We start from the raw sequence: 60,948 nt of genomic DNA on the forward strand, positions 1-60,948 counted from the left end.
CTGAATGCAACAGGTGCTAGCAAGCAGCATCTTCAGAAGAATGGCAAGGAGGAGGCAGCATGATGAAAACAGAAGGTCAGAGACATGACACAATTCCCACCTTTAAGTACATGTACCATGACATGACATGAATGAAAGAGGCAGTATTTGTGGCACGATAACGCCATTTTGATGAACGCAGCAAGATTCTGAGGAGTATATTTTTAACATCTTTAAATGTCATTGGGTTTTTTTCCCCATGTCTTAAGAACAACCAGTTCTTTTTGGGAAGAGGACTGTTTTACATTATACAGTCATGGATTTCATAATTATAATGCATGCATCACAGTGGTTCTGTCTGCAATTGGCTACCCCATGCACGTATTGAAATGTGTAACATGGGATTTCCAGTCACTATTCCATTCCAGGCAGCTATTATCAAAGAGTCAAGTTCATATACAGCTCATCCTGAATAAGGCCTGGCAACTATATCACCATTTGAAGCAAATTGTTCTCTGAGATGGAAAATATTCCTTCCCCTCCCCCCACCCCATTCAGACACTGGCTCAGCCTAACCCTGCTTACCTCAGAAGAGTTCTATGTACAACAGCATGGCTGTAGGGAAGCCAAGAAACAGATGTCAGGCTAGATGTCATCACTCATTGAAAGACTTTATTCTTCCCATGTATTATTGATCCAATATTTGCTCCTTGGGTCAATTGGTGTTATAGTGAACTCCAGCCATGCTTTCATGCCCAAGGCCTTTTCTATGAATAACAGCAGGAAACTGAAAAGCAGGTGCAACAAATGAAATTACTCTTCCTCATATGTTAGGCTTGGGGCTTAAGAACCACAGGCATTTTCAGGGTATTTTCATTAAAATGACAATAGGAAGTTATTGGGAGCAATGCCCTATATGAATCTAGAGAAGCTTCTAGAATCTCCCTTTTTGCTATACTAGTCATAGTTATATATTGTAAGGATGAATGGATGAATAGATAGGGATATTTCATTGCATATCTAAACACACATAGATATCTCATAGAGTTTATAGTTTTGCATCTTCATATTTCCATTATAAAATTAGAGGTAAAGAATATATTGCAAAATATAATACAATATTGTAGAAATATGACAAAACTGCAAAGATTCTTGTCCGGTCAGGAATTAACATTAACTTGAAGGCACAGTTTATGAATTCTAACTTTAGTATAGTAGACTGTGTGTAATTGACAGACTGGATTTTATCATAGATTTTATCCGTTATTTTATTCTAGAATTTTTAATTGTATATTTACTGAGTGTTTTTATTTGTTCTGGTCTCTGGGCTATGACTGTAATAAATTGAATTGAATTTGAAGGCATAAAAAAAAACATAATTCCCAATAACAAGCTGAAGAAGCTTCTTGGATGAGAAGTGAAACATCTTCAAAGAAAAGCCAGAAAGTCCAGTTGCCTCTTGAAAAAAGCACTTTTGGGACAACCATGGCCTGGATGACTGAGAATCTCCATAGTCATCAAGTTATTTTACAGCTGCACAGAAAACTCTCAAACATAGAATCAGCATATAGAATTAAAGTTCAGTAAATGGAGGCAGGACAACCTGTACATGGTATTTTAAAGGTGATTACTAAGCCCTTGTTTATTTTATGAGTTACTTTATGACACTGATTACTTCAGGGTTATAAACGATGGCTTATCTTACTCTCTTCCAATAACTGGGAGACAAGAGCTACTAGGAGGCATATTATGAAGGAGACTACAGAAAGCTCAGAGTCAAAAGATTCACAACTTGTGTGGCATCAGCAGAGAAATGCTTCATGTTCATTAGCTATGCTTTAGTACCTGCTACTTTCATCCAAATTATTTGTGCATAAAAATGCAAATTAAACATAACCCTTGGGGTTCATTGTGCATTTTGCAAATTCCTCATAATATTGATGAAGCTGCTTACCTGTGATATAAGGATTCAAGAGGTAGAAAAGAGGACACTGCATTGATCAACTAATTGAAAGACCGAATAAGAAATATTTTTGGTGTAGACTTTGTAGAAGATTTTTGTCTTCCTACAATTGTCTTCTACAAAGGCAATGCCTATAAGTAGCCTTCAACTTGAACTATTTGTTTAATAACTGTTCAAAGTTATGAAAGCACTGAACAAAGTTATTTATGGCTATCTTTGCACTTAGAGCCGTGGTTAAAATGCAGTATTTCAGGCTATTTCTGCCAAATGCTAGCAATTCGATTCTCAGCAACTCAAGGCTAATTCAAGCCTTCCATCCTTCTGAGGCCAGGAAAATGAAGACGCAGATTATTGTGGGCAATGTGCTGACTCTGTAAACTGCTTAGAGAGGGCTGTAAAGCACAGTGAAGTGCTATTGCTATTAAAACTTTCATAGGTTCCTCTCAGTCACATGATCAAAATTTGATACCATATATATTACTGATGATTGCAGTGTCCCGGAGTCACATGATCATCATTTGCAACTTTTCCAGAGAACTTCTGATAAGCAAAGTCAATGGAGAAAGTCAGATTCATTTAACAATTGTGTGATTTGTTTAATGACCATGACAAATAATGTCATAAACTTATATGTGTTTCATTTAATTTTCTGCACTGCTTAGCAACAGAAATTCTGATCCCAGCTGTGGCTGTAAGACAAGGATTACCTGTATTTTTGCTATAGGAGTTCATCATACAGTGTAATTCAAGGGTATGGTAAACCTGGGAAATTCATCAACCCTCCCAGTCCCTAGTCATGGCATCTATCAAATCACACCGAGAGTAGCAATGGCTTTTGTAGGACATGGCAGCATATAAACATAAGTAAAGATAAAAACATCCACATGTACTTTGTAACCATTGAAGAACTATGGAATTATGCAAGATCCACACCCCCAATTTCTCTGAAAAAAATCAGCATATAATTTGGAAAGAGATGTGAGTGTAGGTGGTAAAAGAATGAATAAATATGGCTTCAGCACTTGATATTTAAACCAAAGGTTGTTATTTGCTGGCTGGCTTGCTTCTGTTAAACAAGGCTGTGCTTCACAGACTTTAGTGATTATGTTCAGACACATTTGCTTCCTACTAAGTTGCTATTTTACTTGAGAGACTCCTCCATTTCAAGAACTCTCAGAGAACTAAGCTTTTTCTGAAGGACTGCTCCATTTAAAGGTGCTTCTAGCTGCACAGTTCTAGGTGCAAAAAAAACCCCGTAGTTGTTCAGCTGTAAACCCAGAGTCTATAGCTGACACATTATCAGGATATATTCCGCTACTTTGATGAGAATAAAAGTAGGATTTTCTGTCCAAGTAGGTCAAGTATCATTCCGTTCTTATTCTTCTTAAGTCATTACTGACATTAAAATAATGATTCTTGAAAAAACTCCATGTACAACATTTATATCTGTCAAGACTATGACATTCTTTCATTGTTAAAAAAAAATCTTTTGGGGGAATGAAGGATGGCCAAAGCAATAAAAAAACATGGGAAATTACAAATGAATGGCAGTGTTTGCTGAACCACTTCAAATCTAAATGAGAAAGCCGTGGCAATTCCAGAAGAAATGTTTCATCTCAAAGCATCTGGGTTTGGATTAAAGGTGTGTGGTTTTTTTTTACAGAAGAGAGGAACAAGAAGTCGCTAGACCTAAACTTCCTAAGATGTATCTCCATTTAAACTGTAATCTGCCTAATTTTTTATGCAAATGTTATGCAAGTCTCTGTCATATTTCAATGCATAAGTGTTCCTGTGACTAATCAAGTACTTCACCCCAAAGAAATATGACTAGCCCCATATCATCCAGAGAGGATCATAAGGATTTGAAGCTAAGCTCCACTCATCTACCTAGATCAGGGATGTCAAACTCATATGGTCACAGCATCATCACATGACATAATGAAACTTTCTTCCCCCTTTGCTAAACCTGGCATGGGTGTTTCCAGTGCATGATGCATTCAGCCTGCATAAGTTTGACAGCCCTGACCTAGATATTTACATCGTGTTAGTTTTGGGGTCAATTTAAAGCTGTAGAGTTTCCATTTACTTGAGTTGTGCAGCAGAAACCTCACTGTTTAAAAAATTAAGTTGTTTTTCAGGATTACCTTTCTCAATAACCTTAATTAAATGATCAGTAGGAAGCCTTGAAAGGACTACTTAAATATTAGAAAAAGAAGCTCTCATATAAGACAAGAAGCAGTATAATAAAGATATTTGTAGTAGTTATATGCTGTGGACCTTTAGTTCAATTTCAAACCAAATTCTGTAACAGCTTTGTTCCCTATTCCATCCGTCCGGTAAACTCGCAAGATTCATTTTTCTCGCCATGCACATGTATGCATCCGAACTAGACTGTGTTGCTTCTGTGTCATATAATATATGTGGGTATATGCATAATATTTTATTTATTTATTTATTTAATAAATAAAAGGAAAACAAAAGGAAAAAACAATCCAACCTATCAAAAACAGCACTACAAAAAACAGATTAGAAACACAAGTTAAAATAGGGAAGAAAATGGTAAGTGAACACCTGTCTACCCTAGACGAGTTCAAATCACCAGGACCGGATGGATTACACCCCAAGGTTCTGAAGGAACTGGCAGACATGATTTCAGAACCACTGAATTATATCTTTCAAAGATCCTGGAGCACAGGGGAGCTGCCAGAGGACTGGAAAAGAGCTGATGTAGTTCCCATCTTCAAAAAAGGAAAAAAAAACAGATCCAGGAAACTACAGACCTATCAGCCTGACCTCAATACCGGGGAAGATTCTGGAAAAGATAATCAAGCAACGAATCACCAAACACCTAGAAGCAAACAAAGTAATAACCAAAAGCCAACATGGGTTTGTCAAAAACAGATCATGCCAGACTAATCTTATCGCATTCTTTGACAAAATGACAAAATTAGTAGACCAGAGGAATGCTGTCGATATAATTTACTTGGACTTCAGTAAAGCATTTGATAAAGTAGACCATAATCTACTATTAGATAAGGTAGAAAAATGCGGGTTAGACAGCACCACCACCAGATGGATTCGTAACTGGCTGACCAACCGCACTCAACGTGTAGTCCTCAACGGAACTACATCCACATGGAGGGAAGTATGCAGTGGAGTACCCCAAGGCTCTGTTTTAGGCCCAGTACTCTTCAACATCTTCATCAATGACTTGGACAAGGGGATAGATGGGGAACTCATCAGATTTGCAGATGACACCAAGCTGGCAGGAATAGCCAACACTCCAGAAGATAGGCTCAAGTTACAGAAAGATCTTGACAAACTTGAACATTGGGCGCTATCTAATAAAATGAAATTCAACAGTGAAAAAAGTAAGGTTCTACATTTAGGCAAAAAAAACAAAATGCACTGGTACCGTATATGTGGTACCTTGCTCAATAGTAGTACCTGTGAGAGGGATCTTGGAGTCCTAGTGGATAACCATTTAGATATGAGCCAGCAGTGTGCAGCAGCTGCCAAAAAAGCCAACACAGTTCTGGACTGCATAAACAGAGGGATAGAATCAAGATCACGTGAAGTGTTAGTACCACTTTATAATGCCTTGGTAAGGCCACACTTGGAATATTGCATCCAGTTTTGGTCGCCACGATGTAAAAAAGATGTTGAGACTCTAGAAAGAGTGGAGAGAAGAGCAACAAAGATGATTAGGGGACTGGAGGCTAAAACATATGAAGAACGGTTGCAGGAACTGGGTATGTCTAGTTTAATAAAAAGAAGGACTAGGGGAGACATGATAGCTGTGTTCCAATATCTCAGGGGTTGCCACAAAGAAGAGGGAGTCGGGCTGTTCTCCAAAGCACCTGAGGGTAGAACAAGAAGCAATGGGTGGAAACTGATCAAAGAAAGAAGCAACTTAGAACTAAGGAGAAATTTCCTGACAGTTAGAACAATTAATAAGTGGAATGATTTGCCTGCAGAAGTTGTGAATGCTCCAACACTGGAAATTTTTAAGAAAATGTTGGATAACCATCTGACTGAGATGGTGTAGGGTTTCCTGCCTGGGCAGGGGGTTGGACTAGAAGGCCTCCAAGGTCCCTTCCAACTCTGTTGTTATGTTATGTTATGTTATGTTATGTTATGTTATGTTATGTTATGTTATGTTATGTTATGTTATGTTATGTTATGTTATGTTATGTTATTTATTTATTTATTTATTTATTTATTTATTTTGTCATGTTTATGTAGAGTATGTTGGAGGTGGAGACCCTTTGAGAGTTGTTTGGAGAGAAATTTCATTTTAATGTATACCGATTAGTGTACATTCAAAGTGACAATAAAGTTATTCAAAAACTAAGTCTAATTTCTGGCATATCTAGAGAAAGCACCAGCTGAGTGAGCACTGATCCGAATCCCACACTGATTTGCTTCAATGTATATTCTTTTGATTTAAGAAATAACTAGATGGCCAAAGCATCCACCTCAGGTATCATATTTACTTCTGGGATATCACTGGAATTTAATTTGATTATTAGACAGGAGAGATTATAGAAAGAAGAATCACTATGTACACTTTAGAGAAAGAGATAAATTTACAATTGTACTTATAACTACTATAAAGAACAGCAAACACCATTTTTCTTTCTTTTTGATTTTTCTTTTACCTTTTTTCTTTTTCATTTTCTTTTTTTTTCATAGCTTACCCTTTTATTTCTTTATTTTAGTTTGTCTTCATCTGTACACTTGTTTTTAAAACATTTAATAAAATTATTAAATTTTTATTTTATTTTGTTTTTGTTTTTAAAAAAGAAATTTAGTTAGGTTGTGGGACATTCTTGTAAACAAGAACAATGGATATTTGAGAGCTTAGTTGTGCTTTGTGAAAAAGCAAAAATAAACTGGCAAAGGGAGAGTTTACCAATATGCCGTAGAACAAATAGGTCTTTTTTAACTGGCCACCATGCCACCCACTACGGCAGCTATTTTGTGACTCGTTGCATCAGAGTCTTTTCATTGATCAAATATGACCATTGCCCCTGTAAGTTAGGAGGTTCTTCAGGAAAGAGTTTTACTCTCAGGGTAACATAACTTCATTTGTATGTTCAAACGTGAAGTCATCTAACAATCTGGGTTTACAGTTCATCGGGAGGCCTTGATTATGTTAAGTCATGCCTTAGCCACCTCCTGTTTGGATTATAGTAATATGCTCTCTGTGGGATTGTCTCTGAGCAGCTTTCAGAAGCCACAGCTGGTCCAGAATGCAGCAGCACAGACAGGTTTTGGTGTTTCTCATTACATTCGTGTAACATGGCTACAATGAGAGCTCCCAAGAGGCTTCTGTGTGCAATCAAGGTGCTGCTTATCACCTATAAACCCCTTCATAATGCAGGACCAGACTATACGTGGTACCGCCTCTCTCCCATTGTTCCCACTCACCCACCAGGTCTAGCAGAGGGGGCATTCATAAGAGCCCCTCCATCAAAAAATGTCAGCATGTTGGACTCAGGACTTGTATCTTCTGTCTGCCCTGTAGAACAGCATCCTCCTGGAGATTTGGATGACCCCAAACCTCTTAGGTTTTTGCAGGGCTCTGAAGACCTGGCTGTTTCCCTAGGCAATTGGGCCAGGAGGTTAGACAAGCTCTGATGATGATATGTGTGTGCATGTTTAATTATTGGGATGTATTGTTTACCTCAGACATCATGGGTTATTGCTTGTAACTATTATTTTAATCCTTGTAGACTGTCGAGAGAAAAGAAAATAAGCAAGTAAATTTAGGCCTAGTTATCTTACTTATAAAGGGAAAACCAGAGCTATTTAATTAAGAACTTGATGATGAGGAAGGGGAAAATTCTGATGCCCCCCCCCCAAATGGGGAAGATCTTTCTATTCAAGATAAGGCTGTGACTGCTTAAATGATGGACCCAGATGGAACTCTTTCATTGGGAGGAACAATTACATCAGACTCAAATGGGAGGATGAGAAAGCAGAGTTGACAGAAATCTGTTTGTTTGTCTGTCATCAATCTTTCATCCACCTAGCATTCTATCAAGAGGCACAGAGCTTTCAAGAACTACTGGAAAGAATACTTTAAGTACTTACCACGTATAGTCCCAAAGGAGTGGCTTTCATTATTCCGGTCTTTTTTTTTTTTTTGCATTTATATCCCGCCCTTCTCCGAAGACTCAGGGCGGCTTACACTATGTTAGCAATAGTCTTTATTCTATTTGTATATTTATATACAAAGTCAACTTATTGCCCCCAACAATCTGGGTCCTCATTTTACCTACCTTATAAAGGATGGAAGGCTGAGTCAACCTTGGGCCTGGTGAGACTAGAACCTGCAGTAATTGCAAGCAGCTGTGTTAATAACAGACTATCTTAGCAGTCTGAGCCACAGAGGCCCCGGTCTTAGTGTTTAATCGTGCAACTAGTTTTAGTTAGGTAGCAGACACAATTTAGTAGGTGGAGGTTGATGCATCCTACAGTAATTGTATCAACCCCGCCCTCCTTACATTGTGTCATTTGCAAAATCAGAAAAGAGTGGAATAGTTTTTTTATATACATATGCACATGGTGCAAAGGAGCCACCTTCAACCATAAGCTGCCATGCTTGTCCTAAAGCTGTTTTTAATGCATTGGTAAATGATTGGAAAGGAGAGAAAAATAGAGGGAGAGGTTTTATTTGAGAAAAAGACGCAGCTGTTGGAGGATTTTTCCTTTCCATGGAAACATTTATATCCATTAGTTATTTAGTGGGACACCTGAAGAAAAGAGAAATCCAAAAATAAATAGTTGAACTCTTGAGTCTTAAATCCAGGTCCCTGGGGGTGGGGCAGCATTTTGTGAGCAGATTGCTGGTTAGATCAGGGGCCTCCAACCTTGGCAACTTTAAGACTTGTTGACTTCAACTCCCAGCTTTGCTGGCTGAGGAACTCTGGGAGTTGAAGTCCACAAGTCTTAAAGTTGCCAAGGTAGGAGACCCCTGGGTTAAACTCAGTGGTGGGATTCAGACAGTTCGCACCACTTCGGGAGAACCGGTTGTTAACTTTCTGAGCAAAGTGGCAAACTGGTTGTTGGAAGAAATCATTAGGGCAGAGAACCGGTTGTTAAATTACTTGAATCCCACCACTGGTTAGACTGAATGCTTCCTCCTGTGACTGAAGAAGGAACTGTGTCAAACTGCAGAAGCAAAGCTTGATTTGATTCCTGTCATTCAGCTGTGCTAGAGGATTACCTTGGGCTATTTCTTTAAAACACTTTGATTTGCTTTCATGCCAAGAAGACATATTAAAAAATAATTCAAAACCAGATTAATGAAGGGAGGGAAAGTCATTAGAAATAAAAAAGAAAAGAGATAATTCTGCTATAGATGTGACTTATGTCAGTAAATAAATCATATTTGGCTGACACCACTTAATTAGTTAGAAATACAGTCCTTTTCTAAAGTTGCTTCAGTTAAGCTCTTAAGCTTTTGACCCATAAATTCTGAGCTAAGTATCCCAGATGTCAAGAATATCACTGTAGCTCTTTGCCTATATCACTTTTATATAAAAATTGTAAAATTCTAAAAGATTTGAATTAATGATTTCTAGAAGGCTAGATTTCACATTTTAAGTTTGATTGTTTTTGAAAGGTGATTATTTTGAATCCTTAGATATCTAAGGATTGTCATTCATGTCCAAAAATGAATTTATTAGCTGATGGCATGTTGTAATGGGTGTATTTGTTATATTTTTCTTTTCCTAAGTATTATCCTTTATAAACATATATTAGCTTTTCATCATATTTTAAGATCACCAAAATTATAAATTCATGACAACTGAAGTAGCAATAGCAATAGCACTTAGACTTATATTCCACTTTACAGTGTTTTACAGCCCACTCAAGCGGTTTATAGGGTCAGCATATGGCCCCCAACAATCTGGGTCCTCATTTTACTGACCCAGAAGGATGGAAGGCTGAGTCAGCCTTGAGCCTGGTGAGATTTGAACTGTCAAATTGCAGTCAGCTGGCAGTCAGTAGAAGCAGCCTGCATTACTACACTCTAACCACTGTGCCACTGCGCCAAGTAAATTAGGTTAGGGAAAGATGAAATAAGTTATTTGAAAGTACCTCAACATTTGTTGTTGTTGTTGTTGTTGTTGTTGTTGTTGTTGTTGTATAGCCTTTATTTTCATTGTATATCATATATACAATGAAATTGATTTAGCCTCTCTAGTGCAATCCATAACAGAAAATACAAAACAACATAAATAATATAGAGAATAATCCCTATACAAATAATTGGGGGGAAAAGACTAGTCATAAGTTTCCATATGTGTGTCGAGTGATTGTGATTGGGTTTAAGAGTCTGACAGCGCATATTAGTCTGGTAATGAAACATCTGCAAGGAAACAACCTAGCTCAAACATCACCAAAGACCCCACAGTTCAACCCTGAGCAACAAATATTCCCTTCTAATTGGTGCCAAATTGTTTAGCTGAAGCTAGCCCAAAATTTTGAAACACATGATTGGTTTATCTTTTCCTAAATCATGACTTCTGGCCTCTGAGTGCAAGGGTGTGTGTGTGTTTGTTTGTGCGCACATTCTTTTATATACATTTATAGAGTGGGATGACATCTCAAACAAACATTAAGGTACAGCCAGCATAGCATGCTTAAACTGATGTTCTTTGAAGCTGTCAGTTGTGCATTTTCAGGAAAAAGCAATTCCCTTTGGAAAGGGAAATAGATTATTAGCCTGTTTGTGACTTGTTGTGTACAGATATACTTTCTGTTCTTTCAGAAATGTACAGGACTACTTTAGTCTTTTAGAAAACCAGGCCAAAAGTACACTTTGGACAGCTCCTACAGACAATTTTGCATTTGGCAGAAATCCTTTTCCCTCTTTGCATTTATAAAAATTGCTAACATTTCATAAATTCAAAAAGAGAGAGACTGATTTTCAGAAAGCTAGATGTGCCTATATCCAATACAGCAAAACTTTTATTTACCTTCGGGCATATGTGGAAGGCTATTACTTTTGGGGTGGAAGGATATCTGAGTATCAAGGTTGTGCAACAGCTTAATACAAATAGCAATAGCACTCAGACTTATATACCGCTTCAGTCCTCTCTAAGCGGTTTACAGAGTCAGCTAATCGCCCCCAACAATCTGGGTCCTTATTTTACTGACTTCAGAAGGGTGGAAGGCTGAGACAACCTGAATCAAATGCAGATCTCATCATTCCTATTGCCTGGTGTTGATAGTACCCCTGAGAAGGGTAAGGGAACCACACTCATAAATGAAGCTTCAACCATGCTGAGAAGAATCAGTTACAGCAGGGGTGTCAAACATTGTCATGGCATTGTCACATGACTTATCACAATTTTTTCCCCATTCCCTAAGCTGCACATGGACATGGCCAGCGTGTGACGCATCCAGCCCGTGGGCCACGAGTTTGACAGCCCTGAGTTAAAGGAACCTCAATTTTCACTAAATAATATGAAATAGTTGTGATGGAAAGAATCAGGTCTTGTCAGCCCAACATGAAGGTCCAATTCAGAAAATAGGTACACAAGCAATACTAGTGTTATTATAAGGGATATTTTTTTAAAAAATCTTGAAAATCTGACCATGTTTCCTTTTCTCTTCCTCTTACAGCAAAGGTGGGGCAATCATTTTTTTTTTCCTTCCAAGATGGCGCCAACGAAGGCTGCCTCGGTGAAATGCTCTCTAATTGTTTCTTTATTTGTAATTGTTCTCTGTGACTCACTATGGATTTCCTACTCACGAGACCATCTGCTAAAAATTAAGGAACATTTCTTTAAGGAGCAGCTTTCTTTAATCTCACTCCCGCCTGTCTTTACAAACACGGAGGAGATTCTAACACAGGAGGAGGCAATTCCCACGGAGCCATGGATTACTAAAAAAACCAAACGACGGAAACGAAGGAAAAGAGGTAAGCGATCTGGGATCCTAATCAGGCTAAGAACTCGCATTAAAACTCCTCTGCCTTCAATTTTCCTAACAAATATATGCTCACTTGCAAATAAGATGGATGAAATACTCCTCTTAAACAAATACTATTCTGATTTTCGCAATTCAGCAGTCCTATGCTTCTCTGAAACCTGGTTAAATGAATCAATTGAAAATAGCAGCCTGAACATTCCAGGATTTCAGATTGAACGATCAGACAGGATTCCAGAAACATCTGGTAAAAAGAAAGGAGGAGGCTTATGCCTATATATTAATAGAAACTGGTGTCAAGATTTTAATATAATTTACAAATTCTGTGACAACAATTTAGAGACTCTAATTATCAACTGCAAACCTTACTATTCGCCTCGTGAATTTTCCTCATTTCTTCTAATTGCTGTTTATGTCCCACCACAAGCCTGTGTAAACAAGGCATTACGAACTCTAGCTGACCAAATCATGGAGGCTGAAGCCAAACACCCTGATTCACTGGCCATTGTTTTGGGAGATCTAAACAAGGCAAACTTAAATAAAGAGCTACCAAAATACTTTCAGCATGTCAATTGTCCCACCAGAGGCAAGAATACTCTAGACCTTTGCTACACAACACTAAAAGATGCCTATCGGTCTTTACCATGTGCAGCTGTAGGACACTCTGATCATTGCATGATTCACCTTGTACCTGCTTACAGGCAAAGACTTAAAGCCACAAAACCAATAATTAAATCAGTGAAAACCTGGACGGAGGAATCAGAATTAAAGCTACAGGCATGTTTTGACTGCACTGATTGGAATATTTTTAAAGATACCTCTGCAGACCTGGATGAACTCACAGATACTGTAACATCATATGTCAGCTTCTGTGAAGACCTATGTGTACCTACAAGGAACTTGTGAATACACAGTAACAACAAACCTTAGTTCACACCTAAACTTAAGCAGCTACGACATTCCAAAGAGGAAGCCTAGAGAAAAGGTGATAAAATGCTGTACAATCAGGCCAGAAATGCACTAACAAGGGAGATAAGAGCAGCAAAAAGAAGCTACTCTGAAAAGCTAAAGAATCAGTTTTCAGCAAATGAACCAGCAAACATGTGGAAAACTCTTAAAAATATCACCGGCTATGGCAAACCTCCTTCCCAGGCTGAAGGTAATCAACAACTGGCAGATGACCTGAATGAGTTTTACTGCAGGTTTGAAAGGAAACTACAGCCACCTATCTCCACAACCCCCATCTCAGACACACCAACAACAGCCAAGCCTCCTACAACTGACCCCATTTCATTGGGTTCACAACCCCTAGTGATCACAGAAAAGGAAGTGCAGGACCTATTTCACAGACAAAAGCCAGGAAAAGCTCCAGGCCCAGACAAGATAACTCCTTCTTGCTTAAAAGTCTGTGCTGACCAATTGGCCCCCATCTTCACCCATATTTTCAATAAATCACTAGAGATGTGTTATGTTCCTTCTTGCTTCAAACGCTCTACCATCATCCCAGTGCCGAAGAAGCCCACCATCAAGGAACTGAATGACCAGTTGCTTTAACATCTGTAGTCATGAAAACCTTTGAAAGGCTAGTGCTTTCCTACCTGAAAACCATCAGGGATCCGCTGTTAGACCCCTTGCAATTTGCATACTGAGCAAATAGATCAACAGATGATGCTGTTAATATGGCTCTGCACTACATCCTACAACATCTTGAGTCTCCAAAGACCTATGCAAGGGTCCTTTTTGTAGACTTTAGTTCAGCATTCAATACCATCATTCCAGACATTCTTCTAACTAAGCTAAACCAGCTACAGGTACCGGAACAGACTTGTAAGTGGATCACAAGCTTCCTAACAAACAGGAAGCAGCAGGTGAAGCTAAGCAAGATCACATCAAATACCTGTACAATTAGCACAGGCCCCCCCCAAGGCTATGTGCTCTCCCCACTTCTCTTCTCTCTGTATACCAATGACTGCATCTCCAATGATCCATCTGTTAAGCTACTGAAGTTCGCAGATGACACAACAGTGATTGGTCTCATTCGAGACAATGACGAATCCACATATAGACAAGAGGTCGAACGACTAGCCTTGTGGTGCAACCAAAACAATCTGGAACTGAACACACTCAAAACCGTAGAAATGGTGGTAGACTTTAGGAGAAACCCTTCCATACTTCCACCTCTCACAATACTTGACAACACAGTATCAACAGTAGAAACCTTCAAATTTCTGGGTTCTATCATATCGCAAGATCTCAAATGGACAGCTAACATCAAAAACATCATTAAAAAAGGACAACAAAGAATGTTCTTTCTGCGCCAACTCAGTAAGCTCAAACTGCCCAAGGAGCTGCTGATCCAATTCTACAGAGGAATTATTGAGTCTGTCATTTGCACCTCTATAACTGTCTGGTTCGGTTCTGCAACCCAACAAGAAAAACACAGACTTCAGAGGATAATTAGAACTGCAGAAAAAATAATTGCTACCAACTTGCCTTCCATTGAGGACCTGTATACTGCATGAATCAAGAAGAGGGCCGTGAAAATATTTGCAGATCCCTCGCATCCTGGACATAAACTGTTTCAACTCCTACCCTCAAAACGACGCTATAGAGCACTGCACACCAGAACAACTAGACACAAGAACAGTTTTTTCCCGAAGGCCATCACTCTGCTAAACAAATAATTCCCTCAACACTGTCAGACTATTTACTGAATCTGCACTACTATTAATCGTTTCATAGTTCCCATCACCAATCTCTTTCCACTTATGACTGTATGACTATAACTTGTTGCTGGCAATCCTTATGATTTATATTGATATATTGACCATCAATTGTGTTGTAAATGTTGTACCTTGATGAACGTATCTTTTCTTTTATGTACACTGAGAGCATATGCACCAAGACAAATTCCTTGTGTGTCCAATCACACTTGGCCAATAAAATTCTATTCTATTCTATTCTATCATGTGACCATAATTTTCCATTTTACTTCCTTGTCCTTCATTAACTCTTCTTGTTGGAAGTCAGTTGTGAAGTACACAAATGGTGATTCTGCAAAGTGTCACAGGACAATGGGATACTGCAAAGTTTGTAAATGCAGGGATTGGTGACAGAGCTAGTTTTTTTTTACATCAGCATAAATCTGAAGTCATTAAATGAGGAAGTCAGTAAGGCACATTATTTTATTAAGGGTGATATTATCTTGTCTTACCCAAGCCTACAAACAACACTGAGAATTTTAATTGAGTCCAATCCTTTATTTGCTTGCAGCTAATTGTCAGAATCTTACTAAAGTAAAGCTTATTACTAGATATTACTAATTTCATTCTGAACTTTTTACTTTCTCCTCCCTCCAGTTTAGGACAATGTGGTTTCTTAATGTGGGACTCTCCTTGGGAAAGCTCTGGGTTGCCAAAATTCTCTCCTAATGCTCCTGCAGGTGCTCAAAAATACATTTAAAAAAGCAAATGATAGCCTTATTAATCAGCAAAGATTCAGTAAAACTGAATAAGCCTACTAAATAACATAAGTATGTAGGCCCTTTCCATTTAGTCTAAGTTCCCCTCATCCCTCTCTTAATAATTAAACATTAAAAAAGAATTAACAATTCTTTTTTAAAAACATTACCAGACGTAATCCCTTATTTAGATATGAAAAATAATAATATAAATATTACAAATAACCCATTACACTTTTGGCATTTCCAAAAGAAAAACTATCCAATCCAGATAATGATTAAGTAGCTCAGAGCATGATGGAAACGGGGATTCCCAGCTGATTGCAAGTGAGTTGCAAAAATTTCTGCTACCTGCTCACAAAAACGCAGCTGTTCAGAGTACATATGGGTAATCTCCAGATCTCCCTTTTTTCCAGAGAGAATTTCAGCATTCCAGATCCCATATAGCTATCTTTTTGGCCATAATGCCCCCAAATGAAAAATGTGGGTGTTGGTCCTCCTCACTTCACTGGAAGTCAACACAAACCAGTCAATAAGTCCTCATGGATCAGGAAATCTAATAAGAATGGGATCAGGTGTTCTCCGGAAATCTCCCCTTCTATGGAACAGCTTATTCCTGGAAGGGAAAATAGCCCCTTCCTTCTTTTGAAAACCTTACTGTTTTAGACTATAAGTTGGGAGCAGAGCTCTCCAAATGTTGGGGGACTGCAGAGTTGACCATTTGCTGGAAGGTCAATTCAGTAACAACTGGGAAGACCAAAGTTCTTCCACACATTTCCAGACAACAACAGATTGGAAACCAGAGGTGCCATTCCCCTTAGTTGGTATCCTTAGAAAAGGCAGAAGATTAATGTGTATAGAATGACAAGTGTATAGAATGGTATGGTATAACCATGAGAATAACTGTTATAACTAGGATGTACAAGATTATGTATATTTAAAAGAGACTACATTGTCTAATTATGAGAACAATAGTTATAATCGGGGTGTAGAACACTATGTATACTTAAAGAGACTTGATACAAACAGTACACTGTCGTTGCAGAAATGGAAATGTGATGTATAATAAAGGAAAATGTATAATTTTTTTTTAAAAAAGGCAGAAGTATCTCAATCTTAGCCAAGGGTTTTAAAACTGGTTTCTCAAATATATTATCATTCATCTTGCCAGGAAAAGCTGATGTCCAGAACAATTCTGCTCAGCGTGTCAAAAGAAAAACCATGATAGACAAGCCACTAACTTCCCAAAGTTGGGGACAGTAGCATTTGAGAAGTGGGATGGAGTGGGGGTGGGGGTTGCAGCAATATATGTGTGGTTTGATTTTTGTTTTCTTTGTTTTTAATTTAACTGCCTTTCAATTCTTCCAATGAGTGGGAAATAAATATCACTATTAAAATAGAGATTGCATTTTGTGCATCTATCCACATCTATGTATGTGTGTGCATGTCAGTTAAACAGAAAGATTTTCTTTGTTCTGCCCTCTTTCTTGTCCTCTTCACAACCGCAGGACAACTCCATTCTTCTGCAGAAGAACTGCAAAATCTACCCTGGCCAAGGCCATAAAACCACGCTTTTGTTACAAAAATAACACAAGATGATGTGAGGGTTGCTCTGTGGTGCTCTTCCATCTGGTAGTCCCGGCCAGAACATTACCTTCTATACTAGATAGTGTTCCAAAGTTCTCCAAACAAAGATAGCTGTAGCTTTCATTTGTCAATGAAAAAGAATGAAATAGTCTTCATGATTTGGTAAAATATATTTTATTTCTTCAAATAGTATGAATCAGAATTCCATTTTTCTAGAAACCTCTGTGTAAAATTAATTTGTGTTGTACATACCACAAAATATTCAATTTACAGTTTTTGCTTGTCATTTGTTTCCTTTTACAAGTGTACCATTCTAAGCCACAACATGTTATAGCAAACTCAAAAATATTGCTAATATCAGGACATACTGCAGTGCTGAATGGAACTCAGCCATAAATTAATGTTATAGGGTGAAAAGACATATAACCAGACCTCCAAGTCTTGCAAATGGAACAAAAATTGGCAATATTTATGAAGGCTACTATCTATGCAGTTCAAATATCATATGATATATGCCTCTCATGGCTACTTTATTTGATATTTAGGTAAGGCCTCTTCAATAAATTGGCTTCAGAAGGTTTCCATTGAGTGGGCTGATCAGCCACAATTAGCAGTTCAATGTTATAACAGTGAATTGATGGCAATGTCATCACTCAAAAAAAGCACACACAAAGAAAACAAGGTGCATGGATACCATACCTATCATACTTTATGCAACTAGGAAAGTATCCTTCACCCATTCCAAAAAAAAAAACAGATCAGAAAGTCCAAGCAGAACTCAGCAGTTCCATCCCCCCAAAAAATCAAAAAGTTTTGAAATAGAAAACAATAAGGCCTAGAAATTAAAATTCACTCCAATGTTTCAGAACAAAGGATGTTCGCTGGATTGTACATATGAAAAAGTCATCTGTTTATCAAATACATATCAGAGTTAAATGGATGTATATGTGGGTGACCATATATGCTGCATCTTCTAATGAGAAGGTGATCCAAATATCTTTCTTTTTATAGCCTGTATTCTGTCAGAAGATATAGTAAATTCCACAAGACCAAGAAGCCCAATGTAAAGGATGAATATTTACAGAAAAAGCTACACCTTTAGCCAGGTGTATAAGTGTGTTTGCATATGTATTGGTATGAGTATCCATGCATTCCTCTGAGGAATCCCCCAGACTAATTTTCTCATTGATTCATTACTATATCCGATTATCTCTCAAGATAAGAATACAAATTATAATCCCACTCAATCTGATTCACATTTGTGTTAGGGACCTTAAGAACTTATTCTGACTCTACTATAATGTGCTCAGGTTCACATCTATGGAGAACAAAACTTCTGATAGAACGAAGAGTAACAAATTTTCTCAATATGCAATGGATTTTTGTCTCACATATAGGACCACCCTGAAAAAACTCATTCTTGAAACTCATCGCAGAACAGTGCTGTTGGGTATATACACAAAAGGTAGCTTAACAGTTTGTAGAATTATCTGATGAATTTTGGATAAACTACATTTTCTGAATATCCATCTCTAGTGCCTCTTTCAGCAAGCTTGTAAAATGTTCACTCACCTCTGATCTATATCATTTAGTAAACTGAATAAATTTCAAATGGTATTGTGTTTTTGTGCTTATATTTAAACTATTTTTGGGAGGAAAGGAAGCCCCATAAAAACAGGTCAAGGCCTTTAGCTCATTGCCACATTCAACATACTGGTTGAATGTAGAAAGCTAAAGGTATTAGCTTGTTTCATGGGATAGGACGCCATTTGTAGGATGATCAGTCATTGTGAGAAACCAAAGTGGGATTCAGAAAACAAACAGAGGCTTCAACTCTTCTTCTGTAACAGCAGCTTGAAAACTAAGCCTGAAAGAATTAAATACTGTGTCAGTTCTGGTCTCCCAAGTAAGCACTTCACAATTCTTCAGCAGGAAGAAACTGCAGTGTTCCTCATCCAAAAAGTGTGAGATCAGATGAACTGTATATAATCATAAAGTCTACTGTGTCACAAAACTTCTGTGGAAAGGGGAAATGCTAAGACCTGGTCAATAAAAATGGGGAACAGGAGGCAGCAACAACTCCATAGCTGAAGAGTGTTTCCTTCTGTGCATACGCCACGCCCAACCATGAAAGCAACTGCCTGAGGTTTAATTGTGTTGTTGTTGTCATTTTTACTTTCGAGCTATTTCCAAGCTAACAAAAATAAAAAATGTCTGTGGATTGACTTAAGAAGGAAAAAAGCCCAGAGATGCAATATGAAGGGCCTTGTACAAAATTGTTTTTGACATGCCTAGTACCCGTATCGGAAAAAAAAAGAATAATAATAATTATAATAATAATAATAAAGATTGTGCTTTTCTCATTGTCTCTTAACCATTATTTGCCATCCTCCCCTCCTTTTTTATTTTTAATATTAAAAGTTCTCCTGGGAAAATACCTGGAAGCACTTTCCAGCACACGCTGAAGCCAAGCGATGAAGAACCTGGCAAGACTCAGCCCGGTGGAATGTTCAAACTAAACAAGAACACAGCTATGAGCTACAGTGGGGTTAGGCAGCTTAGTGAATTAATTGCTTAAGAATTAAAAAATAAATTATTATAAAATAGATTTCTGTACATTTTACATATAGACCTATCTACATGTATAGGAGGAAAGGAAGCTGAAAGATGGGATCGACTCTGGGAAGTGCCATCAATCCCAGCCAAAGTCATGGCCCGTCATCTGGTAGAACTTCATGTTGAATGGCCGATAGAATTCTCGCAGCCTTTGTACTACTTTCTGGTCAATGTCAGGGTGGGTCCGTCCTTTTGTCTTGCCCAGGCAGTGGGGCTTGCTGCTGCCTTCAGCCTTTTTCAGGCATGGGAACCCCTTGGTTTTGTTGAAGTAGAAATGTTTATCTGTGATGATCCTCTTGAGGCCCAGAAAGTCCTGGACGCGACCCAACTCGCCTGCTGGATCACTGATCAGTCTCTCCCCACTGACAAAAAGGATTTGCCCAAGCGGGAAGTACAGGAGCCAATTTTCTAGATGCTTGGCATAAATGCCAATCTGGATGGCACTCCAGGAGGTATCAATCAGGCCCGTAGTCCTGTTTTTGAAGGTCAGGCTCTCAAAGGATGGGATGTCTGGCTTCTTGGAAAGGGTTTGTGTGTAGTCAGAAATGGCTCGGGTGACCGGGTCTCTCACCACCACAATGAGCTTGGTGTCCTTTGACATAGAGGAGATGCGAGCTGGTGCTTCCTTAGTGACAAAGTAGCTGGGCGTCTTCTCCATGGTGATCTGGCCATCAAGAGTCCTTGGCATCAGTTCCCTGCAAAGAAAGAAAGAAATTAGCAGACTGATGAGAAAAATAAGGACATTGCTTCAAAAGTTTGTTTGTTTTTAACTATTCCTGGTACTGGCAGTTTAGCCAATTCTTGCTACTGACCATTTGGGAAATTCCCAAAGAGTCTCAAAGACAAAATATATTCAAATAATACCTGAAAGATTCAAACTGATGAAAATATTTGATTAATTTGAAATATACCAGTAAGGTGGGAAGGAAAACGTGTATGTCAAACATGCTAAAAATGAATGATTTAAAAATTACATTGGCAAATGGGATATTAGATCTCAGTGCTAAAAAATGCAACATCTGATAGAAAGTTCCACTTAGGTAGGGTGGGATATGGATGGGTCCTTCTCTTTCTATCCTACCTTTTTCTGCCTTACATCTACTCTACTATTACTTTAGCCAGTCTGCTCCATATCAAGAAACAACAAGCCAGTAAAACATTGTATGTATTAAACATTGTTCAACAAAGAAACACAAATGCATACACAGACATTCATTTGATTATGCTATTTATTATTAATGGTTACACTTTTATTATTTTACTGAATTTTGTTCAATATTGTCTTGTATTCCAGGTAGAGAACTCAAGATTCATGAGCAGATTAGAAATACAATAAGTTTTCAGTATTGCTGACCACCTGTCAAATACCTTGTCCTTTTGTTCTCTTCCAAATAGAAATAATTAAATGGGCCAAAAGATATGACCTAACTGTAGGATGAAATTTCCCTCTGACATTCCACATTTCTTACACAGTGGAAAGAATTACAAGGAGTCACCAAACAGCTGATTTATCACATCCAGAAATTTACAGCCATTGCTATGGTTCTAATCAGTCTTTCCTGCCGTCTTGCTATCCAAAAGTCTAGGTTGCAACATTCATAAACCTGAACAATTTCAAGTTAGAAAACCTGCACTATGGGTACCAATTTTTTGAATTGCTTTCTGTATTACTTTGTATAGAGGGAGAGGCTACTACATATATTCTTAAAATGTGAAGATGCAACTATATGTTTTAACCGATCGGCAAAATGGCAATAGCAATAGCACTTAGACTTACATACCACTTCACAGTGCTTTTACAGCCCTCTCTAAGTGGTTTACAGAGTCAGTACATTGCCCCCCAACAATCTGGATCCTCATTTTACCCACCTTGGAAGAATGGAAGGCTGAATCAGCTTTGAGCCTGCTGAGATATGAACTGCCAAATTGCTGGCAGTCAGCAGTCAGCAGAAGTAGCCTGCAGTACTGCACTCTAACCACTGCACCACTGTGGCTCTTTAATCTTTAATTCTGAAGCAAATCATTACCTGTGAATTGAGGAAGGATGTCTACATTTGCAAAGTACCGAGGATGCTGTTGAAAATCAAATGGAGGAGTCGAGATGCAATGGATTACAGATATCACTGCTGAGTCTGGAGGTCTTTGGAGATTAGTTTTGAGCGCTGCCTCCCAACTGAATGTTAATCATTTTTGTAAGAACTAAACAGGAGTTCTCTCTCTTGTCAACAACCAAGACCTAAGCTGCTGAGCTAAACAACAAAACCACTGACATTTCTGCAATTTGTGCTAGAAGGAATGAAATACATGTGTCTGAATTGATGTGTTTCTCTCTGTCTGTGTGTAGAGAATGGCTGGTATGTGCTTTGTTTTTGTTCTTCTGTGTCTTTGCATCAGTGCTGACTCCTGGTGACTGCCTGGACAAGTCCCTGCAATATTCCTGGCAAGGTTTCAGAAGTGGTTTGTCTTTGCTTTCTTTTTAGGGCCAAGAGAAAGGAAATGGCCTGAGGTCACCCAGCTGGCTTTGTGTCTAAGGCAGGACTAGAACTCCTGGTCACCTTATTTCCAGCCTTTCTGCCTTAATAATCACTACACGAAACTGGTTTTCAATTAGCCGCCACAATGGATCAAAATGCTCAATGTTGTAGCAAAAGTGCACAATGACACAGAAATTGTGTGTGCCTGGGACATGCACACAAAAGAAAGAGCATCTACATACAATAGCCAGATACAGTAGTAATAGCAACAGTACCTGGTTAATTTCAGAAGCTGAGCAGGACTGAGCTGATTAGGGTTTGGATAGGAGATGACCAGGAAATCCCAGGGTTATAGTCTAGGTTGAGATATTGAGATGTTTTAATATTATGCATTATTTTTACAGGAAATTAATCATAGTTGAGAAAGGTGTTGTTGTTGTTGTTGTTGTTCTGATTCTACTCTTTTTGGAAGTGTGGCTTCAGGGATGGATGGGTAGGTAGGCCGGAAACCACAGACACAAATATGTGTTTGTGTGTGCATGTGGTGTGGGCATGGATATATACACAGATGTTTTATTGGGAAAAGATAAATGTTCAGAATTAGTTTTAGCTGAGTTGCTTTTTTGGGAGTAACACAGTGTAGCAGTAAGAAAGCAGGGTTTTTTTCTGTATGTATATATTCATGCATATACACAGATGCTGTCTACTCTTTCTTTGGGGGATTTTGATCCGATCTTCCCTAAATTGGGGCCATCCAAATGTCAATGGCTGACAGGCATGGTGTTTTAGGTCTGAGATAAGTAATTTGCAATCTTAGGCCCCCAAGCAGCCCTCAGGCTCATTGAATGTACCTTCCGAATCCCAAACTCTGTGCCATTTAAAGAATATTCTTGCAAAAATAGTAGGATGATGGTAAGTTAGTTTATGTGTAAGGAGGACAAGACAAGAAGGGAGGGAAGGAGAAATACCAAAATGAGGCAGAATAGTGAGCCTCACCCAAGTTGGATCTGGTTTCTCATATGTAATTCAATTCTGTTTATATCAGGGGTGTCAAACTCAAGGATTTGGCCAGTGGGATGCTTAGAACTGGTCAACAGGGCCACCCTGAAAACAGCAAAGGACTGGCCTATGGTGCCCCTGCCAGTAGAAACAGAGCTTGGGAGGCCCATGTGCTGGAACAGGCTGTTGCAGCTGAAAACAGTGCTTGGGAAGGCCACCCATGGTCCTGCCAAGCTCTATTTTTGCTGGCAGAGCACTCCAGGAGACCCTTGCAGGCACCCCTGACACAAGTGATGTTGATCTGACCATGCCCACCCTAGCTACACTCCACACACACCCCGAGGTCAAACACAACCCTGATGTGGCCCTCAATGAAATCAAGTTTGACACCCCTGGTTTATATCATTGGCGTGCATCAATCCTCCAATATATTGCCATCTCTAGTTTTAAGTGATCAACTGAACTAGATGCTCTTCAAATGGTTAAAAAGGTATAAAAGTGTGGCCATGAAACAGAAGCAACAAAGCAACTCTCAGGCTAACTGGGCAATGTTTTAGCAGGAGAAGCAGGACTATCCTACAGAACCAATGAAGCACCTCAGATAGTAACAGGCTATCTGGTTTAAGGTTTCCGTCACAAGATTCTGGCATAGGTGCAGCAATGTACTTAGCCTGCCAAAGAATTAATCTGCTTTGCCCATTAGCTACTTAGTCTTCCTAACTTTAGTATTCTGCTCCGACAGTTCTAATCTCCAAAGTTCTTCAGTCTAAACACACAGAAACCTTGAGTGGAGGAAACAAGTTACTCAAGAAAAATGCCACCTTGTTCTGATGTGAAGAAGAGTTCAGAGACTGAAAAGGCACCATGGCAGATGACAGGTGGCCACGTGGTAATCCAATCACAGAAAGCCTAATACTTTTGAGACAGCATTTTGTTTGCCCAGAGGGATTCTTCTCTAATCTGTTGATATTTCTCAATAAAGAAAATTGAGCGGGAAGGACTTTGCTAAGAAAGAGAGCAGTGGATGGGGAGAAGTGCTCTACATGCTGTGACTATGTCAAGCTTACAACAATAAGATGGCACATATTGACAGCCACACTCGCGAGCTTCTACTGTAACAGTTAAAACTGTGGCAAGCGGTATGCAGAGACAATCCATGCTGATGGACTTTCTTACAGAAAATCCAGGATAGATAGAAGCACATTCAACTCAACAGCAGATTAAGAACAGGATAAAAGAGAGGATCTGATATAAAAGCCTGAGTCATTTTCTGTTTTCCATTTTTTAAGGAAATGGCTACCAGAAGATATGGCCACTTGTTTGATTGAGAAATCTACAAATCCACTCATCTTACTGTATTTTACTTCTGAGGTTTCTCAAATATTAGTCACCCATTGGGTAATCCATTGTTGCCTTGTTCAGTTGCACAGTGAAAAAAAAAAATGATAGGATCTTCTCCACCCAAGGAATAAAATGAGGAATAAGATGCAGGGCTTACAGCTGTGAAAACGGCAAAAGTTTCATCACTGACTCCCAAGCTAGAGGAGTGCAAAAATATTTGAAACTGACATGTTCTAACCCCAAGAGGTTGTCCAACCTGTTCCGAGCACAAACCATTTCTAGAACACAGAGAATGTTTTGTTCCTTTGTTTGTCTTTGAAAAGTCTTGCACATCTTTTCCCAGCAGTGGTGAATTAAATTGCCACCAGTTGCTTCTTAGATATAATTATTTGAAAAATACAAAGAGCATATTGAAGTGGGGTCAGAAAACCATCCAAAAATCATCTAAGAAGCAGTCTTAAAAATCAATTAACACAGTAGTCATAAATAAATTCTTGAAAGAAGGCTGGCAGTCCATGCTGATGAAATCACATATTATAGAGGACAAAAGGAACAGCCTTGAGGGACAAGAGGAAATGCACCTTCCAAAACAAAGGTCACATAAAAGGGAACTGAGTCTGGGGCAGGAATGTATCTTGACTAAACATCTCAACAAAACTTTTCCTAGTTCACTGGAAAGATAAAGATAGGGAGGGATGAATTACATTCAGACTTGCAAGATTTTATTACTATAGCTTTACAAAAAAAGTAGTGCTGACCGACATAACATTGGATTACTAGTCTGATCTATCTTGAAAGGCTATCCACAGTCTTACTGATTCACTGTGTTCAGATATTTTTAAAATTTTTCATCATTGCATGGGAACAGAGATTGTGCAAACTCTCTCTCACACACACACACTAGAATTACAGGGTGGATGCCAGATAAAGTGACCCTGTAATATAGGTGGTAGAACAGGAATTGCCAACTGCTTTGTGTGTGTGTATATGTGTGCGTGTATTACCAACAAGATGGATGGCATCTAAATTTAATGAATGTGTTTGTAGGTGTGTATGTAAAGAAAAGTTGAAGGAATCACCAGAACTATTAAAAAATAATTTGCACACATCCAACTTAACCTGTATGAGGCTATTTTAAAAAATAATAATGTATTTTGTACTTAAAAGTTGGGATGCATAAGCACTGAATAGATTCCCTTGTTCTAACCCACTGCATCAGCTACCTCTATGCTGAGTTCATTCTGCCATTTGAGAATCCTGACCTGACTGCAATTATGTCAGCATTACCAGGAAAACAAGACAGGAAACATGACCAGATAAGCTAACTCTACTCTATGGTAAAGCTACATTTCTGAGCCTCTTGTCCTCCCCCACCCCACTATCCATCTGCAGGCTGTGCTGTCTCTTATCTGACTATTTCCTAGGCAGTCTCTTCACCCCTCTCTCAAGGTCTTTCCCACATACCAGTGCAGATTATCACTCCTGATCTCCCATAGCTCCAATACTTGGAGCTGAATTGACTTTTTAATAGTCCCTGGGAATCCACAGCCTGTTGAGCACTTGTAGAAAAGTAATATAACCTTGGGTTTCAAACCCTCCTGTTCTGGAAAAAGGGGGGGCAGAGAAAGAGAGAGATTGTCTCTCTTTTCAATATATACGCTGCTCAAAAAAATAAAGGGAACACAAAAATACTGTAAGACATCCTAGATCTGAAGGAATGAAATATTCTTATTAAATACAGTACATTGTGTTGGTTAGGTGTTCCCTTTATTTTTTTGAGCAGTATATTTCACAAGACTGATTCTACCATATAATTTTTAACCAAGCTGCCAAAAATGCTGAATCAAGCAAGCACTTATTCCTCTGCGCTCACCTGGCATCTTGCCAAGGCAATAAATGCATCTCATGCATTGTGTACCTTGAGGCAACTTACTTCTACGCATCCATTCTGTTCAATCAGGGATCAGAATGACATATTTCCCATGGTCTTTTTACCACACAGATGAAAATAAACATTAAATTGTCTAGTTTCCCTATATCCAGTCAATATGCATATTATCTTTTATCTTTTCTCAGACACCCATCCTTTAGCAAAGATTGGAACTCAATTCCTAGATCAATTAACTTTTTGCTACACCCAAAAGTATTTGAATAAAGCTTCTAGCATGTCTGGCCTGCTATAAAACTATTTTGGAAATCATTCTCTCAGTTGAATATTGCATTAGGTACATCTTTACATTCTGGACTAGCATCCTCTGTCACCCTAACACATCTCTTATTATTGGTCTTTAATATTCTCTCCAGACTGTCATAACAGATGTAGTACCACAAGTACTAAATGATTCAGACAGAAAGCAAGCTGTTATTTGCAGGTAGTTTATCCTTCTTTGGGGAAATCGTTACTGATGCAAAAAGCTTTTGGAAGGCATAAGCACATCCAGAGAAAAGAGGCAGGCCTTTGATGAAGAGACACAGGATGCAGTTCTTCATATAGTTCGAGATATCTGTCTGTCAATAAGCAAAGTGTAGGTTGATAATTCCAGTCTGTGACATTCCTGGACATAGCAAGAACCCACAGCATTTTTATTTCATCTTCCTTCTAGAATTTAACACAGCACCAGGGCTTCGATTCATGCTGCTGGGACTGGATGAGTTATTTATGATTTTAATTATTTGTATTTACTTAACTGTGCGTTTATTGCTTTGTGCTATTGGTAAACCAGCAAAGTCATGCTGGAATATAGTGGTAGATAAACATTATAAATAGATTAATAAAATAAATACATTACTGTGTGTGTGTTTGTCTTTGTTTCCTATCCAGCCCCTGAACAAACATGAAGCAACTTTGTTTCTCAAAGTTTGCTACATCATCTACTTCAATCGCTCAAGGCCTGGAGGCAGCTCAGAATTGGCAAGAGACTTTTAGAGGACTTTATACCGTATTAGAAGCCTGGGAACCTCTAAAGCTGCCAGGATATAGTCCTCTAACAGTAGCCTCTCATGAGGCAAAAAGGAAAATATAATACATAGGAAGTAACCACCATAATGTTTTAATCAACTTCAATGACATGTACATTTTTTGTCCTAACCTTACTTATTTTCAACAGCTCTTAGTATGTCACCCAAACCTCATGCGAACCACAATCTTGGCCTGAAAAAAAGCCACTGAACTTGCTCTGCGATATGGCACTTTTCTCTCTCTCTCTCTCTCTTGTTGTTGTTAGTTGCAAAGTTATGTCCGACCCATCATGACCCTATGGACAACATTTCTCCAGGCCTTCCTGTCCTCTACCATCCTCTGAAGTCCATTTAAGCCACGCCGACTGCTTCAGTTATTCCATCTAGCCACCTCATTCTCTGCCATCTCCTTCTTCTTTTGCCCATTGCCTCTGAGCTCTTTCTCCAGGAGAGGGGGTGCACCATACTACTTTGGTTAGTTTCATACAGCTCTTGGTTACTGGTCCAGAAAGCAGCTGATGGGAGGTGCTGGAAAATGGGCATGAGGACTAGAAGTAGTTGAGGAGGCCATCACTGCCTATGAAGCAGTTTCTTTATTCTCTCTCTCTCTCTATCATCATCATCATCATCATCATCATCATCATCATCATCAGGGATTTGTTAGCATGGCTTGCCTGGAGAGGGAGTTCAATTAATCTGTAGCCATTTCCTGCTTAGGAATTTATTGGTTTTGGTCATGTTAGAGAAACAAAAAGCAAAAGGTTTCTTGGAAATATGGTGACTCAAAAGAGGCAAAGTCAGGGGGAGGAGGGGAAAGAGAAAAAAACGAAAGAAAAAAGTTTTTAAGCCTTTCCCAACAAAAGGGCGGTCTTAAAAGTGCTACAAACCCCCTTGAATTTCTAAGTTCAATTTACTATGACTTTTCCAGCCTCTTTCACATAGCATAACAAATAAAGTGTATCATATTCTGAGATGAATGCTTAGCTCCCATTCCAAAGTCCTGTTTTATTAACCTAATGCTTACGGGACAAGGTCCAATGGTTATGAGAGGTGCAGAGAGACCTGATTAACGTTCTCCACTGGCAAAGGCATTGGGTGACGTTCTGGCTTCACTAGACCAAAGGGTTTGTGCATTCATTAATACCATCGCTCCCTGAAGCTGCATTATTCATAAGTTTCCTTTAGTTCTGAGAGCAAAGGGGAGGGAGGGGGAAAAAAACCTATTACCAGACATCAGCAACTTTTATGCTTCGCATCCAGCCAAGTAAGCAACCCACAGTTTATTTTAACAATGAATCAAAAAGAAGGCACAACTGTTCCTAATTTGGTAGTTAAAAGCAAGGAGGACTGCAGTGCACACTTTGGTTGCAGCATTGCTATGTGGTATCTGCAGGACTCTTTGGAATAAAGCTGCTCAAGAACTTTGTACTGTAACACACTGTCCATTCCTATAGGTTCAGATGCTAACTCCTAAGAGAGAAGAAAAGGGTAACTATTAAGTTCTCCCAACTGGAGCATCCAGATGAGATTGGAGTAAAGCACTGAAGCTAGAGGGTTGGAGAAGTTTAAACGTTAGATCCCCCCCCCCCCCCCCGCATCACCACCAATACACAAACAAGTAGCAAGCACAGACAAGGGCTTTTTGGCAGCAATCACGGGTGAGTGAATACATTTAAATTCAATAAGGGCTGCTTCAAAGAAGTTAAGAGTAACACAGAAGCTTTTCAAGTGGCCAAGAAGGAATGCAAAATTTGAAGCAGCTCCAAAAGCAGGAGACATTTGGACATCATGATTAATTAGGTCTTGCTTCCATGTAGCTAAATTGGTTAAACTGCATTTGTTTTGAACTTAGCAATCTTACAGCTCAGCAAGAGCAGGCTTAACAAATGTTTGAAGAAGAACTGAAGAAAATTCAAAACTGCAAGAACACGGACCTCTCCTGGACAGAAGGAAGCAAATGGACACCCATTCCTATAGGAGTTAACATGGCTGCTTAAGAGTTTGCTAAAGGACAAAATGAGTGGTAGTCTTAAAATGTATAATGAAAATCGCATACGGTATCATGTATATAGGAAACAAATCATGTGTATCATCTGTATGTTTATTTAAAATTTAAATGTTTTAAATATTTAACTATGGTCAAATGCCAAGGCATCATTATGTGATTTAGCGATTACAGATTAAATCATTCTTGAAAAGAGTTGGAATAGCTCAGCAGCATCTCAAGATCTTCTTCAAAGACTGTTCCTCACAGCCACCTTAATCGCTTCCCTCCTGTCATTGAGTTGAAAGGAAACTACATTGATATACATTGTGCTGCGTCCACAGCTTCATTGCTCCTGAGCAACAGGGGCCTGCTGTGGGTTCATCTTCACACAGTTTAACATGGAGCAGTTCTAAGGTAGCAGTTGGGGAATTCCCACTTGTCCTTTCTGCTCCGACCTTCAGGGGTTCCTACTCTCCTGAACATGTGGAAAGATGGGACTTGGGGGACTATGGGTGCCCTCTCAGAATGGCCAATTGTTTTGCTTTCTTTTCTTTTCTTTTGTTTGTTTTGTTTTGTTGTCATAAAATAAGAGCTGTGACAGGGAAGAAAAGAAATAATTGACAGTAACATGGACTGAGCTGGGAAGGAACACTCTGAATTTGAAACTGAATCAGTCTTCATGTTGGAAAAAGCTTTGTTGACTTCAGGATATCGTCTTCCTTGCCACAAAAGTTTAAAGTTAAGGTTAGGGAATGTGGGAACAGAAGGGGGAAAAACTGGTTTGGAAAAGTTGGAGTGTACGGAATAGGACAACTTGCCATAGCCAACTTGCTGCGGGATAACTTGACTCAGCCAACTCGACATGGGTCAACTCACCACATGATAATATAACAATTTCAATTTAATTATTTAAAATAAATAAAAATATTTTAATTTTTGTCATTCACTTTTCATTTTATCCCTCCTTTTGCCTACTTTCTTCAGTGCTTCCATCCCACCGTTTCTTTGATATTAGAGTAATTTTTGTTCCACTGTGAGTTGGCCGTGGAGAGCTGTCTTATGGTGAGTTGGTCGCAACGAGTTGGCCCTGGTGAATTGTCATAGACAATTCTATGCCTGCCTCATTTCTCCTGTGAAGCTAAGTCAGTAGCAACGTTCTAGAATTTCAACAGATTACCAGCAAAGCTCTTTCACATAGCAGTTGATTATTACAGTACTGATTTAATCACACTTGGCCAATAAAAAATTCTATTCCATTCTATTCTATTCTATTCTATTCTATTCTATTCTATTCTATTCTATTCTATTCTATTCTATTAAGAACAAGTTGCATTTATATCAGCCTCCCAAAACACTCGGTGAATATTTTTAATCACTTGAAATGCTGGTTCTCTAAACTAAAAGTGATCTTCAGAAACAATGTCCAATCTTTTCCAACCAAATGCTCCCCAGATGTGTTGAACAGGAATGCCATCATTGTTGCCCACATTTTGAAATACCTCTTAGCAGGTGATGTTTGCCTTGCTCACCTGTCTGTTTTTCAAATAAAGTTGAGTGATTTTTGTAAACAGAAAGTTACACTGAGCTTGGACGTTCATTTGCAAACATTTCACTATTTGACTAGGTAGCATCATCAGTGCACTAATGCAGTGGTGGGATTCAAATAATTTAACAACCGGTTCTCTGTCCTAATGATTTCTGTCAACAACCAGTTCACCAAACTGCTCAGAAAGTTAAAACCGGTTCTCCCGAAGTGGTGCGAACTGGCTGAATCCCACCACTGAACTAATGTTACCTATGTCTGTATACAAATCACCAAGCTCAGAGTTCCAACAACAAGGAGAGTTTAACCTTGGGCTATAGATGTTATCTTCAATTCATAAAAAGTTACAATGCTGTACACAATCATTTCAGTTTTCAAAATACTCAGAAGCCTGCTACCAAACTACCAAAAGCTACTCAGCTCACCCCGTGAGGGACTTGAAGTCTGCTACCTCTCCAGAGATGGTGTAGTTTTCATTTTCAGCCCCAAAGCATGGACAGCATTTCCAATATGATAACTTTGTCTGTAACAGGTAGCAGACAGAACACTGCACCCGAACTGCATTTCCGGTGAAGCAAATTCATCAGGAACAGGCAAACAGAAACATCTCTTCATGTCACAAAAAGAAAGGCCCCACTTAAGTAACTTTGTGGGAAACATTTGCTTTCCTCCTATCGTAGCAGAACATTTCCATTCCCCGCTATCCTGTCAGGGATGAATAAGCTTCTTGGATGAGAAGTGAAACATCTTCAAAGAAAGAACAAGAAATTCCAGTTGCCTCCTGAAAAAGCACCTTTGGGACAACCATGGCCTGGATGACTGAGAATCTCTACAGATGTTTACTGTAGCAGAATGTTTTTCTTCTCTAGAGCCATCTTGTTCCATCTGTTCAGAGGTGGGTTTCAGCAGGTTCTGACCAGTTCTGGAGAACCGGTAGTGGAAATTTTGAGTAGTAGAGAACCAGTAGTAAAAATTCTGACTGGCCCTGCCCCCATCTATTCTCTGCCTCCTGAGTCCCAGCTGATTGGGAGGAAATGGGGATTTTGCAGCAACTTTCCCCTGCCATGCCCACCAAGCCTCGCCCACCAAGCCATGCCATGCCATGCCATGCCATGCCACGCCCACTAATCCACGCCCACAGAACTAGTAATAAAAAAAATTGAAATCACCACTGCATCTGTTGTCTGTGTTGCATTCAGGCCAGAGCCTATAAATACCACTCACCTTATCACCTCCTCTCATCACACTCACTCTATTCAGCCCACTTATGTTCTTCCTCAGTAAGAATTAATCCAATGTCTATCTGGAGAGGGAGGGAATTTTGAAACTGCACAAAAGGCACACAGCTGCTGAGAGGCCAATGGACAATGTTTGAAGCCTGGAAGACCTAAACAGCAGCAGCTTTACCCTTTTTTTTTACTCTTGGCCTGTCTATAGGGCTGTCAGGAGCAGGAGCACACTGACACTATGCTGGGGAACATATGCACATGAAAGGGAAAGCAGCTTTCAATAGGGACAAAGTCATTTTATTTAGCCAACAAGCACTTTGGTTACTGGACCAAACATCTGTACAATAACAGCAGCTTAACTTCTTTCCACTAATTCTCTCTACCTTGAGGACATCAAGGAAGGTCAAGAAAGGTCACCAATGGAAAAAAACAAAGGTCTTGAGGGTAGAGTGACCAGACTTTTCTTCTTCTACCGAACATAAAACAAGACTTTCGTAAAGGCTACACATCCAGACCGTTTCAAGTATAGAGCTAATATTCTCATTTCTCAGCTTGTGTGAAAAAGTTCTGAATTCCCTGAATGGTTGTTGTTGGGTTTATTTTAAACATTAAACCATCTGACCTGGTCTTTCCCCTCTTAGCTGGAGTTATTCTGAAAACACACTTTGTCCTATTCATCAACGACACAGAATCAATACTTCCTTCTTATCGGTGGACTTTCTAATGGGCAGATATGAAAAGATTTAGATAAGAGATGCTGTTCAGCCAGCTTGGGAACAGAAATGGTTGAACTAAAAAGGTGACAAAGTTTTACACATAGCCAATACTGAACAGAGATAATTCCTTACTGTTGCTTATTCACAGAAAAATCTGAAAAGAGACTTTTCACATATTTGCAATGTCCCACATCTTTCCTGCCATTGTGCAGACCAAATGTTCTGGACCCCTTTTGTTACTATAAATAATATTACATATAAGCAAGTGTGATTTAGCTGTTGAAAGGTTAAACTATTAATTGAAATTGAAAAGGCCAGTTCAAATTTGACCAAATTTGACTCATTTGGTAGCCTTAAATAAATCATACCCTGTCACCCTCAGTCCTTCTATTCATCATGCAGGGGTTATAATGGTTGACTTAACACTACTTGTAAGGCAACCGTTCCAATAAGTTCATTCAAGTTAGCATACGGAACACTCAAAACTGCTGAACAAGCAAAGGGAAACTTCAGGAATCAACAACATTAGAGTTCAATTTGAAGTTGTGCATTCATTCAGTGACTCACGAATGTGATAAACAGCTTTTGGGTTTACGTCCTGGCAGGCTACTTCAACCAGATTACAACTGATCCATTTACAGCTGATTATTACCTCTTGATCAGAGTCAGTGCCTGGTGTTATACCTTCTACTGATCCATAAGACAATTTTGTATGGCTCTGACTTTGCATCTTGGGTCAATCAAATCACTGTCGCCTGCAAACTACTTAGCCTGTTATTAACAGCAACTGCTTGCAACATTGCAGGTTCAAGTCCCACCAGGCCCAAGGTTGACTCAGCCTTCCATCCTTTATAAGGTAGGTAAAATGAGGACCCAGATTGTTGGGGGGCAATAAGTTGACTTTGTATATAGTATACAAAATGGATGAAGACTATTGCCTGACATAGTGTAAGCCGCCCTGAGTCTTTGGAGAAGGGCGGGATATAAATGCAAATTTTAAAAAATGGTTTAAACATATTGTTTAGTGACTCTACTCAACTATTCTGCTATAGAAGGTAGCATGTGATACAAAACAGTCACTAAAAAGATGACACTCCATTAATATCAAGAAAGAATATGCCCACTGCTCAGAGAAGGAAGAATCACCAAGAGACAAGAGAAAAGTGAGAGGTAGCATCAGGAAAGGAATGATGGAATAAATGCAACCTGAATTATAAACACTGCCACAATATTCTTGATTTGCTTCTTCTCCCCATCTTTAAACAAGATAACCAAGACAGCTTAAGCATGTGAGGTGCTTCTCCCTACTTTTCACCCATTCCTTCTTTTATTAGGTTACAATTCATCTCTTCTTTTTTTGTGTGTCACAGGTTCCTCCAGATTATAGCACTTGGAGTAATAAGACCTTGGAGGGGAATGTTACAGAAATTAGGATCCTAAGAAAATGTGCTAGTTTGGAAATGTTTTCAGCATATTTCCCTGCATTTTTTTAAAAAAAAGATGACTCCCACTACTTTCAATACATGTTACTTTTTTAAGTATGTTTAGGGCTTCAACCTGAATTATTACAGGTTTTTAAGGCTTTTTAAGAAGGACTTATATTTATTATTTATTTATTTATTTATTTATTTTGATTTTTATACCGCCCTTCTCCCGAAGGACTCAGGGCGGTGTACAGGCATAATAAAACCGACAATACAATATACAAGTTTAAAATACGATTTAAAAAACTTATTTTAAATTAGCCCAATAATTAAAATTTACCATACTAAGAAAACCCCGTTTAAAATTAATAAATTTAAACATTAAAATCCCAATTTAAGCCAGCCCTGCGCGGATAAAAAGATGAGTCTTGAGTTCGCGACGAAATGTCCGAAGGTCGGGTATTTGGCGTAAACCCGGGGGAAGTTCGTTCCAGAGTGTGGGAGCCCCCACAGAGAAGGCCCTTCCCCTGGGGGCCGCCAGCCGACATTGTTTGGCGGACGGCACCCTGAGAAGTCCCTCTCTATGGGAGCGTACGGGTCGGTGGGAGGCGTGTGGTAACAGCAGGCGGTCCCGTAAGTACCCAGGTCCTAAGCCAGCAGACAGGTCAGAGTAAGGACAAGATGAGAGACAATTTTTTTTAATCAGATCCTGTTCCATAAGAGGGTAGAACAATATGTCAGAAGTTGAAAAGGTCACTTTTTAAAACTACTTTATAACCAGAAGGTGACCTCAACGATGCAAACTGAACAATAATTTGTCTCATGCTGGAATAAGAGGTCTAGCAAATTAATATACTGTTGATCTTCTCTGCACACTGAGCCTTAAATGCATTTTAATACAAATGGGATTGCCTTCTCCAATCTCCTATTATTGGATGGGTGATTAGTCATAGAGATAGACAGACCCTGTATCTGAAAGTGGATTAGCCTGCTCATGAACAAGGGACATCAGTTACAAAGCATGCTTAGAATGGAAGCCATTGTGTCTCTAGACTTGTGAAGATAGCTAACTTTCCCAGGAAGTGCAATCTGTATAGGTATAAACACTGACATGAAGCTGTAATATTTTCCCTCTTTTAACGCAATCACAGTGTCTGAGGGAGGTGGCTAAATTGTCAACGTTACTCAGAGTGAGGAAGTAGGGTACAGTTCAATTAGTTGGAGGCAAGACACTTCCTTAATTCTTACAAGAATTCTGTGACTCACTAATCTAACTCAATTTATTGTACATACAGTCCAAACCCAGAAATTGGTTTTTGTTCCAAAACAAAAAGGCTCACGGTTCTTCCAAACAGAAACTGAGTTCTAGTTACCCCAACCCAATCATTTCTCCCTTATTCAACAACTAGAAGTAAGAAATCTTTGTTGATCTGCTGCAGTCCTGTCCACCCACAGATCAACTTTTAGCTCTTCATCTATATCACAGTGACCTTTGAATGGCCCCCAAATATAATCCAAACAGCAACAATAGCAATGTGATAGGTATAACGGTGCAATGGCTACCATCACTTCTATGTCAACAGGTCACCTGGAAAAAGAACTTTCCAAGCCTGGCAGCATTTTCAGTCAATAAAGCATCTCGATTGGAAGAAGTAAACACTTAAGCTGACAGGTGCATATAATTTGCTATACAAACTTTAAAATCAGTGAGACAACTAAGTCCAGCAAACTCCCTCTTCTGATTTTCATGTTGATGTTCCAAGCAAACACAATTAACATTTGGAAGCGGGGAGACAATCAGGTTTATCCCAAATGAGTATCACATGTGTATCTGCCTCCAGGGCAAGAATTGTGGGTGGAGTTTTGGGACAATAAAGTTCTGGTTATAAGCAACGCTTTGTCTTCTTGGAGCCATGGAAAGTGAGCTAGATATGCTGGGAGATTCAGAAGAATCCATAAACTACAGGCACAATACAGGCTATTGTCATAGAGAAAGAGGGTTTGAGGGATTGGGTGATAATCCAGCCAAGAAGGATATCATCCCTTAAGAGAGTCCTGTTCTTTATGGGACAAACTGTGTTAATTTCATACTTGTATATAATACAGTTCATCCTGCTTGCACCACAGAGAAGTTTGCAAAAAAGCTCACACAAACACAATTTGCAGCCATGAAAATTGTTGTATATTTTTGTATATTTTTGTTTATGGAGCTTTTGCTGGAGCTGCCTGTTCAGACTAATTAGGGAGGCAAAGCTGAGCTCAGATCTCAGGGTATTGATGAACTGATGGTATAAGAGATGGGAGATCTGAATTTGCTCAGCATGCAGAAATGCTTTGAGACAAGCCAATCTCAAAAGATTTCTACGCAGGGGTACTGCGTAGAACTGTGGGTAACAAAATGATACCAGGTCATTTTTCTCTTAATACATGAACTCAGGATTATCTAACAGAGCCGAATCACGGAAGTTTCAAGACAGGCCACAAAAACAGATACTATTCACTCACCATACAGTTAAACAGTAATTCTTCAGATGACTGTCAAAGGGGATTAGATGACTGCACAAAGAATATTAACCTTAATGCTTGGCATGTAGGGGAAGAGAAAGAGAACAGTCAAAGCCAGTAATCTAAGGAAGGCAAAAGAGGATAGTCAACAAAAGCAACTGTTTCATTCATTCATTCATTCATTCATTCATTCATTCATTCATTTAATATTGCCACCTATTCGCCCATGGCGACTCAAGGTGGCTTACAGAATATAAAAACGACATTTAAAAAGAGTAAAAGCCTTAGATAGAAAGGGTCCAATATCTAACCAGCTTTTTTGTGAACTGGTACCTTCCACCTGTGGGAGACTTCAGTTCCCAAAGTTCCAAGACTGGTTGGGAATTGGAATCCAGCACAACTGGTAGGCACCAGCCTGGGGAAGGTTGTTGAAGACAAATGGGATTTAGATACTTTTAGTTTAACTATGCAGATAGCATCAAGGTGTCTTTGACAAAGAGAGTGACTGAGGCATGAAGGTGCTCTCTGCTGTAGGTATATATAATTTCTAGTTACATAGATAAGTTTTAATGAAAGACTCTGCATTTCCAGCTCAGTAATTTGACAGGGACAGAACAAGGTTGTAATTAAGAGCAGCTCCCTTCTCTCCACTGTTACTAAGAAAACTGGCTGTTCATCAGGACATATTCATTGCTTCTTCCTGGCTTACCGGAAGCTGTTACTTTGAGGGTAGCAATTTCACTCCACGGTGATAGAAAGAGAATTTAAATCATGTCAATGCCCCTGTAATCTTAATCATCTAAGTTCACAGGAACTCCTGCAAAGCAACATGTTATTATAAGTAGCCCTTTGGAATGAGTGCTGTTCATTTATTCGGATGTTTTGGATGATCCCCAGAATGGTCTGAAATTGCTGAACTGCTATTCATATTCATTCCCACAAAGCCAAAAGATCTGCCACCAAGCAGGCTTTTTAGACATAGGCTAGGGATGCATTCTAGGGTAGACACAATATTCTCCAGATGCTTTGAGTTACTATTCCACCAACTGCAATCAGAATGGAAGATATATAGTCCAAACTCCCTACTTTAGGGAGTAAAAGTATCAATCTGTAGCATTAATTGACTCACTCCTATGGGACCAGGGGTGAAATGCTCCCGATTCGGACCAGATCGCATGATCCGGTAGTGATTGTGGTTTGGCGATCCGGTAGTGATGGCAGAACGAAGCTCCACGCCCCCGCCCGTGTGTGATTACTTCCTGGTTTTAACCAGGAAGTAATGTGTTTTTTATCTTCTGCACATGCACAGAAGGCCTGTGTGCACATGTGACACGTGCGCACCAGTGAAGCAAGCATGTATGTGTGGTACGTGCACTTCCAAACCGGTAAGGAAGATAAGTAAATTTCACCCCTGTATGGGACCCGCATGGAACTTCATAGAACTGAATTACCTAGCTCTTCTAAGCAAACCAAAGTACCTCAGTACCTATTAAGTAATTTACATTAACTAGAAAGTTTGGTTCATAGGCCTATTTAACTAACCAGTAAAGGCAATCAGAGCAATTTCTTCCATTACAAAGATGTATGAAACTTTCCAAATCCTCTGAACAAAGAACCCACCCTTACTGAACTACATCTTTGGAATGGCTTTGTTGTTAGTTGCGAAGTCGTGTCCGACCCATCGCGACCCCATGGAAAACGTTCCTCCAGGCCTTCCTGTCCTCTACCATCCTCACGTTCCTCCAGGCCTTCCTGTCCTCTACCATCCTCTTGGAATGGCTAATTGACCTGAAATCTTGAAACTGAAGTTTCTCTGGTCCAAAGTGATCTACTCCCAGGCCCAGGTGGAAGTTATTGCTGTCCCTTGTAAACCATGGCAAAATGCAAATTTTCAAGGGCATCCAGATATCCTCACCACCCTAATAACACAATGTAGGAGTAAGGCTGTTATTCTTTGTTTCATGTGCCAAATGTGCCAAGTTTAACAGGTTTTTAAAATTGGTCCTAGAAATGCCATACTAAGGGACTTAAGTCTTTCACCCCATGCCCTGCTGCTTCAGTTTCCACACAGATTTCTTCACAGCCTAAATTTAGCACTCAAAGGTCTTGTCCTCTATTGATTTGCATGCTGAAATGTTACCTTTCTTAAAATTTAAAACTTAAAGATTAATTTGCTCTCTATCCCAAAAGCACCACTTTTATGCGTTCTTCGTAGGAGAAAAATAGAAAGTATCCTTGGAACCAGAAAACAGAGCATGGTGGTAAATCTAACCATTGCTAGTCCACGGTTTCATTAGATAAACTAAACACTTCATAAATAAACTGTGGAAATATGCCTTCTCACCTCAAGCTTTACCCATTGCCCCCAATGTGAGAGCACCCTCACTGCTATTATTGTTTCTTTATGGAGGGAATATAGTCAGTTTCATGGTCATGTTTGTATTTAACCTCACATTTTACAAGTAGTCAGATGCCTTCAAATGTTTTGTGCCATCAGCCCCCTAACAGTCAACCTCTGATTATGCTAGTTGAGGTTTATGGGAACAAAGTGAAAAGCTATGTCCCCTTCCACCATATCCTTATCAAACAATTGTTTTAAGACCTCATCATGGAGAGATTAGAAGGCAGCACCAAGCATTTCATAACCTAACCTTCTTGACTAGGTGAGGCAATAGAACTGAGGGACATGAGACTTTTAAATCATATCTAACAACTTTCCCGGACCCAAATCATTAAGTAGTTGCTGAAAGGACCTTCCGAGACAGTCATTAAAAAATTGTTTTCCTTTCTGCCGAAAAAGATGAGGTTCCTCTTCTCACACATTTCTCTCTCCCGCACATGGGTGTGTGTGTGAGCACGTGCGCGCTCACATACACAAACACACACACATCTTTCTTTTACCTTTGCATTACTGGGGATGACACATAGAATCAAGGGAAGCGGGTTTTTCAAAGATGGACGCAATAGATATTTACCACATCCCTAGCCTGTGATGGACTTAATTGCTAAAAAAGAAGGGAGACTCACTTTCAAGCATTCATGCTGTTACACTATTGGCAGAGGCCTCTATCTCATCAATCCTGTAAATTCAGACAACTCCTGTGGCCTTTGATATGAAGACTTCTGCAGAAAGACCAAGATATATTTCTTTCAGGTAACAAGACCTGGAGTAAAATCCCAGCATTAGGTAAACAAGTCCACATCCTTCCCCAGCTTGCTAGCCTTTAAATATACAATGCTGTGATGCCAACTCCTAACCTACAATGGGTAATGACTAGCTGGGAATTGTAAAAGTTCTAGTGCAAACACAGCTAGAGGCCACCAGGGCATAACAGCTGACTTCATGAATAATATTTTTTTTAATATTATAATCAGAAATAAACATGCTTTACCCTTTTGCAATTACTCAATACAGCTGCTTATATATGTATATATTCAGATTATAGACATTACATTCCAATTAACTGCAGCTCTGAATGCTGCTTTCCCTTCTATTTAAATTGTCTATATACTTTGGCTGGATAATCTAATCCTTTTCCAAAGAAACAGTTGGATCTTGCTTACTGGACTACACCAGCAGAAGTTCAACCTCGCTCAGAAAAAGTTACTCTAGAAACACTGAGACTTAGAATCAAACACTGAGGTGTCAATTCCCACGACAGCAGCAAAAATATTTTAATATAGTTGGATCCCAACAGTTTTCTTGGCAATGTTATGAAAATGTTCTACTGTACTATTGCTTTCTTTGGGACATTTTTTTTAACTCTCCAATCTAGGTTACAGCATTTGGAATAACCGTAGCATAAAAAATTGGAATTAAAAAGTTTCGATAACTAAAGGTCTAAAAGAACGTTTTGTGTGTGGGTGATCTTGAGTTGAATTCATCACTTTCATTCATCATTTTTTTTCCTCATGTTTATTGGCTACTTGAAGGAAGATTTAGAAAGGATTGGCTGTCAACTTCATGATGTTGGAATTATACAGTAGAATCTTTGAATGGAAGATCATATATTTTTTTCCATCTTTTTACTCTTTTTAGTTTTTGTTCTTAGTTTTTCTGGAGGCATGTGTGCAAACACACACATACAAAACCCCAAAATGGTACGTGCTTGAACTTTGGGCAATGAAATGCTCAGAGAAATTATTTTCAATACTTTAAATCATGAAATCTTAAAATAAGTTAATAGTCTGAAGTGACCTCCCAGTAATTGGAATCAGATGTAAAGAGTCAAATCTAAGTAAATGTGTGTATGCCCTGTCCAAATATTTTATCTAATTTTTAAAGAATAAAAGGCATAGCTAATTTCTTTTACATCAAACCTAACTTCTGATATCGTTATGGCTAAATTCACATAGTTTTGGCAACAATAAAGACATGAAGTCTCACTGTCTTCCTCTGAGTTGATTTTTCAGTATCTTAATTCTAAGCCTACAACGCTGGGATTTCCTGGTCATCTCTCATCCAAATATTAACTATCTCAGCCTTGTTTAGCTTCTGAGATTAACCATGGTCAGTCAGATAGTACTGCTATTATTATCTGACTATTGCTTGTAGCTGTCTTTTCTTTTATATGTGCATGTCTCAGGCACATATAACTTCTCTGCCATTGTGCAAAGCATTTGCTATAACACTGGGAATTTTTTATCCATTGAGATTGCTAAATTGGTGTAATGGTTCAGGCAGCAGGAAACCATGAGTTCAATTCCTGCCTTAGGCGTGAAGGCAGCTGGATGACCCTGGGTCAGCCTCATCTCTCAGCCTTAGGAAACAAGCAGTGGCAAACCACTTCTGAAATCTTGCCAAGAAAACTTCAGAGACTTGTCCAGACAGTTGTGCCAGGAGTCAACATTGACTTAAGGAAGGCACCAAATAAATAAAAAATGTTGATTTAACAACCCCCAATACAAAAGTCATTATGTACTGACAAACGCATAATCTCATTCAAAAAAAAAAAAAAGGAGTTGGCATTTCTCCAATATTCAGTTTTTATCTGGGTTTCTTTATCATAAATGTGACCATTTCATGAAATATGCAGCAAGTAGTTCTACACCATCAGTGTAATTAGAAGTAAAGTATAGTAAGTGGTTAAGTGGCACCTAGGAATCGCCATCAGTAATTTTGGAGCAACCCACTTCTGCTTAGCCCAAGCAACCTAAACAGAATTGCTCCTAGGGAATGGAATTGTGGGAAATTTTCATGTAAACCATCTTGAGCGCTCATTCTCACAGGGAATTAAAATGCAATGAATGAGTAAACACATAACTATTATTACTGATCAGTGGTTGGCATGTTCTTCCATGGTGCCAGACAGGAGTGTTCTTCCAGTCCTAGTTCAAGTCTACTTCAAGTCTGAGCTTGATGTTTTCTCCTTGCATTTTCTCCTAGGGTTCTTGTCACCTTGCGCAATAGGTTGCACTCCTTGACTGTCCAGAAAGAAAGAGAAATCCTATAATGAATCATAACAATGTCAAGTAAAATTGAGGCAGAATGCTTAAAGTGAGGGAAGCAATAGCTCTGGAGTTACACTAGGAAGCAAAGAGCAAAGTGAGGAAAGCAGATTAAGAGAAGTTCAAACCAACAACCTAGACATCCATGTTTTGCAGGAGGAAAAATAATGAAGTCTTCTTAAGACTTCTCAGTCCTTGGATCACAATTGTTAAAATTAAATTACCTGCTGTTCAACATACATAGCAGTCAGCTGTCTTAATTGATATTTGGCACCCATCTTTAGAATATTATGGATTAATATTGAAAATTTAGGTGTAGACCTGATCTCATTTATTTATTTAATTAAATGTTTATGCCTCATCAACCTCTCTACAAGGTGGCTCCTTGCAGAATCCCGGCAGATTTTTTTTATCTAGCTACATTTTGTTTAATCTTTGGGCTCCAAACCATTATCTAGATCTTTTCAATGTTGGGCAATTATTATTTTGACTGCTAAAATGAAATAGGCAAGTTTCTTATTTTTAAGAGACTTGGACTTGTAAATATATGTAGTAAGCTTAATTCTGGGAAGCATTTCATTGTTAAGTAATACTACCTATTCCCCCCCGCCCCGCAATTTTATACCAAAAAGGTATTGCTTTATTGTACCACCACAAATATGAAAGAACAACCCTTTTGATTTCCAACATTTGAAAAAATAATTGTGATATATACAGTATGTGCCTATCTGACTGGAGTCACGTGTTAATGATGTTATAATCTTTCACTACAGTTCTTCCATTAAGCTGAGGTACTTTGCCTAATTCATGCCAAATTGTCACCTGTACGGCTTTACCAAAATCAGTATCCCAAGCTTCCTTTAAATCAAGGAGTGGATCTCCTATTTCTAATTGCAGTAAGATGTTATACTTTATTTAGATTGTTCCTTTTGGTTATTCTAAGTAGTGAAATATTAAATCCTTAAATTTGCTGTAGGTCTGTGTTTTTATAGCTCTAACATTTCTATCGCCCAAAAGAATTTGCATTAATATCGGGCAACTTATTGCCTACTCATTACTCTGTCTGATCTTTATAGAGAAGTTCCCTTTTACTGTAACAATCTTGTAGTTTATATATATATATATATATATATATATATATATATATATATATATATATATATATATATATATATATATATATATATATATATATATATATATATATATATATATATATATATATATATATTTAAAAAAACAAGTTTTTATTGATTTTTTTTAATTTCCCCCCTACACACATACATGATTTATGAACAGAATATTGGCCATATCATATCTTATACAATTCCATATATTCAAATATATTTTACTTAGTTACAATTTTTGCCAGAATATTCTTTTTTCATAATTTTTATTCATTTCCTAATATTTCCTTGCTCATTTTATTAAGTCACATCTTCTTTCACCCTTAAGTTCTAATTTCTCCATTTTTATTAGTGTTCATTCTCTTTCATTCTTTTTTTTTAACTATTTCAATTTTTATCTTAATTTATTCAAATATATTCAGGGTTGCTTTTTTTTTCTTCCATTTCATCTTTTCCTTTTCACAGCAATCCTTTCTTCTCCTTCTCACTCCTTTCCCTCCCTCCTTTCATCCTACCTACTTTCTTCTGTCCTCTCCTACTCCTTCTCTACTTCTCCTTCCTTTCTCCCCCTCCTCCCTATTTCCTCCCTATCTAACCTTCTCTCCTACTCTTATTTCTACCTTTCCTCCTCTCCTCTTCCCTTTCTTCTTTCTCTCTTCCTCCTTCTCCCTTTTCATCTCTCTCCTTCTTATCTCTCTCCATTGCTGTATTTGTTTTCATTTCAATATTTCTGGTGTTCAGACAACCCCGATTTTCTCATTATATATATTTCTCAAACCTCCCCTCCTATATTTTAGTTATTAACATTGTTTTCATGTTATTCCATTTATATCTTACAATCAATTAATGCAACCTTCCATCTCTTATTTTCTTAGAGTTTTTGTTCACAATTCAATACTTATTATTTTCTTCCAATAGTGTACATAATTTACTAACATTTCAATCTTATTTTTACATCTTAATTTCAATCATTTTCACTTATAAACCATACTATCTTTCACATTTCATCTGCTGGACTAGACTATTTATTATTATTTTTAAAAACTGTATTTCTTCTTCTTCTTTTACCTTTTTTCAATTTTATATCACTTGTTAATCCACAAAATCAGTTTCTTTTTCTTCCTCTATTAAATCCTTTTGTTAGCAAAAGATGCTTTCCCTCAGTCGTCTTCTCCTTTTAATATTTATATTTTCTTCCAAAACCAATTTTAAGTCCAAATGGAACTTTGTTTCTTTTAGAGCTTTTGTCTTATAAATCCTCTTCCTCTCACTTTAAGTTTCCGCATGCCAATTAGCCACTAACTTCAAACTGGAAAATTTTTGAGCTTTAAAAGTTTTTTTTTTTCTTCTTACCTGTGAGTTGGCCAATTGCTCGCCCGGTAACAATACTCTGTTCTGCTCTCGCCTCCTGCTCAATCTTCTTGTGTGGCTGTCCCAACTTTGGCAGCTTCTAATGGCTGCCTTTCCTGTTGTTGGGTCGAAGGCTGGATGCCAGTGCTGCAAGGAATTTGCAACTTCCCTGTTTGCGCCAACCGGTGCCTTCTTTCTTTGCTGTCCCTCCAGGATGGCTATGGTCCATTACAGACCCCCAAAACGACAGTAATTTTGGTGATCTTCCCAGAGTTCCCGGGGTTTGCGTTGTCCCATCGCAATGCTGGCCATGCCTCTCAATCTTGTAGTTTATAAAGATGCTATGTCACCATGATAACCCTGATCTATATATGTTATTTAAAATGTTAAAGGAGAAGTATGCTTTATTAAAGCTATCTATATATTTTTCCAAACTTGAAGCATCATTTTAGCAAAAATATTTTTAATAATTTTTACTAGACAAATGTTTTGGGTGGAAGTACCATTGATTTATAAAATTATTTGGTTGTAATATAACTTCAGTTTGGATCCATGGTTTCAAAAAGTCTTCCACAATAAATCACAGACCCTAATTCTGCTATTCGATAATATATTATCAAATTGAATATGCGCCCACTCTCCCAGTTTTTGAGATTTATGTGAAATAATCCTCCTCCTCCTCCTCCTCCTTCTGCCTCCTCCTTCTCCTCCTCCTCCTCCTCCTCCTTTTCCTTCTCTTTGAAAGCAGAAGCTGTTCTGTCCTGTTCTAGAATGGAATTTTCACTGGAGGCATTGAGATAATTAAGCCTTGCATGAATTTTCATTTCTACCATGGCAATTTGACCTATTGAAGCCCAGTTTGTCATTTCCCTGTTTAATTTCTTTCATGTTAGTTTTTAATTATTAATAAAAATAATTAATGTTTTAGTAATAGTGATGCCTAACTATGTTAAAGGTTTATACACTGTTGATATTTCTAAATCTATAGAAATTTCTTTTTGAAGTTAAAGTGTGTGTGAAAAAACCAAATGTGATTTGTGAAAATTAACTGATAATCCTTATGCCTCTACAAATTCCTCTAACTGCTTAATACAGTTAGCTGAGTGGGAAGAATTTGAGAGTCAGAACCATATCATTTGCAGATAAATTTAAATGTTATGTCTTGTTACCCAATTTAATCCCATAATCTCGAGTGTTAGATTCAAGGGCTATTACTAATACTTTTACAACGGAAGTTGAATAATAAAGGTGATAAGGAATAACCCTGCTTGATATCTCTTAAAGTCATAATGGAATCTGAATCATAACTATTAAATCTCATCTGGGCTTTAGTCAGTCCATAAATATGTTCAATCATCTTACAGAAGCCAGACCAATTTAAATCTGTTTAATATTTGTTTTAAGATCTCTAATTTCAGAGAATCAAAGTCTTCAAATACATATAAAGTACATATGGCTGGTGAAAGTTATAGATTTTGTGTAATATTTAATAACTTATAATTACTTTTAAACCAGTGGTGGTATTCAGCTGGTTCTACCCAGTTTGGGTGAGCCAGTAGCAGCGGCTGCGGAAGGCTTCACTAACCTGCCTGGACGTCATCACATCCCATTTTTGATGCTCTGTGTATGCGTGGAGGTGGTGCGTGCGGTCACATTTGTTTTAAACCAATAGCTAATAAGTTAGTATGGTTTACAATTTGTGTTACTGAGTGAGAAGGGTGTATAAGGTGCCAATTTCTGATAATCTTTACCAATTTAAGAAACAATTATCTTAGTCTGTTTCCAAGATTCTGGTAAGTACCCATAAAAGTAGGAATTAAAAAAGAAAGGTATTAAAGATCACTTTAAATTAATTTTAAAATATTCCCCTGATACTTCATCAGTGCCAGAAGATTTTCCATCTTGAATAGTGTTAAAGACTTTAGAGATTTCTGAGACAATGAAAATAAATTCTATAAATTGAATATCCTCTGGAGCTAATTCTGTAAATATTTATCTATTTGAATATTGATAATTTTTGTTAGTGATGTATTATTTGAGGAATATGTTTGTTGAAAAAAAATAGTTGAACTCTTTACTTATATATTTAGCTTTAGTGACCATCTGGCCATTGGCAATTTTAACTGCACAACGTATTTTACTCATACATTGCACCAGAGACACAAAAGTATCTTTCTAACATTTTGTCCACTAGCAGTTAAATGGAAAGTTAGTAATTATTACAGCTAAAGTAAGCCTTCCAAACCAGAGCCCTGACAACCTTTTTTTAGATTGCATCTCTTTTAGCAAAACCCCTGAGAATTTATTAAGTTAAACAGGGATCAAGGTTTTTAGACAGTTCCACAATGCAGCAAATATTTCTGAGGATGAAAAATAATGTCACTTTTTAGAGGCCTTGTTCAGACTGAAGTTCCATACAATGAGCATACCCCAAAGCCAGATAAAACATCAGGAATGCTAGAAATATATATTATACCACTGGGCACTGAGTATAGAATCCTTGCATACAATACCACTAGAGCTCTTCAATCACTTTGGGCACCATACAGTGACAGCAGGTAGCAGTGGATATCTTTGGTTGCTTTCCAATCCTGTAATTAGACTATAGGAGTAAGCGAGGTCTAGTATTTGTTGTGCTTTAAGGCCATATGGTTAACTACCCAGAGAGCTCTGGCCTATTTATTATCTTCTTAACTCATTGATCACCACTCCTCTTGACAGAAGGGCAAAGATTTGGGTGGAATAGTGTCTGTCATCTTTCAGCACTAAGGAGCTGATGGTGGCTTAGCAGCTCTCTGCCCTACTCTGTCTTTTTGCACATCTAAGAAGCTGTGTGACAACGTAAACACCATATGTAGTTTCCTGGGTTAATAAGGTGCAACCATTTCAGATGCAGGTAATGTTTTCAGTTCAATTAGCAACCCACACTTGGATATACACCATTAGTTTGACCTATCAAGTATTGAGTCTTGTTAGGACTTGTTAACAATCGTGTCATGCAGAAAAGATTCTATGCTATGCTATAAACTGTTACAAGAAAATGCATCCAATACTATGGGTTATTCAGTGGTTGGTTTGCTCAACTCCAGGATACATTGAGGAGTTTTATAAAGTTAGAACCATGGATGCAAGATATAGGAAACTTCAGGATCCACACAGAAGTATACTGTTGATTGTTTTATCAGGACAGGATCTGAACTTGTCTCTATAAGAGTAAAAAAAGCAATTTAGCATTGTTCATATCTGAGTAAGTCAAGAAGGGAGATTTGTGTATCCCTAAGAATTAGGCAGCTAGGAAGACTGTGCCAGAGATCAGCATTATACAGGAAGTTGAAGAGAAGCAGTACAGAGATACCTGCAAACAATCTTGTGCTCCTTCCTTCCTGCCTTAATCTCAGGACTGTGCCATTTTATTGCTTAGCATGAAGTTCTACCCTAACTTAGAACCACATATTCTGGATTCACCAAACTTGTCCAGTCTAAATACACATTTGATTTTGGTTGATGAGGGATTTCAACTGGACAGCTGAGGCTGTGAAACCTGATCAGGGAAGACAAAGCCATTCCCATCAGTGACCTGCTGGGAAGAATACAGCAGTTGCACCATATCAAAAGGCATGCATGAAACTGTAGTACACTTATCAGCAATAGTAATCATTCTTGTCATCTATTAAAACAATTTTTTTTTAAATAGCAATCCCACAAAAGCACAAGGGCCTTGCTGATGGATCACAAGAGCTCATTCTTTCTTTGGGATCGTGTTCTTTGTAACTACTATGCTGCAACACAAACTCATTTTGTTGTGGGATCTGCTGGAAAACATATTAAGCCTTATATTGCAGGTTAAACTAGAAACAGAGACCCATCTGGACTCATATTGGGCTCTTGTTTCCAAGGAATTTCAACTATTCAAGATGCTGAAGATACATTCTGAAATAGAAATGAAGAGCTTTAACGTTTAAATAGCATGAAATCAGTCCTAGACTCATACTGCTTGGTTTATTTCTAGACATCATGTTAGGCAAAGTATGTTGCATTAGTACAGGATTAATGCTTATTTTAATATTGAAGTATTCAATCCAGTACCTCTCAAGTCTTGTGGACTATAGAGATCCCATAATAAGCAGACATGCTCAGTGATTATAGCCTATGTGAGCAGCACTCTATCCTAATTTATATTACTGAAAACCTGCACATGCATCAGACAGACCGGGTTTCTTAGATATCTCTCCATCCCCAAAGGGAACAATATAGAAAGTCTTTCATAATTGGCAGTTAGAATTTTGTATCCTCCAAAAACAATGTAATCAGACAGCTTGAGGTTCCTAAACTGAACATTAATTCCAGATAAACATAAACTGCAATAAAGATAAATACCAATTTCAGGCTAGTCCACGGGAGTTCAAGAATCCATTTTGTGAAGAACCACCTGTCAGCCTTCAGAGCAGCTGTAGCTGCTTACTCATTTGGTCATCTTCCAATATGATAGAGCAGTGGTGCTTTCATGAGTGTCGCAACTCATCTGCCTAAATCAAGAAACTGACAATGAAGATGATAATGACCCTATGCAAAGTTACTTGTGCTAGAATTCCCAGAGAAATGGAACTGGCTATTGGAAAAGTGAAAACAGGAAGCTTCATGCAAACTTTTTTTAGCATATGGGAGAAAAGAAGATGAAAATGCATCTGCTATTTCCATTCAGAAAAAAAGGGAGACAGATTTCCCAAACACCCAAGAAAGCTCGTTTTTTAAAAAAATACTTAGTCTTAAAGAGAAGAAACTGTTTAGTAGAGCCAGAGTTTTAACAAATTGAGACGGAGAACAAGGAACACCTTCCATTGTTCTCCAGGTTAAAGAGCCATTTTGGCAATTTATAGTCTGAAGGCAAATAGGATCAGTTTCAGCTCCTTCAAAAAGGCAGCTAAGACTTCCAGAATCCACACTGCCTTTATTTGCAATGAATGTTGCTTGACATTCTCAAAAAGAAACTGGCTCCATGCTTGCAAAGACTTCAACCTCACCCTCCTATGGAAGGCTGCTACAGCCAGTTATTCCTTTTGGAAAACAGGTCCTTGGGATGAAGGGAGGCCTGAGGGCAGACTCTACACAACTCAGCTTGGTTAGGGTAACAAACATTCCATCAATGTAATCTCAGCACAAATGCATTACAAAGTGTTAGATAGCAATAGCACTTAGACTTACATACTGCTTCACAGTGCTCTAGAGCCCCCTCTGAGCAGTTTACAGAGTCAGCATATTGCCCCCAACAATCTGGGTCCTCATTTTACCCAATCTCAGAAGGATGGACAGCTGAGTCAACCCTGAGCCGCTCAGAATTGAAATCCTGAGTGAACAGTGAATTATAAAATTCCATATTAACTATTCCATTGCAAAGCAGTGAACAGACAAGTTCAACTACAGGTAGTCCTGTACTTATGTCCGGTCTGCTACAAATTTAGCAACCATTTGGAGTTACAATGAACCTCCCCCCCCCAAAAAAAAAATGGTATTTATGACCTGGTTCTGATCGCCACTGCCCCCAATCATGTGACATTTTGGATGCTTGGATGCTATTTGCAGCATCCCATGGTCATGTAACTGCAATGATATTTTTACCAAAACCAAAATATTTACTTTTAATTTCCAGCAAAAAGGCCCCATGGTAAACAATGCATTAGTTTAATGATGATAGTACTCACTTAATGACCACTATATTCACTTAACCACTGTCACAAAAAAAAAAGTTGATCATGTGAAGACATGCCTTACGACCAGGCTTAAATACAGTCATACATCAAGGATTACCAATATGCGTCCCTAAATAAGTTTTCAACTATTACATGGCTATTCTTATCACCTTCATCACTACCAGCCAATTCGCGGGTTGCAGGATTAGATTTGTTTCAAAGTAACCCCGAGGCGCCTTCAAAATCAGATTAGATCTCCATTAAACTTGATTAGGCTTAATATACCTATTTTTTTAAAAATAGGGGATGGGATTAAAAAAAACTGTCTTTGCCTTCTCCTCCCTCCCAAGCTTCCCCAAGCTTGCTGATATAAATTGCTGAGAAAATAGCCTTGGAGAAGGAATAGAGAGACTGTAAGAGAAACAGTTGGAGAAGAAGAGGTATTGAAAAATGCCACAGAAAAACTCAGATTCCTGTGCCTACCCCCACAACTCCCTAAATTATAGGAGGGGGTGGGAAGGGAAGACACAGTAGACTTGCAAGAATCTATTATTATAAGCAATCTTATACAATACAGTTCTAGTCTTCCTGTACAATCTGTTGCATGGTCTGAGTTATCCCGAAGGGTTAATTAACATCTACAGCCATTAAAAAAAGCTGTTTAAAAAAATATTGCTCCCAACCACCAAATTAACTATGCCTTGATAATAGAGTAATATACTGGGAGAAGTCAAAAAGAAAGCTTTTGCACATTAAAGAAAGCAATTCTGAAAGTTTTAGGCAATTGCTACATCATTACAGCTCAATCATATGAAAGTATATTCAATCCAATAAAAGGCCTTTTTTTTTTGCAGTACAGATAGTTGAATTCCATTCCCAAGGTCTGTTCCTAAGTCAGTTTTGTGCGTAAGCTGGAAGAGTATTATTGTATAATACTATTTGTATATTGTAATATAAGTAGTGTTGTGTAATGAACTTGAACTATTGTTTATTTAACTCAAATTTTGCTACAAAATGCTCTGTTCTTAATTAAACGTCATCCCTAAACCGGTAACTTACTGTATACATCATTAAATAATTATTGCTAGTAAATAAAAGTCCAAATACGTATATTTTTATACACATCTACCTTTTGGTTTATTCTGTTCACTTACAAAGTGTAACTTAAAAGAACATTATTCCAAAAGTTTGGGATATACAATCTAAGGAGATTTTATCAATGAAAATGTTTTTCCTGTTCCATTTCTCTTGAAATTTTGTTGATTTTTTTTTAATTATTCTTGAAAATAAAGTAAGGTGCACCCATTTAGCAGTTCATTTTGTGGTTTAAGGACTTTTACAAAGAGAAGATCTAGTCAAACATTAATGCATCAAATTCTATAATTTCTTCTTTCCATACAGTTATTCAGCGGCGAGATATAAATGCCGTTAGACAGAGTTAGAATATTGCTTGTAACATTGGCACGCAGGTTTTAAACTTCCTAAACAGCCAAAATGTCTTTTCAGTGCCAAATATTCAAAATGGCTATACATAAATTTGAAAACTCAAGTTGCACAGTACTACAGACTCCAGCGGGCATGAGCTGGTTTTAATTAAAGCCCTGAAGCACCGAGTAGACTGTTGAATTAGATGGCTAGATTTTCCTATCTCTGCTTATTTTGGCATACTCCCACAGTGGGTCCTATCTCTGAGTATATATGCCAACATTTTGCGCCACGCAATCCTAAACCTATCCATTTCTGCCCAATGGAACTTACTTCCCAGTCATACAAATTTAAAATTTTTGGGATTGGGCTGCAAGAATTTCAGGCAAGTTGCTTTGAAACCATATTATGCAGATGTCTTGCGTGCTGCCCATATAAATTGCAGAACTGTACTAGAAAAAGAACTGTATTTCTTTTTTTTTCCCCTGTGATCTTTTAATAGCTCTTCCTTGGAGTCTGAACCATGCAATTGTATAATTACTAGTTTCACAAAACTATTTTTCCTTCCAGGAGGAAAAACTGCTTGCATATTTGCTGAATTAGCCTTAGAATAATAGATTAGATACATTAATTAGAAAGAAGCATTTTATTTTAATGACTCAAGGGTGGTTGAACTAGAGCATGCTATGCCAGCCCTAAAGCAAAGAGTGCCTTTATATATTGACTTATACCACTTATTGGAGTTAGGGATCCTATCTGCAATTAGCTTTCCCCCCTCCCACCATCTCTTACCCAGAATCAGCCATTTTACAGTCTAGTTCAAGCAGCTAATTTAATGCAGAACTCTCAAGATGCTTTAACATTGTCTGCCTTAACAAACCATGACGACTCTTTAGATTTTCCTTTCCAGAATGTGATAATGCAAAGTGATGAAACTAGACACAGGCAACACATTCTGAATTCCTTACTTCATAACATAGAAGACTCTCATTTCTGCAGAATTATTTGACTCTATTTTCAGCGATTATTTTTCTCAGCGAAGATTAGGCTGGTGTTGAAATTTAAATCACCAGATCATTCGAAAACTGTTCAGATTTGAATAGGGCATATATGTCTTTTTCCTAAACTGTTTTTTTTAATGTCTCCGTAGAAGCAAATAAAGTATCGAGATAAGTAGAAAACACCAGGTAACATAAACAGAGGTATTTTCTTAGAGGGTACATCTAGAAACAGTTAACATTGTTAGCAATCCTAAATAAGCCAAACAGACACACCCCTCTCTGGTTTCAATTTTTCCCAGAAGCAGTATTTTCTTCAGGATGGTTTCAGAATTCAAAAAGCTGAAGAAAGATAGGAAAAGCAGTAATATAAATTAAAATTAGAAACACACATATGGCCATTCTCAGCATCTGCTTGTTTCAGGCAACATTCCCTGGAGCAAAACTCTTACTGAATCCAAGAGGATCACATCAAAAGAAGCAATGAAAATTATCACACAACTCAAACTTGGCTTTGGTGTAAGATCTATTCAGAACCACACATTTGGAAAAAGTCCTAATGTTTCACAGAAAACAGGATAACCACCGCAGTTTCCCTTTCCTAGATAAACAATAGTTATGTGTGTTGATATTACATTGGAACAATCACGCCTAAATGCTAAACATAATTCATTAAAAGACATAAAAGACAAAGCGCTTGCTTTTACTCTAGTAAAAATCACTCATCATTTAGAGTCACCAAATAAATCAATAGTTACTAATAACTTCAAGGGTTCTACCATGATTAACTTGCTATTGCATGAAATATAGAGAACTCTGAAGTTTAATTGGCAGAGCAGAGGAAAACAGCTTTTACTAACTGTGCAATCGAATGATCCAGGTCCCTAATATGGCATTTTAAGGCTGCAAACCTTCACATGCACTTAGAAATCCCACACAATCCTGGTAGATTTTTTAAACATAGATGTGCATGGGGTTTTCATGGTAAAATTATTTCAATTCTTTGATTGTTGAAGGGGAAGGAAACTTTATGAAAGCATTACTGACACCAGTAAATTAAACTATTGATTGCCCTTTAAATGCCATCAGCTTCTGCTCCTTACATAACAGTACACACAGAATTGATCTCAACATTTAAATTAAGTGTTTTATAGCCAAAATCATTAATCTGACATTATCCCTTTTGGATCACTCTGCATCTATTTCATCTCAAGGCTTCCATTTCTAAATCATAGCTTAATTTCACATTTACCCACATATCTAATCAGATGTTTGTTCTATTGACCTCAACTGAAGGCTACTCCAAATGAAATCTCTGCATAACTGTAAGTTTAACTTATTAAAAATGTCTTGGAACTGAAGAGCTCATAATTATTGTACATAATAATTGAACCAAAGTGCTTCAGTTCACAGCTGTTTCTGTTGGTGCTAAAGTTCCAAACAGGAGTCAACTTCATGTGTATTTAAGTCTTCAAAAACCAATTATATTACAACTAAAAGAATGTAGTTGTGCTGCTCAGAACCCTAAATTGCCAGATAAGTGGATAAATACTGGATTTAAATATTCTGCAGTTTATTTTTATTCAGGCCACTTTTTGTCAGTTTATAATCTGTATATTCCCATTATTATTTTATTATTTTTACTTCCTTCTTAGGAGTACCTATCCCAGTTTGTTTGTATGTTTTTAAATAGTTTTCATGTCCTTACTTAGCTCAAGAAACTGATCTACTTATACACCCAGAAACTTTTATTATTTCACCTTAGACAGGAAAGACTGACCTTGTTTGGAGAAACATAACATAAGGTAAGAAAGTATTAACTGATACTTTATTAGGAAACTATTATATTCCTAGTCAATTAAATAAACATCTATAATGCATTTCAGCACATTATATATTTGCAGGACAACTTTCTTCAAGCACGCAATAATTTGATAACAATTAAAGCATATCAAAACCTCTTACTCGCCACTGCTTTTGGAGTATGCAATGGTCTCTTTGAACAAAGTAGCAATAAGAAGAATAGTTGGGAAAAAAAGAGAACATCAAATTTTCGATATATGAAATTTTTTGTTATATGAAAATGGCAACCCTATAAATAGAAATACATAATGAGTAACATAACAGCAGGGGAAAGGAAGTGAGAAATACTGTATGCACATGTATTACAATGCCAATGTTAAATTGTACCACTCCAGTCCAGTGGCTTTTTTCAGCTAATTCCATTTTGCTTTCTTTATTTGTCCACCATATTGAATTACAACCCCCATCTTTTCCAGTTCTGCAATCATTAGTCTGCTATCAGAGCTCCCTAATCAACACAGTTCATATCTCTTTTTAATCAAAGAAGAGGCGTACACAACAAAGCACTGCTTTTTAAGTAAAACCGTTATGCCTCTCAACTGTAGTGTTCATCTGCCTGCAATTTCATGGCCTACGTTAAGAGTTACACAAAAATGAACAATGCACATTTCTAGAAAACCTTTGAAACTGGACTTCAAGAGGGTGTTAATCATTGCTATGAATTTCCTGTTATTTGAAAGCAAGTCATGAGCCATATACAAAACAAACCCAGGCCATATTTCTCAGCTACAGGCTGGGCATACCACACTTCTCTCATGACATAATCTGAACAACACAATCTATTCAAACCTAAACTTCTGGTTACAAGGCCATATTAGAATGGGAGCAATGCTCAGGTTTCATTGTAACCCCAATAGTTTAGAAGACTTAGGTAATGTGCTGAGCAAAACTGCAAAGGCACGTTTCTTTCCTCCACATTCCCAAACTCCTAAATTACTTGGGAACTTTCCTTAGTTCATCTTGCGGCAATAGCTAACGTTCCTTCTCTTCCTGACAGCTCTGTTCATCAGCTGCAGGCTGAGGAGGATCTTTTTTTAAAAAAAAATGGTCTTCCTTTACTTGTCTCTTCCATCTGGGAACTCTGCCTCCTGGACTCCACTAAGGACATTCACACAAGCTCACATAATCACCAAGTACTGTATAACAAAAGAGCTGAGCGAAGAAAGTTGGCAGCAGAACAAACCTATCGAGGAAAAAAACGGACCCCCAAATGTCTGAGCAATTTTGTCAAGAAAGCCATAAATCCATCACAAATCCACAGAAATAAAGAGAACATTTGATGATTTGGTTTTTAATTTAATTTAATTTTCTTTTTTTAGGATCTAGTTTTGTTCCTTCTTAAATTCTCTTGATAGCAGGCTCTATAAAACATTGAAAAACAAACTCTCCCCTAAAGAAAGTCTTCTACAAAAATTAATTAGTGCCATTTGTCATAACTTTTAAAAGCAGTGAGTGCTCCTAGATTTTTTTTAGCCAAGCTCCTATTTCCTTTGAGATGCTTTAATCAAAAAAATTTAACATACAAACCAAATGTTGATAAAACATCAGTTCACATAATATGAAACAGAGTAGAAAATTCTCCATTGATTTTTTTCCCCTCTCTCCATACTTTTACTGAAATAAGTGCAAAGGGTGGGAGAGTGTAAATAAGGAGGAATACAAATTAGATCTTAGGGCGGGTCAAGGAATACAAAATTAAACCACTTTTAATTGAAACATTAGACTTTATTTAAATCACAGCTACTATATAAATCCAGCCACTTCTATAGAACATGATTTACTTTCTTTTAGCTTGTATATATTCCTGCAACCTGTTGTACATACTGCATAGTCTTAGGCCTATAGGTTTTGATGCCCTGCAGTTCACGTCCACTATGCTCCACATACTTTCACCCCAAAAGCATATTTACATCAGAAGATGAGAGGCAATTATTTCTTAACCTTTTCAGCAAACCTGCCCTAGAATACTTAGTTAGTGCCTCCAACCTTCTATTTCCTTCTCTCTCACCACCTATCCTATATAATCACACTTTTCCATTTTCGGTTTGGAATTATTAAGCTCCTTCCCTTCAACAGGACAGGATCACACAACTGAAGAACTATCCCTTCACGTGCCCATTGGGATGCTAACTTTTGTTCTCCTAAATTTGGCCTTGTTTTAGAAACGAAGTTGAAAAGAGGTGAAAAGGCGAGGAGAAAGGACCAGAGATCAACGTGTGCCAGCAAGAGAAGGAACCAAAGGAGCAAAGATTAAAAGGGCCAGGAAGCAGACCAGCTGGAGCCAGAGATTTCTAGGTTGGAAACTGATCCCGTTCTCGGCCGTTGCAGCGATTTCCCATTCTGTTGGCTTTAAGTCACATTCAGATGAGTGGATAAGTGACACTTCCCCTCACTCCCGATTTAATTGCCTTTCTCCTGAGAAGTTCCCGATTTTAAAACGCGTCTCGGTCGGTAAAAACCCTTGAGCGGACTTCCTCGAAGTTGGGTTTGGGGCGCGCTTGAAGGTGCCCTCGAGCTTTCTTTTCAGGCCTGGATAACGGAGGTCCGCTGCATTCCCTTAGCTAAGAGCGCGGAAGCCGAAGCCGAGCACCAAAGCTGCAATGCTTCTTTCCGCCCAGCAGAGTTTAAACCGCGCACCGAGGCGTTTGCCTCTTGGCGCCCGCGTCGACCCAAGAAGGCGCTAGAGAGGAACGCCTCGCCGTTTGAACTGGGCTACAGAGGTTGAAAAGCGGGAGGACCGCCGCTTTGATCTGCCACTCTTTCGGTGGCCCGTGAGTGCAAAAGGGAGAGGACGGGGGGGGGGAGTTTCTGCCCCCACCACCAGACGGGTCTTGAGGAACGATTCTGGGGAGTGCGGGTGGGCGCAGGAGCACTGCGAGTTCCCACATCGAGCGATACAGGAGGGACACTTAGTTTGTCACCCAGCACCGCAAGCGGGCACCTCTTTTGGCGACGCTTCGTTTAAGAAGCAGATCCCAAACGGCGACTTCGGGATTCCGTTAAGAGTTTTTCTTTCTTTCTGGAGCAGATCAGAATACTTCTGCTCTCAAAGCAGAAAGCAGTTGGTTTCCTCCCCTCCTTACCAACCGATGTCAACCTCCTTCGAATATTTTTCTTCTCCATCTAGATACATTTAAAACAATCTTTCTCTCTCTTTCATTTCTCTTTCATTCTCTCTCTCTCTCTCTCCTTTCATTTCTCTCTCTTTCTCTTTCATTCTTTATGTCTTTCTTTCATTCACTCTCTCCCTCTTAAAATAGGGAGGGTAGATTGCAAAAGAGCCGACGTTCAGAGAGACCTCCTTCGAGACTCCGCGGGGCAACGGGCCTTCAGGGGCTAATTTAAGAGGAAGGCGCGTGGATTGAGCAATTAACGGGCGAAGGGAAGGTCCTTTTTGCCAGAGTAGCCCCTGGCCACTAAGCACCTTCGCGATCAAGCTACTAGCAATTATTTGGGAGGGGCGCGGGGAAGGAAAGGAGAAGGTGCTTTCTTAACTCGGACTTTTCAAAGGAAAAAAAAAGAACAGACCTCTCTATGTTATTAAAACAGAAAAGTTAATCGATGCGCAACCCTACACCACGCCGCGCTTTGGTCCATGCCACAGCTCCAACTCGATCTCTACGTACGGGAGACGATCAGGCCGAAAGCGGCAAGAGATCCCCATCTTTAGATAGGGTTCCACTCCCCACCGACGGTGCTAATTTCAGTGAAAGCGAGACGGGACGCCCTATCTCCCAAGTCCGGCATACCTGTACCAGGTGAGTCCTCGCTCGTAGTTGCGATCAAAAAAGTGAGGCTCGGCGCCCACCGCTCGCACGTCCGGGTGGACTCGCAGGAACTCAAGCAACGCCCGAGTCCCACCCTTCTTCACGCCGATTATCACCGCCTGGGGCAGCCGCTTTGTCCCAGAGCCATTCAGGAAACTGGAAATGAAGCTGGGGGAATCCGGAGCCACTCCGTTGTTGCTGTTGCTGCCGCCGCCACCTAACTCTTCGTCGTCTTCGTCTTCGTCGTTCTCCGGATCGGCTCTCAGCTGGATCTTGGCCGTCCGGGCTGGGAGCAGCAGCTGGTTGAGTTCCGGACCGGGCGCTTTCCGAGTAGACGGCGAAGAGTCCAGCAGCATCAGCCCCGGCGCGGCTGAAGCGCACGATCCGGTGACGCAAGAGTAGACCATGCAAAGCCACAAGGCGAGCATGATGAAGAGGAGAAGCAGCAACCACCTCCTTCGCCCCGGCGGGAGCAGCGGCGACGAGGCAGGGGGGCCGGGGGCATCGGGGAGACGGCCGCCGATCAGGCGCAGCTGGCCCATAGGCAGCAGCCCGCGGGCGGTAACCCCGGGAGCATGATGCGTGGGGGCCCGGCCGGCACGGGTCAGCAGCGCAGCATCGCCTCGCAACCTTCGCAGCCCAGCTCCGAGCCGACGAGTGGCGACCGCACCAAGGCGCCTTTGCCGGCCAGGCTGGAAGCTGAGAAGGGCGGAGAACAGGCGCGCCTGACTGGCACCCTTCGGAGCCTATAAGAGCAGCCCGCCGCATGGTAATTAGCCCCCCTTTTGTTGATCAAAAGCAGCCAATGGTGAGCCGGGTCTCCCCCCGTAGGGCGGGGAGCGGAGGACTGCGGGAGACGATTAGCCATTCTTATTGGCTAATGAGCCGTTAAAGAGCCCGGGGAGGCGAAAAGGTTACGAAGCTGCGAGGCCGAGAGGCTATTTGAGTTGAGGCTTCTTCGCCGGTGGAAGCTTTTGCGCTGCCGTGCCGGCGCCTCCGCTCTTTTTCCGCCGGTGCTGCAGAGAGGCGAGGATTCTGGCTGAAGTTGACCAGGCTCCGCCAGGCTGTGCGGAGAGCAAGCCGAGTCAGCGGGCGGCGGCGGCGAGCAAAGCCGCTTCTTTGACTAGATGGCGCCACGTGGGAAAGCACAACTGTGCAGTGGCCAAAACGAACCGTGCAAAGGCGGGGTCGGATGGCACTGGGAGAAGTCTGAGGCTTTTTTCCCGGCAGCTAGCCGCTCAGCTCTCTCCTATTGCGAATGCATTGAGGACTGAGCGCTGCGTCAGCATATAGGCGCGTCCTCGCCACCCCACCCTGCGCATCGTGGCGGTCGGTAGCACAAAATAATGAAACCTCGGCCTCGGTTGAGCCTAGGTGGTGGCGCGGAAAATCACATTTTGACCGGGAGTTTGCGGTCCTCCGCGATCCTGGCCAAAAGGGTCTCCCTGAGCCCGTCCGGCTTTGTTTATGAAGGCTGCAGCGACTTAGGAGTAAGACTCTGGCTCTCGACGACCCTGTTCCCAGACATTTGGAGGACCCAGATTGGTGGGGGTGGCGGCAATATGCTGACTCTGGCAACTGCTTAGAGAGGGCTGTAGAGCATTGTGAAGCGGTATATAAGTCTAAGTGCTATTGTTAGTGCTATTTTAGTAGTTCTCGTTAAGCCCAGTATGTTCAAATAAATCTAATTAATTAATTAATTAATTAATTAATTAATAATAATGTTTGGCTGAGTCGAAGTAATTAGGGTATTTTAGCAAACTTCGGTATTTTCTTAGTTACGAAGTTAGGTCTTATGTAGGAGGTTTCAAAGCATCCCTTTCATTGGGACTGCTTAGAACCCTTACATTTTGGGGGGCTAGATCTTGTCTTTCATGTAAGGGGGGTACCTCTAGAGTACGCTGTATATTAAGCTTCCTCTGGAGCCCAATATAGTCCTGCCACTGGCAGCACCACCAATGGAGACTTCCTGCTTTCCCGTCCCCTACTCATTTTTCCACAGACTCGATGGCTGGAATTTGGTAGAATCGGAAGTCCCCCCCCCCTTTGCTGGAAAAAGGGACGAAGGAAGACAAACGTTTCTAAATTGCTCAGCCAGACGGGCAGTTTAAGGTCTATAATCCCCCCACCCCCGACTATTCGGAAGTAGCACCCACCTATTGACTTCTGAATAGTCAGGTTCAGTAATGTTCAGTAGGGCCTTCTTTAAGGTCAAGGTTAGCCTGGCAGAGATTCTCTGAGATCCTTCACTCCAGGAAGCCCTATTGGCCTCTGCCCCTCTTCTCCATAACAACCTCCCGAAGTTCTGAGCTTCCTCGTCTCCCCTCTTGTGAGGCCTGCTCGCCTCCCACCTTGGAGCTCTGGACATTCTCCCAGATAATTTTGGAGGCTTTCCTTTGGGCCTCCCCAACCCACAGACAAGAGGCATAAACTGGGTCCGATTCGCCTGACATGGAGGGAAAAAAGGCGATTTGTTGTTCCCGAATGTATCTACCCCTCACTGATTCTCCTAGAGACCTAGAGTTCCCTCAGTCCCCAAACCTGAATGTCTCAC

At 39.2% G+C, this 60,948-nt stretch overlaps 1 protein-coding gene across 1 annotated transcript; it reads right to left on the reverse strand.

Annotated features, from left to right (window-relative positions):
- Positions 1 to 17,134: 17,134 nt before the first annotated feature.
- Positions 17,135 to 59,555, reverse strand: LOC131189517 (heparan sulfate glucosamine 3-O-sulfotransferase 3B1-like). Its single transcript, XM_058165635.1, has 2 exons — positions 58,377 to 59,555; positions 17,135 to 20,248 (listed from the first exon to the last, which is right to left on the reverse strand). Exons 1-2 carry the CDS (start codon positions 58,934 to 58,936, stop codon positions 19,630 to 19,632), a joined length of 1,179 nt encoding a protein of 392 aa, XP_058021618.1. The 5' UTR covers positions 58,937 to 59,555; the 3' UTR covers positions 17,135 to 19,629.
- Positions 59,556 to 60,948: the final 1,393 nt, after the last annotated feature.

This window comes from Ahaetulla prasina, chromosome 2 (assembly GCF_028640845.1).
Source record: "Ahaetulla prasina isolate Xishuangbanna chromosome 2, ASM2864084v1, whole genome shotgun sequence".
Taxonomy (NCBI): domain Eukaryota; kingdom Metazoa; phylum Chordata; class Lepidosauria; order Squamata; family Colubridae; genus Ahaetulla; species Ahaetulla prasina.

What these genes read in the sequence shown, in the direction of transcription:
- LOC131189517 (XM_058165635.1), bottom strand. Translation starts at nt 58,936, where the DNA reads ATGGGCCAGCTGCGCCTGATCGGCGGCCGTCTCCCCGATGCCCCCGGC. An exon ending in CGAGGACTCACCTGGTACAG is followed by an intron (nt 20,249 to 58,376) that starts GTATGCCGGACT and finishes CTTTCTTTGCAG; the next exon opens with GGAACTGATGCCAAGGACTC.